Genomic DNA, 72,089 nt, shown 5'->3' on the forward strand with positions numbered 1-72,089 from the left:
GCCGTCCATGATGGAAAAAACCGTGGTAGAAGCGAGGGGGAGGAAAATTTCGGGGAGTTCCCGGTTACGGTGGGAGGTCAGGGGCCAAGCGATGCGCGTTTCTCTCGTACACGTATGCGCGTGTGTGCGAGGCGTTGGCTCTAACTGAACCCGAGCGAGGCGTTGGGCTCTAACTGAACCCGAGCGATTGCACTGCAGGCTACGCGTTACTGAACCCGAGCGATCGATCGATGGCTGTTAACTAAACCCGATCGAGCGATTCCTTCGCTACTGCTGCTAACTGAAGCCGATCGATGGGATGAACAGTGAGCGTTGCGGGGGGTTTGTATGAACAGTGAGTGGTGGCGTTGCCTCTGGATGAACAGGACCCCGTGATGTGGTGGAGGGTTGGATGAACAGTAGACGGTGGAGGGGTGCCCATGGAGGGGTGGATGAACAGGACCCCGTGGTGTGGAGGGCTGGATGAACAGTAGACAGTGGAGGGGTGGTTGAACAAGACCCCGTGGTGTGGAGGGCTGGATGAACAGTAGACGGTGGAGGGGTGCCCGTGGAGGGGTGGTTGAACAGGACCCCGTGGTGTGGAGGGCTGGATGAATAGTAGACGGTGGAGGGGTGCCCATGGAGGGGTGGTTGAACAGGACCCCGTGGAGTGGAGGGCTGGATGAACAGTAGACGGTGGAGGGGTGGTTGAACAGTAGCCGGTGGAGTAGCGCGCGGTGGAGGCTGGATGAACAGGAGCCCGTGGAGGCTGGAGGAGGTCGACGGTGGAGATGAATAGTATCCCGTGGACTCCCGTTTTGTGGTACGCCACACCCCTCCTGATGAACAGGACCCCCGTTTCGACCGTAGCGCTCCAACACAAGTCCGTTTCCTCCGTTTTGCGGTACGCCACACCCCTCCCGATCAACAGGACCCATGTTTTGACCGTAGGAGGTCTGTTTCCTCCGTTTTGCGGTACGCCAGACCCCTCCCGATGAACAGGATCCCGTTTCGAACGTGGCCGGTCGAACACAAGGCCGTTTCCGTCGTTCTGTGGTATGCTAGGCCTCGTTTACATCGCCTGTTCCGTCCAAGCCCATTCGATGAACACGACGCATTCCGTTGCCTCCCCATGAACACGACGCATTCCGTTGCCTCCCCATGAACACGAGGACGACGCTGTTTCTCCGTTCCGACCCAGCAATGTACACGAGCCCTGGCCATACGTATGCATGAGTAGGCGTTCGAGACCCCGCCCGTATGTACACATACGTGGCCGTATTTTGTTTCTTGCACCCTGGCCGCTGTACGTACGTGTACATGCTACGTGCGCACCTCTACTACGACACGTGCGTGCCTCTACATCGACTAGTATGTACGTACATGTTCGCGACCAGAATGACAACGCTACGTACGCTTCGACCAGGTGAGTCCTGACTATCAGGCACTTCCTTGCCTGCGAAGATGTAGCTGGTGGGTCCTAGCCGTCAGGGGGGCAAAATACGGTGGCCCGTCCGATGGGTCCCCGCTGTCAGGTGGAGGAATAATTATTTTTCACGTAATAAGGAGGCACTTCCTTGCTGCGGCCATGGACCCAGCTGTCAGCCTCTCCACGTACAGTCCACGTCCGATGGAAGTCATTCCTTGACCACGTTGACCACGCTGCGCCGAGAGCACCAGGGCGGTTGACGATGGCGAGGCTTAGGAAGGGGACGACGCGGAGCCGGGGAAGACACGGCAGTGGATGCCCACGCGTAGAGGAGTACGAGGGTTCACTGGTTCGCTGCGATGTGAGGCTGTCGTCGCCGCAGAATAACAGGGGGTGTGGGTGAGTAGACGGATGGCCTGGCCAGCGGTGGGAGTAGTAGGGAGCGGTGAGGCCTCCGCCGCATCGCAGCCGGCCACGGGAGGCAGGAGCACGAGGCACGACCGGCGCTGGTTTGGGCGGCTAGAGCAAGAAGACCAGAGGTTGAAGAAGCACTACAGCCGTTGGATGGACATCGTACGGTCACTGGAGCTAGAATTGTGCATATTGACTAAGTTGACAAAGCCCTCTGTCCCCGTCGACTTAGTAGGCCCACTAGTCAGCCGGCCATTATACTGGGTCCCAGCTAATAGGGGGAGTATTCATTTTTTTTGTGCGTAATAAGGAGGCACTTCCTTGCGTGCGAAGATATAGCTGGTGGGTCCGAGCTGTCGGCAGCGTAACATTTTTTCGCGAAATACAGAGGCCCTTTCGGTGGATCCCTGATGTCAAGTGGAGGAATCATTATTTTGCGCGTAATAAGGAGGCATTTCCTTGCGTGCGGCCGTGGACCCAGCTGTCAGCCTCTCCACGTAAAGTCCACTTCAGATGCATGTCGGTCGTTGACCACATTAACCAGGCCGTGCCGAGAGCACCAGGGCGGTGGATGACGACGAGGCCTAGGAAGGGAACGACACGAAGGTAGGGAAGACTCGGCAGTTGTTTCCCACGCGGAGGGGAGTACGACTGTACGAGGGTTTACTGGTTCGTCTACCGTCGCCGGAGAATAACAGCAGGTGTGGGTGAGTAGAGGGATGGCTAGGCCAGCGATGGGAGTACGGTCGGGCGGTGAGGCCTGCGCGGTAGCATAGCCGGCCGCGAGGAGGAGAGAGCAGGCAGTCCCGCCGGCGCTTGTTTGAGTGGCTGGAGCAGGAAGAGCAGAGATTGAAGAAGCACGACAGCCATTGGATGGACATCCAACAGTCAGTGCTTGTGCGTCAACCTTTTTTTTAGGAAAGCCTCAAATCTATGGAAAACATCATACAGCCCATCTGCCATTATTTCTAATAATTTACAGCCCATTTGCTAATTCTTAAGGGTTTGTTTGGAGCCCATATTCTTTTTGTTAGCATTACAGCCCATATTGTGGCCACGGTTAAAAAATTAACGAAATTTTGCATATTTCGGTGCGGTCCGAACTGTTTTTAATCCCGAAATTTCGACTCACATTCCAACTGATTTTAAAAATAAATGTATATCAATATAAAATCCAACAAATTCTCCACGCATAAAAATTAATGTAATTTAAAATCTCAAAATGAAAAAAAAAAGATATTTGAAACTAATTGCCGGTTTGATGTGTTTTAAAAATGTACAGCCCATTTCTCATTACTGATGGGCCATTTTCCCGGCCAGCCGAATGAAGCTCTCCTCGTCTTGAAAGATTTGCAGCCCAACAGGCCTGACAAAGCGACTTACTTGGCAAATCACAAAAAACTGGGCTGTGGCCGTGGACCCAGATGTCAGCCTCTCCACGTACAGTACTCTTCCGATGGAAGTCGGTCGTTGACCACATTGACCACGCCGCGCCGAGAGCACCAAGGCGGTGGACGACGGCGAGGCCTAGGAAGGGGACGACGCGGAGCCGGGGAAGACGCGGCAGTGGATGCCCACGCAGAGAGGAGTATGAGGGTTCACTGGTTCGGCTGCGGCGTGAGGCTGTCGTCGCTGCAGAATAACAGGGGGTGTGGGTGAGTAGAGGGATAGCATGGGCCAGCGGTGGGAGTAGTAGGGGGCGGTGAGGCCTCCGCGGCATCACAGCCGGCCATGAGAGGCAGGAGCACGCGGCACGACCGGTGCAGCTTTGGGCGGCTAGAGCAAGAAGACCAGAGGTTGAAGAAGCACTACGGACGTTGGATGGACATTGTACGGTCACTGGAGCTAGAATCGTTCATATTGACTAAGTTGACAAAGCCCTCCATCCTCGTCAACTTAGTAGGCCCACAAGTCAGCCTCCCACCAGGTTGGGTCCCAGCTAGCAGGGGGAGTATTATTTGTCTGTGCGTAATAAGGAGGCACTTCCGGTGGGTCCGAGCTGACAGCGGGGGGGACGTTTTTTTTTGCGAAATACGATGGTCCGTCCGGTGGGTCCCAGCAATCAGGGGCAAACGTTTTTTCGCGAAATACGGTGGCCCGTCCGGTGGGTCCCAGCAGTCAGGGGGGAAACATTTTTTCCACGAATACTGGTGGCCCGTCCGGTGGGTCCCTATTGTCAGGTGGAGGAATAATTATTTTGCGCGTAATAAGGAGGCACTTCCTTGCGGCTATCGTGGACCCAGCTGTCAGCCTCTCCACGTACATTACTCTTCCGATGGAAGTCGGTCGTTGACCACATTGACCACGCTGCGCCGAGAGCACCACGGCGGTGGACGACGGTGAGGCCTAGGAAGGGGACGACGTGGAGCCGGGGAAGATGCGGAAGTGGATGCCCACGCGGAGAGGAGTACGAGGGTTCACTGGTTCGGCTGTGGTGTGAGGCTGTCGTTGCCGCAGAATAACAGGGGGAGTGGGTGAGTGGAGGGATGGCCTGGCCAGCGATGGGAGTAGTATGGGGACGGTGAGGCCTCCACGGCAGCACAGCCGGCCACGGGAGTCAGGAGCATGCGGCACGACCGGTGCTGCTTTGGGCGGCTGGGGCAAGAAGACCAGAGGTTGAAGAAGCACTACAGCCATTGGATGGACATCGTTGACCACGCCGTGCTGAGAGCACCAGGGCGGTGGACGACGGTGAGGCCTACGAAGGGAACGACACGGAGCCGGGGAAGACATGGCAGTGGCTGCCCACACGGTGGAGAGTACGAGGGTTGACTGGTTCGGTTGCCGTTGCCGGAAAATAACAGGATGTGTGGGTGAGTAGATGGATAGACAGGCCAGGGATGCGAGTATGATGGGGCCGTGAGGCCTTCCCGACAACACTGCCGGCCACGGGAGGCGGGAGCAGGCGGTTCCGACGGCGCTGGTTTGGGCGGCTGGGGCAGGAAGATCAGAGACTGAAGAAGCACGATTGCCGTTAGATTGACATCTAACGGTCTGACGCTGGTAGAGTCGATTGTTGACTAAGTTTCTTTTTTGAGAAACCTTGTGTACGCATGAACTTAGTAGGCCCACAAGTCAGCCTCCAAATCTGTGGCAGACAACATAAAGCCCATTTGCTATTTTTTATAATTTGTAGCCCATTTGCTAATTCTTAAGTAATTTATTACAGCCCATTTTCTGCCCAGGACCACGGTCAAAAAGTCCAATCTTATTTTGCATATTTCGGTGGAGTCCGAACTGTTGTAATCCCGAAATGATAAACATTTTTTAAGAACTTATTGATTTGCCAAAAAAATCGTTTTGTTTTTGTAAGAAAATAAGACGTGGGACAATTTAGTTGGTTTAAGGGAAAACCAGTGGTAAAAAATATCAGCGATTGGTGGGAAAAAACAACAAAAATAAGGATGTAAATATGAAAAGGGAATTTTATGTGTTTTCAATATAATGATACGTGTATATGAACTAGTAAAAATATAGGTATAGATTAGAAAACGGATGTAGGACATGCGTTTCAAGAGGAAAATAGAACTGGGTTGTGTGTTTGATTCAGTAAAAAAACTGCCTGCGGATGTTGTAAGACAAAATATAACTAACGTTGGCGGGCTAGAGGCCAGTAGATACCTGTTGGATCTTTGTGCCCCGTTGTCGTCATGGGCTGGGCCTGTTAAAAACAAAACAACCCTGGGCAATGTACAGCCCAGTTGAAACTTGCTCGACCTAAAAAAACAATATACGTGCTCAATAAACGAGAGAATTCTGCAAGTACAGACTGATAACTGGGATGCAGCATGGATAATTTTTTTTATCGTGATAATAAGTTCATGCACTTGTTTCGAAAAAATTGGAGAACTGGGAATTCGAACGGCGGGTGCTTATGCTACCCATCAAATAAAAATCAGGTGCCTGAAAATTCGTTTTGAAACAAATGATTCAGCTTTATATCCACGTCGACCCTCGGCATGATGGTTGGAAGCAAATGCAAGTTCATACCAAAAGATCGTTAACAACAATACCAACTTGCGGATGACAAGGTAGTACAACTACCAATACCAAACTAACTTATAATCTTTTTACTCCTGGCCCTAGTATTCGTCTGGTAGAAAATCTTGCAGAGGACCAGCTCCCGCTCCTTCTCTTGCTCCAGGTCCCCGAGGTGGTACTGGTGCATCACCCAGTTGGTCCTCTGTTGATCGAAGTTCTTGTTGGTGTGCAGCACCAGAACCTTTTTTGCTGCCCGTTTGCCGGCCGTTGACCATCACCGGCAAGGTATTGCCGGTCTTGTGCCACATCGCGTGCATGCCGCACTCCGACTGTATCTTGCGACGCGTCCATGCGCCCCTTTTGAACGCCCTGGAATTGCGCTGGAAGAAATGCTTCCTTAGGCCACTCAGTGTGATACCTGCAGTATTGTGGAATACAGGTTTTAGTGTACCTAGTTGGCATTTTCATAACATCTTTGGCATGTTGCAGTCACTTGTTTCACTTTTTATTAACTATCAAATTGTAATTGCTTCACTAGGTCTGCATCTAAAAAGAAAAATAGAGCTATAAACAAAGGAATATGTTTGTGCAAGTAGACGGCCGATCGGTGTCTTACTTGGAAGTTTCTCAGGTTGGGTGTAACATATGCCGTGCTCGCTGTCGATGGTTGGTATGAACAAATCGATGAGAGACTGAAATCTCGCGCTGTCAGCACTCACTTTGGCCTCAAGGTGCTTGATCAGCTCCTGATCTGTGGGATCAAACTTGACGCCAGCCGGCAGGATGGGCCAATCCTTCTTAGACTTGCATCGGTAACTCCAGTTATATGGTACTCAATGTATGATCAATCGACTGTTTTAAGTGAATGATGAAAGATTTCGACAGATAAGTGGTACTCCAAATCTGAAGTCCAGAATACCCGAACACGCCATCGGGATTCTTGTGTCACCTCACGCGCAGCGTGTTGTCACGTCAATTCAATGTGTGGACATGATGAATAATTTGACCGACGTATACTAGTACTGCTACTGTACTACTTACTAGTCGTATTTAGTGTCACGATTTATACATAGGTTTAACTAACAAGTACGCACTTGAAGCCTAACTGATATATATATATATATGGCTTCTGCACAACATCTCCATCATCATTATCAGTACATCCTATGCAGGTGAGTTTGGATGCACTTGATCCCAGGAAGGTATCTATCCTTCAAACCAGAGGAGTGCTTCAAACTAACAACAGTACATAATATCCAACAAAAGAGGGTCGTGCTACAGCAGTAGAATACATGGCTTAGTCTAGATATCAGCACGAATCAAGTTGTGCATATTTGCTGTTGGTATGAACCACATCGCCGCATGTCGGGTTTGCAAGGGCAATCCATCGCATGGAAGCTTGATGCCTTTCACACACTGAAGATTATCTGGCAACAAGCTGTGTCGACGAATCTCTGGATATGGTGATTCATGAAACCCATGGTATGATGTGTAAACACAGCCCCCCCTCGCGAATGGAAGTTTCATAGCACAGTAATCATCGTTGGTGATATGATTGTTGATTGGTTGGATGATCGGATAATTGAGCCCGAGGAACAAGGAGTGGTTGCCAAGGCTGTAAACCCGCCTCCAGTTGAATACGCCTGGCCCAACGGAGCTGGGATCTTTCTCGAACATGAAGCAGCCATAGCCATCAATGTCACGAATGCCCCACGCATTGTACTGCATGTGGTTTGATGTAATGGTTTGGTCAATTTGGTACGTGCGAATGAGCATCAAATGATCGCCGTCAGGTGAATGAGCGATAAACCACCACCCATCGGCTGGTATGATTCCAGGTCCTGGAATCATGAAGGCCAGCGCATTTGCGTCTGCTGCAACAATTCAAATTGGAGACCAAAAGGACAAAAATAAACACTCATGTTCAGAATATGTGTGGAATTAAGATTATTATAACAGTGACACATATCATAGACAAAGAATTGCAATGTCGTGGTCATAATCATACCCCAAGTTAAAAAAATAAGCCAATGGCTTTCATATTCTAGCAATATGTCATGGTTCAAACATCATGTAACAATGAGAGGAAAACAGCTAGACAGCGCCTACTCATATTCTACCATAGCACTTACTACTATTGTTCTCATATCAACTCTAAGCAATAACATGTGTTGTTATAAAAATCTTGTAAACGAGAGTAACATATAGCAATCATGATGTTATGCTCATAATATGTATTCTAACAATCATGAGATGCCAATTGTTCTCATATCCACTCTAACAATAACATGTGTGGTCATAAAAAACTAGGAAATGAGAGGAACATATAGCAATGATGTGGTTATAGACATGCTATGCATTCTAAATTTGTAACAAATGAATAGGCAGTCGTATTCATAAGGTAAAGATGAGATGAGATAGAACAATTACACGACGATAGATTCCACCAATATAGGTAGCCAATCTGTGCGCCGACCGCGTAAACGATGCCATCATGCACTATAGCATCAGACAGAAATGTTTCCTCAACAGGATTGATGATGAGCCATAAGCATGTATGGCGACCGGATTCCAGATAGACTAATCCCTTGTTGAACAAGGCAATGAGCTTGTAATCCATGTAGTCTTTTGATGGTGTGGGCACTTCGCAGATTACAACTTTCTGCAAACAGAGGTCGAGCCAAAAGCTTGATGCGTCTCGTGCGTAGTAGGCAGGAGTGTCCGGCGGGCCGCGAGGCTCGATGGCGGCGGTATCCAACGATGAAAGGGTGATCTCTCGCTGGGTGTAGATATCCACGAGACGCCACGGACTACCGGTGTGGTGGATGAGAACGATCCAGTTGGCCTTCATGCCCGCCCAGTAGTGGCCATGCATGAAGGAAAGGTGGACGGGTAGTGGTAGCATGTCGAGGGGCACCACGGCAACCTCCATAGGATCGTCAAGTCGGTGTCTGGGCCACCTGCGAGGATCGGGCATCAGCAAGAAGGGTGTCTTGAAAAGAGCCGGCCGGTTGCAGACGAGTAGACGGTACAAAGAAACCGAGCATGCGGCCAGAAGGACGATGCTGAGTAGGTCCATACGACTACAGATCTGCTCCAAGAGAACATCGGGGAGGGAATTCCAATCGCGGCTCTGCGTGTCAGTCGGTTCTTCCATTGGGGTTTTTGGTGCCTGCGAGCCAGCGGGGAAGTGGATTCGGGCGGGCGAGTGAAGAAGCTTCTCCTCGTGTGGCCGAGCAGTGAGCGGGGGGATATGGTACGCGCGAGCTACCAAGGAAGATGGTGCGGGCGGGCGAGCAGTGAGCGGGGGTAAATGGTGTGCGGCCGACGATGGGGAAGAGAGGAGGAAGAAGAGTGGAAGACGGGGAAGAAAGTGCATTCAATATCAATTCTACTACTCCCTCCATCTAGGTGTGTAAGTCACCTTACAAAAACCAAATAATCCCAAAACACTTAGGCACCGTACATTAACTCCCTTCTCGTTTTTTGTTTTGTGGCATATCAACCAATAAGATATGTGGGCTGTGCATGCTTTCAATGACTTGAGACTACCAAACATAACCGACTGATTTAGTAACACCAACACGCTGGTTCAGCTTATTAATTACGTGTCCCATCTGCTGAAGTGTGTATTGTCACTTCATTCTGAAGACTAGTTGAATAGTTCTCTCTAACCGAGATGGGGAATAAATGAATCGCGCGGACTTCCTTTCTACAGTATCCCTATGCCTCTACGCTCACTTCACTCATTTTGCTCCGTACCTAGTCACTTGTTGAAATCTATAGCCAAATGGACATGTCAATGGGAGGGAGTAAGCCCCATGCATGCATGCATGCATGCAACATGCAACATGCAACACTCACACGTACACATAGACGCACGCAACACTCACGCACCCATGCGGCACACAGCACACGACGCAACACACACGCTCACGCTCAAGTGCTCAACCTACTCCCTATGTCCGTGAAAGACTGTACATTTAGAGATTTACACATTGACCAGGGCATAATTAATGCCCAAAAGTAGCAGACTTATGTGTGCATGCAACCATTGAGATAAGAAGATTAAATGAAGGTCGCTGCATACTGTAATTAAGGATAGACATGTAGCCTATACCTACAGCACAAGTTGGTGCATTAGTCAATCAATATCGATTTAGATTAAAGGCTAAACACATTGGAAGTGTAGATGTACATCATGTAGTACATTCTTTGTTGGAAGACCGAGGGAGGACACGTGCATGCACTCACATACACAGCCAAGGCGGTTCGCGCGCAAGGGTTAGACTCGTGTCGCGCCTGCGTAAAGTTTTGTTTAACTGATTTCTTTGCTCTGCCAACTGACAGGTGGGACCCAGAAACCAGGTGACAATTTAACCAGTCAACAAAGTGCCACGTCGACTATGTGGCCGGTCAGTAGGGTGCAATACGGTGCTCTACGATGAGCTAGTGATCGCATAATCGCCGCAAAACTATATACTATATAGTGACCGTAAAGAGCGTAATGTTACATATGTTGACCGCCAGTGTATTTTTCTTGTTTCAAATTAAGCCATATTAATCAGAAAGGACGCAGTATGGACTACTACTAGTAGTACTAGTACTGCTTTGATCTGTCCCGTCAACTCGCCAAACGAGGAGAAGCTTGCTTACTACTTCTCTCCCTCGCCCACGCGCGCGGTGGTTCGCAGGACGAGGAGAGGGTTTTGACTACAGCACCCTCTCCCTCTCCCTCTCCCTCTCCCTCTCCCTCTCCCTCTCCCTCGCCCTCGCGGTGGACGTGCAGTAGTTCAATCGGTGCCAGATTGCCAGAAGCATATTGTACTGTAGTATCATCATTGTTGGACCTTCCGAAGAGGCGAAGAGCCAAGTGCAAGGTTCACACGAATACGAACTGTTGAACCTCCCGAAGAGGCAAAGAGCCAAGCGCAAGGTTTTATAGGAGTTGTCGTCCTAGTAGGAGTGTACTAGTACAACTATAGCGAACGATGCTATTGTACGATGCCGCCACGTCACGTATATCCACTTACACATTATAGATGGGCTACCTTTCCTCCTCCAGGTTCCAGTCCCAGGTGTTCTTCATGGATGGCACGATCCATAGCGGTGGGCAACAGGAATCATTGTCGCAGCTTTCTAGTCCGGTTCCACACGATGGAGACTCATCCAAGCTGAAGCGGCATAAATCAGGGATAGTGTGTCCCAGCATGTCGTTCATCTAGCGGTGCGCACTGAAGACACAACCATGCTTCATGAACAGTAGGCCTTCCGTGTCGTGCACAGAAGGTGGCATCCGCTTCACAATGGGGTAGCTGTCCCCGATGAAAATCGAGTAATCTCCAAGAGTGTTCCTCGGCACCCACGTAGCATCACGGGGGTCGAACTCGGCGCCGTTCATCTGGTACACGCGGCATCCCAGATCTGGACACATGGTGACGTACATAGTCAAGGTCCATGCATAATAATGTTGTGCTCAAATGTGGCGGTCAGTAATACTGTGCAGCAAATAGTACTACTCCGGTATAGAGGAAGTAAAATAACCGGCTTATTATATATAGCCACTCTTGGCTACATGGATGAGATAGTAAGACATGGAAAAACAAAAATGGTGGCAGCTAGTGGGTTCAAGTCTTCAAGGGCCTAGCTAGCTATACGCGTCCTCCTACTCCTACTAGTACTACAAAGTATACTACTAGTACAACAATGAAAGAGAAGGCGAGAGGGTTAAAAAATGGAATACTTGGGTAGATGGTGACGGTCCGATTGTGGTAGATTATGTGACCATATTGAATATCAGTGGTACCATGGGTAATGACTGCTAAGATAGTTGATTCCAATATGCCAAAGTCAGCTACAAGGTTCCAGGTTAGACCGAATCGCGGATGCAAATGCACATCCAGGATCGGCGATCTTATTTTGATCGGGGGATGACTGGTCCCTGCAAAATAATGGAGTACCGTTAGGGATGCAAATGATGGTTTGTGCATTCCGTTTGTAATCTCCCGTACCGTAGGATGTCAACCAGATGAAACAAGTCCCCTGGCTTGTCACCGCGAAGATGCGGCCTAGATGGCGCACGGCGTCTTCGAACGTGTAGGGGTACAAATCTGCCACCGCCAACATGCGCCAGCCTCTGCCGTTACTGCCTCCTGCATTGATGGCAATCCTTATGTCGAACACTGCGATGAGATAGTAATCGTCATAGCCGCGTCGCTTTGTCAGCGGGTCCGCAATTGCTATCTTCTTCAATCCCATGTAGGCATCATCATACGTATTCTTGCCCAGCTAGACCGGAAGGCCGATCCCAATGGTGGAGAAGGGGTCTACCGGAATGGCCGCACTGCTGTGGATGTTATGCAAAATGATGGTGGTATCCGGCCGGAGGTATGCAAGCCAATCTTCGTAGGCACCGACCCAGACCTATATATAAGACGGTGGACAGCGGAGAAATTACGGGATGGAAATGGAATAACTATGTACTACATGATCAAACTCCATTACTGACCTGCTCATCGAACAAAATCCGACTACCTCTCAACGTCGGCAACTCTAGCGGAGTCAACGTGCAACCATGGCCAGGGAGCGGTGGACTGTTCGAAGGATTGTCCCATAGAAGAACCTTCTCCTCAAAGATGCATGGAAGACCAACAAGCATGGCTTGTTTAAGCAGTGTCTTGAAAAAGTTGGTGCAGGAAGCACCGAATCTTGCGGCGGTGAGGACGTCAGAGCGGCGTGCGATTTCTCCCACAGGATCATCGTCCAAGGTCTCCCAGCCCCGACGAGGAGGAGAACCGCCTAGCGAATCCATGGGAGCAGCGACGAACTGCCTTCTCTTCGGGCGGAGGGGAACTGGCGAGGAGGAGATAAGAGCGTAGTAACCGTAGGGCCTCGTCCCTTCCAACTGTTGATCATTCCTCAGCGAAGGGGTGAGGCTATTATTTACTACTAGTACTCCCTCAAATTCTTTTTACTCTGCACATAAGAGCAGACCCGGATACCAAGGCAGGGGCTTGCTGCATGCTTTTTGGACGGAAATACCCCTGGCGCATGGATGGGAGGAGTTAGCAGCTATAAATGCCCCATGTAGCCCATTGGCTGTCCGCCCACGTTCTCCTCTCTCTGCATGCTGCATGAATGTCTCCCTCTCTCTCACATGACTGCATGCGGTGGCGCTGGCCTATGAGAAGCTCGCGTGGAGATAGCAATCTTCTCCCCAGAAGTGATTTTTTTGAAAGAAAGGGATTATGGAACATTATGGGATTGCATTATACTGTAAATAATAGCACTAGTAAGAAATTTTTGGCACTAGGTAGTAGTTTTTGGCGTGGATTAAGAAATTTTGGGTATGTTTTTGCCATTTTTTGCACACGCCAACTAGTGTCAAAAAACGTCTTACATTATGTGACGGAGGAGTACGTACTTGTACTATAGCAGTACTAGTACTACTTTTCTCAACTAGTAGTGCGATGTACTGTACTTCTAGTCTAGTATAGTATAGTGCAGCAGATTTGAACTCTTGAATCTCAGGGCCAAGGAGCTACAGTTGGAAGTGAAGGGTACTACTATTCTCTAGAACCATCGCTGTACTATCAATGCAGGGGAAGTACACCTGCGTAGTGGCCTAGTGGGTACTCTCAGTGCTCTATTCAGCTGCTCCTCTCACGTAGCTGGCCTACTCAGCCGCTCCTCTCACGCACACACTAGCAGCCTGTTTATCAGCGACGGTTACTGCGGGGGTAGAACATTTGAGTTATTTGATACAGTGAGACTAGGCTTTTCGCTTCCATTTGTGGAGGTGTAATGGATCTCGTCGAACTTTGTTAGTAGTTCCTTCTTTATGAATGAGATGAGCAAAGCTTTTGCCTCCGTTTCAAAAAAACACGGCAAGAGGAATTTCTTTTATAGTAGAGCCGATAATGGAGTGAAGTCCATGCATGCAATGCCACAAGCTACAGAGTAGTAGTAGTAGAGCACTTTACGTACAGAGACATATTGCATAGTTACCAATGCCCTGCCAGGCTTTTCCGGCTCCTCGGGCTTAATTGGGAGGCGCTAGTTCAAATATGCTACTAGCTGGAAGCTGCAAGCGAGGTGCGGCTAGGGCGAGCATGCGAGCCACAGGATGCTGGGAAGGAAAACCCGTTCACGTGGCTAGGCTGTCCAGTGCACCCAGATTGTGGGGCCGCATGTTCGTTTGACTTCAAAACTCAAACTACCCATGTAAAATATTCGCTCGCAGCGAAGTGTAGTGGTACTATTTTAAAAAAAAGGCCGTCGTGCGTTCGGCCGGGATGAACCCACAAAATGAGGTATACACTCCCGTGACCACTAGTAGTACTCGTTGGAGTACAACGCAACCTAGAATCGCCTTTTGTCGCTAGTAGTACGTACATTGTTCCTTACAAGAAACCCCTAAGAGCATGGTTAATAGTATAGCCAGATGCTGGCTATAAGCCAGTGCCATGTCATCTACAGCCCATCTTATAGCCAACATGTAGTAGTAGTTTATTTCTTATAGCCCGCTGACTCAGCTCTATTGTACTTGCTCTAATAATGCAAGAAACCACTAAAATGCCAAGAAACTACTACCACTTGCATATGTGGCAGACTTAAGATAAGACTACCTTATCAACCATTGTACATGCTCTTACCAACAAAAATCCTCGAGTGACCTCCTACCTCCGGCCCGTCCACCTAGTCATCCTCGACCATGGGACGCAGCTACCGCCGCCAGCAGAAGGCGAGGTCAAAACCCCCGGCGGTGCGGAGCCCATGTTGCGACAGCCCGGATGCCAGCTCCGTTCGGCGCTCGCGGCCACTAGCTAGCCAAGATAGCTCCGTCCAGCTGCTTGTCTGCAAGGTTTGCTAGCTAGATTGGAAAGGCAGTGCGGCGGCTTGCTCGCGCGTGCCGCGCTAAGGCCAGCCATCTGGCTCGAGCAAAGGCCAGCGCGGCGGCTTGCTCGCTCGTGAGTCACGCTCGGGCCAGCCTGCCAACCCGTGTGGAGGCTAGCTCGGCGTCCGGCCCGTCCGGCGGAGCGGCGGCCAACTCGCTCATCACCGGCGCCACCGACGAACACGCATCAGTACTGTTTGAAGTAATGTTCAGGAAAAATAATGATTTGAGGGGGAATAACAAGATAGAAGGTCAGATGTGGGTCCCTCGTGTCAACGGTCAAACAAAATGTGTTGGTTTAAGCTGCCTTGTCAGCACGGACATGTGGGCCAACCCTGTCATAAATGGGTTTAAACAAACCTAATCGATAGGAGTACTAGGTAGTTTTTGGCGTGGATTAAGAAATTTTGGGTATGTTTTTGCTATTTTTTGTACAATAGATTCCTCCTAGGGCTGGTTGAAAGTGGTAGTTTTTTGTTAAATACTCTACATATTGTAAGTAGGAGTGAAAGTTAAGCTTTGGAAGCCAATAAGCAAGGCTAGTTACATAGTGCATATGTGTACATGATTGAAAGTAAATATCAACCATGAGTGACTAATATCTTGATGGAAAACTCGAAACTATGGAATACTAGGAAAAGAAATGCATGGTTGGAAATACTAGCAATGTTCATGTCCGTTGCAACGAATCATAATTAGAATAATACTTATTCGCAAACTTTGTACAAAACACTCTAATTTTGATATACATATGTCACTAGACATATATTATGTTTCAATTAGAATATATTCCTTGGGCTGTTTTGGTGAGGTCAGGGAGGGATGTGGTTGGTTTTAAGATACTAATTATGAGTTTTTCTGCAAATTGGTAGACAAGTGGGATGTTGGTGAGAAAAGTCAACAACTTACCTCACAATCGTTAGATGTAGATCTAATGGTCAGAAACGACGGATGGCAGACACACCAGCATCCCAACTTAGTCTTGTGTAGGAGTACTAGCAAGATCCGTGCATTGCACGAAACATCAAGATGCATTTTTTACAAAACACTTGTTGTGATTGACCCTTGCAGGAGTAATCCCATGTGTAAAAACTAATGATATCTCGAGAAATATGAGATAAGGTGAAGAGGAGTGGGGTGTGGTGGTGGTTGGTGGTCGAACTAAGCGAAGGCATGGGGATTGACGATGCCGGCAGCGGCCACCAGGCCAGTTTGTTCGAGAGGCTTCCTTTCTTAATTGCTCAACAATGAGGTTTGTTGGAGATAAGGATGAACGAGGGAAGGCCTTGTCTGCAAATGTGGAGAGGGGTGCGGGTATCTTTTAGTTTAATTTCCATCCATCAGATATAGATCGTACGGTCTATATTGCAAGATGGCACATGTACCATCATCACCAACTCGGTTTTTTATAAGAGAAGAAATATAAGTATGGAGATACAAACGTATTATCGATACTTGCTTCCGTAAACTAGCATCTACATTCTATTCAACGCCTCGGCATGTGGGCCCTTAGCACAATGACTTCTCGACTGTGTAAAACGAAGATTTTCCTGTCGCCGACAAGGAGGGGGTGACGATGGCGCGCTTTTTGGCTTGCTCTAGTCCTAGTAGTCATACTAGGTGGTCTAAGCATGTGTAGATTTATTCTTTTTCACGTCTCGTGTTCGCCGTACTGCCACGACTATTCATGAATAGACGGTAAGTTATTCATGGGGAAACCCTTGTTGAGCGTGTTTGCGAGAGAGAGTGTGTGTGCATGTGTGATATGTTAGAGGCTGAGGCAATGATAACAGATTCTTTGTGTCTATGTGTGTGGAGGATAGAGAGACATGTACATGGGGCTTTGTCTTGTGTAACGTGGAGACACATATACATAATTAGAGAGTGAATGTGTGAGATACACATGCAGACATGAGGAGAGATGAGGATCCAGGTAAATGGGTGTTTGTGCGTGTCTATGTGTGTTTGTGCACGCATTTGTGTGTGAGAGGGAGAGAGTGTATGTGGAGTAGAGAGACCAGTGATGATGTAAACCTAGTATAAGGGAAGGGGAATGGTGTGACATGTGTAGTAGCGAGATAGCACGGGTGCGGGCGGGGGGAGCAGACTATTTGGAAGAGACATCGAGTGTGTGTGGGAGAGAGGGGTGTGAGAGCGAGAGAAAGAGAGAGCTAGCGCCGGAGAGAGAGAGAGAGGAAGAGAGGGGCGAGAGGGGTCGTTTGTGTCCATAAATGGCGTATAGATAGGGAGACAATGTTGATGTTGTCTGAAATTGGCCTATGGACGGAGACGCAAGGGAAGCGAGTCATCGTGTGTGTGATAGGGACTTCATGAGAGAGCTAGAATAGATGGTGTAGAGAACAATGTGCGAAATCGAGAACGATTATACATTAGGGAGCTATGCAAAGAGTCACGACATATATGTATACAGGGAAGGAGCTGGGGCGGGTCCGCATGTGGGAGAGATAGAAAGAGGAGAGTGGTGCATAAGGAGACAAAGTGTCCTTGTTTGCAGTGGGGGTGGTGTGTGAGGTGAGTGCGCGAGAACCACATAACTAGGGAGATAGATGTTTGGGGGCGACATTTTGTGTGTATGGGAAATATACAGTCTACATAGTGCGTGTGCTTGGGTAAGAGATAGAGGGAGACCTAGAGAGTGAGGGAAGAGATGTGTGCATGCCCGAGAGACAAAGTGATAGAGACCTATGTTGGGGTCTGGACTTTACAAGAGAGAGGGGTGTTAATGTGCTCGTATGTTGGTGTTTGGGGGAGAGAACGACTTCTGTGTGTGTGTGTATGTGTGTGTGTGGTGGGGGGGTTGACTTCAGATAAAGAGTGAGGTGTCAATATTTGAGGGACTTTAGCGTAATTGAGATATTGTGCACTCATGGTTGATCAATTTGTTTCACAATTTGTACTATGAGATAATGATACTTTTGAACATGCGTGATATACCTTGATGTACCAGAATTACAAACCTAAGATTCGAATTTTGGAATTCGACTCCATCATTAGCTTTTGTAATTCATTTAAACGGAGGTACATTTTTTACGCTGGGATTTCGTGATTTCAAATTCATATATCAAACCTAGAGATATACACATACGGGCATGTTCAAACTTTATAATCATCCACTTTATTCATACACATACACATTTTTGCTTTTGTCATCATATTTAGGATAAACACATTTGGAATTTCATTTGAATTGGACCGTGTGATGGTATTTGCTTGTAGTAGCTCAATGATCCATATTTGAATTGAATGGACAATCTAAGTTTCGAGTTGGAGACATTGATTTTTAGAACTTGCACATTTTTTTGCATGCAAAACAAACAAATTGTCGGCCATGATATCATAGTCGGTCGTACGAGAGCAGAATATTTATAATTTTAGGTGCCAAAAACTTTCAAACTTCCCGCTCACATCGAAATATCACGCGCCCGAAAGTTTAGCCCTGCGATATTCCTGTTTTACCCCTGCCACGTGAATGGAAAAGGGCTGCTTTGGTAACTAGGTATGTCAACTGGGTCCAGTTTAATCCCGATTAAAGTCCACTAGTGGTATGATAGTTCAAAAGAGTTTTTATTTTTTTTGAGGAAAATGAACTAGGGAGGTAGCAAAAACTAACTAGATGGGACTGGCGGATTTCGTTTATTTGCCACTTACATCCCTAGTTTCATCTTACCATTTTAATTTATTTTTGGTTGATGCTGCTTCAAGCCATTTAAATATAGTTTGCCATGCTCGACAATAATTTGTCCGTCGTTTACCATGCAAGCTTACTGCCTGGATCATACGATAACTATCTCTTACTGATGTCCAACGGAAACCTTTCAGGATGCCGTTCACACTAGGACACATTGTACAACCCCAGAATCTATTTGTGGAAGCAGTGCGCCATCCATGTTACCAGATGGTAGCAGTTTAGAGGCAACACCGCCGGAGAGCAGTGTGAGCACAGATATTATAGTGCTTGAGGCTCTACTAGAGGCGGAAAGAGATGGTGTGGCTGCCATGAATGAGGTAATATTTACCTTGAGGCTGGAAATTACGGAATTAGCGGCACACATTATGCAAGCAACCCAAGAATTGGAGGAAGTAAGAATGTTGCATTTGAAGACGGATGAGGTCCTGCTGTTTCTGCTATCTAAAGCCCAAGATAATCCTGGTTCTTCTTTAGATACCAGTTCAAATTTTCATTAGATTATTGTACTTGCATGTTGTGTCATGTCTCTGAATGGATTATGTTACAAGACCCCCTATGCTGTCCATGTGTTGTAATGATCCTAATTTTTAGGCGAGGTAATCCTCAGAACTTGTATGATTGACATAAGGTGAACTGTTTGTCGTGTGAGCATATTGTATTGGATGAAATAACTGTTTGACTCAGAGTGTATCCAACCTACTGAATTCGAAGATCGCGGCATTTCTAAATCATAATCATATATAAAGGTGGAATAAATCTTTGTTGTGGTTTGAAGAAATAAATAACAAAACGTATAATTATCTGTGGATATTCGTAACCGAATACAAATTGGATTTGAATTTAGTTTGCCAGGTCCCAGGGCAAACGTGAATGCTAATTCTCCCAAGTTTTGAACGAAGCGGCTAAACACCCACTATAATTTGTGGGCTTCTCGAAGCAAGTGTTTGCGAGATGGAAATTACTGTCTACCCCTAACACTTGACATCCTTATCGACAGGATTTACACTGCTGTCGATAGGGGTAGACTAGTAACTTCAATCAGACATGACACGATGGCCTTTGTGCCCATTCAGACACGGTGGGCGCCAAATGTGGGCGGCAAAACACATTTGATTCAAGCTCGTCCGAAAGACATGTGTCTCTTACTCCATTTTCCCATTCATACACGGTGGGCGGCAAAACAAACTCTCCTCGTCCGAAATCGATGTAGGCTTATATTTTAAATAGGGGCAGATGTGTAACTTCCATCAGACGTGACACAACCGCCCTACCTGTCAGCCCCGTTCATACACCATGGGCGCCAAACGTGGGCGGCAAAACACCCTCTCCTCGCCCAAAATAGTTACCGGCAAATATTTGGGAGATGCGAGATTACCGTCCTATCCCCAACCGACGCGATGTCCGAAATTTTAAATGGGGGATAAGTTCGTAACTTTCCCCCATTTCAGAGAAGCGCGTACCAAAGTTTGAGATCCCACCCTCCCCTCCATTTCCCCATTCATACACCGTCGGCGGCACGACAACCTCCGCACTGCGGCCAGCCTCCTCCTTCCGCCACCCCATCCTCCACCTTGCCGGAGCCGCTACCCCTACCCCGTCGTCCACTGCAAGAGATGGACGTCTCTCATCCACGGTGCTGGACCAGCATCCTTTCATCACCTCCTCTTGCTTCATCGGCGCCATCGTCCACCTTGTCGTTGCTGCTCCTACGACCGCCTCGTCCACGGCAACAGGATATATCCCCCGACCCGGCCGTATGCTGTCTAAAGTCTTCTTCCCCGCCGCCGACAGCCATCGCACCCGCAGCACCCTCAACGTATCAGCATAGGCCTACACGGCGTCGCGAGAGAGGTGGTACTCTTCCATATGTGCTTAAGTTATTGATCTCACCCGGAAAATAGATCATAATTTGTTTACTGTACTTTTCTTGTCCGTACCAAATCGTAGTGGCTAGTTGAAAGCAAACATTGGTTGCGAAGTAGCTTTGTCCGGTTTGCACCTTCAGATCCGCCATGGCACGGGCACTATACTCGTAAAGCTTATGGTTTCCCCCCTTTATATTCACTACCATGATCGTAGGTGCTTCGTGTCGTGCTAGCACTGCTCCTCAAGACCTCAACCCAAAGCTTACGTGTTGAAATATGAATCTGATATGATGATCATATCACTAAAACAGAGAACATTTAATTGGTCACCTAATGTTCCTATATTCGTTTCAAAAAGCATGTGAGCCACCCACTGGTCCAGCTAGTTCCACTTTCCTGATTTTTCTCTTGATGCTTAGGGTTTTCCCCTTTTATCTACTCTACTATGATCTGCGTAGGTGCTTTCTGTCGTACTAGCATTACTCCACCCTTCAAGCTAAACAACACAACACTCAGAATTCGAAAGCTTAGTTGTTCAAATATGATTGTGATATGATACTGATATTAGTTAACCGACACATTTAATTGGTTAGCTAAAGGTCCCACTTGAGTTTCCAAATGCATGTCGCGACATATAGAGAGACAGCATAATTGCATTTCTTTGTCACTTATTGACCATACTTTCTTGTCCATACCAAATCTTAGTTGTTATTTCAAAGCAAACATCGGTTGCTAACTACCCTTTGCGCGGTTTGCAGCTTCAGATTTGCCATCCCACTGCCACGGTCAACACTGTACTCATCATGCTTATATTTTCCCCATTTTATGATGACCACAATCAGCCTACGTGGTTCGTGTCGTAATAGCACTGCTCCACCCATCGAGCTAAACAAGCTTAGTTGTACAAATTCATATCTGATATTATTGCTGATATTAGTAAAACTGAGAGATGTTTAATTGGTTAGCTAAATGTTCCTACTTTAGTTTCGAAATGCATGTGAGCCACATATGGAGAGACCGGAAAGAATAGTATTTCTCTATGTGCTCTGGTTCATCATGGGTGGCCAACCGACATTGTATTAAAAGACTTGTAATATCTTCAATCTGCTTGCTCTTCTACTCTTCTTTAAGATGATACTCTTCTCTTGCAGTCGACTGGTCAGGTCGAGTTGTTCTCCCTTAGTATATTTTGAATCTGTCAGGTCAGGTCGACTTGTTCTTCTTTACTATATGTTGAAGCTATCATCTGCGAAGTGTCATCACTTCTGGAGCTCTCATATTTTGAGTAGTAGGCCACATTATATTAATGCACACAACAAATTACAGCATGCATGGCATCTTTTAAAAGAATTGCAAAGATAGCACAAAGGGGTTTACAGGGAGGCAGTATTGGATTAGAATCACTTCTGCATTACAAAGAAAATCTCACTTGTTTTTATGTTTTCATGCATGTCAGATATTGAACATTATCAAAATGAATATGAGAATGGGCGCACGAGAGGAATATTGCGGAATGATTCACTGCCTCACAAACTTGGCATGGTGGAGGATGGCCTATCTTATTCACCCATCAAGGTGCTTGCTCTAAATTTGCAAAGTTGTATTGGTCGCACATATTTTGCTTCTGCCCTCTTGCATTACTTCTACTTTGTTACACCATATGCTTAGTTTAAGCATCATATATGAGTATTTGCCATGCCTATCCATTTTCTGTACCTATTCCATGTGTCATCACACTATGTTTTTCCAGTCAAATGTTGTTCTTTCGTAATAGGTGTCCAAAAGGAAGAGGGTGAGTGCAGGTCGTCAAGGAGTACAAACTAGGTATTTGGAAAAGGTACTGATACCTGTTAAATTAGATAGATCAGCAGCCACAGAAAACACAGGCCCAACTATACCACACTTTACCCCTACTCCAGTGGCCAAACCCCTATTAGAACTGCTGGGAGCCCAGCGTCAGGTACTGTCTATGATATCAATTCAAAATTTGAACTCCTAAATTTCTGCTTGTGCCTTACCTTCTCTCTTGTATGAAAACTAATTTCAGATGAATCTCCTTGCTCAAAGCATCATACGATCTCAAAACAATAATGGGCTCTGCATTGCTCTTGTCAATACCTCTCTCCCTTTTGCCTTGTAACGCTATACTTAATTAATTGCTATTTGATTATGTATCATCAGTCTGCACCTGAGCTTCATTATCCTCTGTTTCTTCCAATATTATTTGATCTATATTTACTCTTTGCAAAATGTAGAATGATGGCAATGCTTATAAAGAATTTTCTTTGCTGAATTTATTGAATTATCCTTCCATCAACATGGAGAAGGGCTTTCTCCAGCCCGTCTTAACATGTAATGTAAGTTCATCCTTCTCAAGCCTTCAAACTTTGTTCTAGTATAGATTTGGATAGGCATCATTTCCTCCACTGTTGTTTGCTTTGATGTTTACATCTGATTGGAGTTTGCAACAACTACCAGTTTCAAATTGTAGTTGTAAAAACATGTTCCTTATACAGAATAGATCCATTTATTTGCTTATATAATTGTGAAACCTGTTACGTGTCTCCTTATTTCTCTTTCAGACTCGTATCTCTTACGCCAGGCAGAACTTTAGGGAAGATAGTGAGCCGAACCATCTTGACGACAGCGAGATGGCCCCAAGGTCCTGTCTTGATGAAGACAGTGAGTTGAAGCTACTCACCAGCAGGTGTGAGACAACCTCTGTGCAGTCGTTGCCTCAATCAGTTCGACTTCTTCAGTCTCAACTTAAAGCGGAAAGGCTTGCTTCAGCTCAGCTCCGACTTGAAGTCAAAGATGCAATGAAGATGTCAGAGGACTGCCGTGCGCGCCATCATGCCTTAAATCTAGTGTTGATGCATCTATCGTTGACACAACTAAGGTCTACTCAGCTTCTTCAGCTGTTTGGGGGGGTGACCTGGCCAGGCCTAGTGCCTTCTGAAGTGCTCTCAGTTTTGTATATTATTTTGTTGGCGCGTTTATTTGCACTGGTGGTGAACTTTGATGCCCAGTGGATGTAATATGTGTGATAGCCGTGATAGCCTAGTGTGAGTTGCTTGCTTATTTATTTCCTTGTTGTCTTGTTTATTTGTTTACTTCTAGTCATTGCAGTTCTTTTTCCGCGGTTTGCTAGTGGCTGCAATAACCTATTTTTTAAAACTAGGTCAAAATAACCATGGGCTAATATTTACTATAGTGACACTGGGCCTCCTACGGGCCGTAGAAACAGTGGGCCTTCTACGGGCTGTAGAAATAGTGGGCCTTCTATGGGCCGTAGAAACAATGGGCCTTCTACGGGCCGTATCATCAATGGGCCGTATACGGGCAGTATGATCGATGGCCAAACATGGGCCAATAACAGGCCGCATTATGGCCGTAAATGGGCTAGAGTTGGAATCGTCCGTTCATGGGCCGACCATAATGGGCCATCGTTAATAGGTCGTATTTGATGACGCTATGAAAACGGCCCGACGTATTAACGGACCACAAACGGGCCGACTGTAACCATGAGCTGAATTGGCCCACAAGCAGAAAATGACAGTAACAGGCCGTAAGTAAACGAATGCTGGAAATGAGCCCAAGAATAAATGGGCTCTGAGAAGGCCGAAAGATAACATGGGCTGGAAACGGTCCAACGGAATAACGGGCCGTTAATGGGTGTAAAGTGATACACTGTTCATTACGGGCCAGTTTCACCACGGACCGTTAATGGGTGTAAAGTGATACACTGTTCATTACGGGCCAGTTTCACCACGGGCCGTTAGTAGGCCAAGAGTTACATAGGGCCTCATATGGGCTGAAAGACGTCATGGACCATACATGGGCCAGAAGTGAAAACGGGCTGGAATCGTATTGGATGGCCCAGATGACGCTACTGGGCCTAATTCGGATAGGGCGTAACGGGCCTTGGGTTAGCGGGCTGTAAATGGGCTATATTCGAATAGGTTGTTAACAGGCTTTCCATGGGCCGGACTGCCAGCTTTTGACCAAGTCAAACGGGCGGGCCTTTTCACAGGAATGGGCTTCTGTTGGGCCGTGCCACGTGTCGACGTATCATAGGCGCCTTCCGTCCAATGAGTGGTTGACATCTGTCCCAACGATGATGATTTTACATGTGGAAAATCCCCATTGGTCGGGGCTGTTAACGGGTTATCGGATCCAAAACCCGACCCGATAGCTTAACGGCGTTCCGTTACGGTGGATGCCACGTGTCGGTCACCCTTGATGAAAGCACTTCTGTGATGTGTGATTTATCGTCATGGAAGTGGACACTTCTGTGATGATAATTTTGGTAAAGTCATGGAACACTTCTACGACAGCACAGGTATGACTATCTTGATTCTGTCATAAATTTGTCATGGATGTACATGCATGACAAAAAAGCTACCTACTGTGACAAACACGTATCATCACGGAAGTGTATTTTTTGTAGTGGTAATACCTCCCTTCTTAGGGACAAAATGGACAGGACTTACCCACTGACTATCAACAACGTGATAAATTATACCTGCCTCAAGGAGCTTTAGTATTTCCTTTCTTACCACTTCTTTCATTTTAGGATTCAGCCATCGTTGATGATCACGAACTGGTTTAGCATCTTCTTCCAAATTAATTTTATGTTGACATAGAGTGGGACTAATGCCCTTAAGATCATCAAGAGTATACCCAATAGCAGCACGGTGCTTCTTCAGAGTTTTCAATAATCTCTCTTCCCCATGCTCTGAAATGTTAGCACTAATAATAACAGGACATATCTTTTTCTCATCAAGATAAGCATATTTAAGAGTATCAGGTAACGATTTAAGCTCAGACACGGGATCACCCTTGGGTGGAGGAGGATCCCCTAGGATTTCAACAGGCAAATTGTTTTTCAGAATAGGTTCCTGTTTAAAGAATACTTCGTCTATTTCCCTTCTTTCATTCATAAACATATCATTTTCATGGTCTAGCAAATATTGTTCTAAAGGATCACTAGGAGGTACAACAATAGAAGCAAGACCAATAATTTCATCCTTACTAGGTAATTCTTCTTCACGGTGTTGTCTACTAAATTTAGAAAAATTAAATTCATGAGTCATATCATCTAAACCGATAGTAACAACATCCCTTTTGCAATCTATGGTGGCATTAACAGTGTTCAGGAAGGGTCTACCAAATATAATGGGACAAAAGCTATCTTGTGGGGAACCAAGAACAAGAAAATCAGCAGAATATTTAGTTTTCCCACACAAGACTTCAACATCTCTAACAATTGCCATTGGTGAAATAGTATCTCTATTGGCAAGTTTAATTGTGACATCAATATCTTCTATCTCAGCAGGTGCAATATCATGCATAATTTCTTTGTGTAAAGGAATAAGGTATTGCACTAGCACTAGCACCCATATCACATAAGCCATGATAACAATGATCTCCTATTTTAACAGAAATAACAGGCATGCCTACCACCGGTCTGTTTTTATCTTTAGCACAAGGTTTAGCAATTCTAGCAGTCTCATCAAGGAAATGAATAACATGCCCATCAATATTATCAGACAAGAGATCTTTAACAATAGCACTATCAGGTTCAACTTTAATTTGCTCATGAGGTGTATAAGTTTTAATATTGCTTTTACGAACCACAGTTGAAGCTTTAGCATTATCCTTTATCCTAACAGGGAAAGGTGGTTTCTCAACATATGCAGTAGGAACAATAGGATCATTATAAGTGACAATCTTTTCTTCAACTTTAATAGGTGCAGCTACTTTTACTTCTATGGGAGGATGATATTTAAACCACTTCTCCTTGGGGAGATCAACATAAGTAGCAAAAGATTCACAGAAAGAAGCTACTATCTCAGAGTCAAGTCCATATTTAGTGCTAAATTTACGGCAAACATCGGTATCCATAAAAGATTTAACACAATCAAAACTAGGTGTCATACCTGACTCCTTACCTTTGTCGAGGTCCCAATCTTCAGAGTTGCATTTAATTCTTTCCAATAAATCCCATTTGAATTCAATAGTCTTCATAATAAAAGAACCAGCACAAGAAGTATCAAGCATGGTGCGATTGCTATCAGAAAGCCGAGCATAAAAATTTTGAATAATCATTTCTCTTGAGAGCTAATGATTGGGGCATGAATATAACATTCATTTAAGCCTCCCCCAAGCTTGAGCGATGCTTTCTCCTTCACGAGGCCAAAAATCATATATATAATTGCGAACATGATGAAGAAGATGCATAGGATAAAACTTCTGATGAAATTCCAATTTCAATCGTTTGTAATTCCAAGACCCCATATCATCACATAGCCTATACCATGTCGATGCATCTCCCTTCAAAGATAAAGGGAAGACCTTCTTCTTAACAACATCTCCGGGTACATCTGCAAGCTTAAATAATCCACAAACTCCATCCACATATATTAGATGCTCATCAGGATGTTTTGTTCCATCTCCTAAAAAAGGATTAGCTAGCAGTTTCTCTATCATACCCGAAGGAATTTCAAAGCAGACATTTTCATTTTCAGTAGGTTCAGTAGGTTGAGGAGCAACTCTTTGCTCTACTGGTCGGGGTGAAGATACCCCGAACAAGCCCCTGAGAGGATTACTTTCCATAGTAACAAGTGACAGTAAATTTCAGCACACTATATAAATTTTTCCTTACCAAATTCCACCTACCAAAGGCCCTTCACTCCCCGGCAACAGCGCCAGAAAAGAGTCTTGATGACCCACAAGTATAGGGGATCTATCATAGTCCTTTCGATAAGTAAGAGTGTCGAACCCAACGAGGAGCAGAAGGAAATGATAAGCGGTTTCCAGCAAGGTATTCTCTGCAAGTACTGAAATAAGTGGTAACAGATAGTTTTGAGATAGGATAATTTGTAACGAGCAACAAGTGAAAAAAGTAAATAAAGTGCAGCAAGGTGGCCCAATCCTTTTTGTAGCAAAGGACAAGCCTGGACAAACTCTTATATAGAGAAAAGCGCTCCCGAGGACACATGGGAATATCATCAAGCTAGTTTTCATCACGCTCATATGATTCATGTTCGGTACTTTGATAATCTGATATGTGGGTGGACCGGTGCTTGGGTACTGTCCTTACTTGGACAAGCATCCCACTTATGATTAACCTCTATTGCAAGCATCCGCAACTACAACAAAAGTATTGAGGTAAACCTAACCATAGCATGAAACATATGGATCCAAAGCAGCACCTTACGAAGCAACGCATAAACTAGGGTTTAAGCTTCTATCACTCTAGCAACCCATCATCTACATATTACTTCCCAATGCCTTCCTCTAGGCCCAAATAATGGTGAAGTGTCATGTAGTCGACGTTCACATAACACCACTAGAGGAGAGACAACATACATCTCATCAAAATATCGAACGAATACCAAATTTGTAGCGACCAGACCTCAAACAGTCTGATCTCTGTGCTCTGGTGTCATTCCTGGATCAGTAATGCTGACACCACATAGTACTCGGAGGATTTATAACAGAGTAGCAATCACACACTTATTACATCGAGTGTCTCAAAAGGGAGCTTATTACAATAAGTATGGCTTAAGGCCATCTAATAACGATAACAGCGGAAGGCTTGGAAGATAAGTGAGTCCATCAACTCCAACGGCATCACTAAGTATAGAACCACGACCTAAAAACTCCTTAGTCATCGTCTGAAAAGTCTGCAACATTAACGTTGCAGCCCGAAAACGGGTCAGCACATGGAATATGCTAGGAAGGTAACACATAGAGAATAATGGAATGAAACAGCTATACTATATGCATATTTGGCTGGTGGAAAGCTCTATGGTTACAGTTTTGCGTAAAGCCAATTTTTCCCTACTTCAAAGGAATAAAATTTAATTACTATCATGGTAGTTGTTAATCATTGAGAATGGTTGACAGCATTCTCAATCCCAATTAAGCATCATCATTAAACATAACCCAACAAAATTAATTTAGAGTAACATGTTGAGATTCACATGAAAATCCAAGTACTAGATACTCAAGATTTGTCCATAACCGGGGACACGGCTAACCATGATTAGTTTATACACTCTGCAGAGGTTTGCGCACTTTTCACCACAAGACTCGATCGCCTCCGTTTGGTTTCTCGCACTACAGGGTGTTTGAGAAGACGGATGACCGAGACATAGTCTTTCAGAAGCGCTAGACCTTACGATCGGGTAGACCGTACCACCTACATCCCCTACATCTGCTAGTCTACCACTGTAAGAGTTCGCACAACTTAGTCAACTATGCTAGAGCCCATAATAGCTTGTGGCTGCACACGGAAGTTTCTAGTATGAATAGTCTCATGATCCCTTTGAGCCTGGGTGGCGGTCCAAAAGAAAACAGGCAAGTCCTGGAATACCCAGGTGCCTCAATCCACCCAGATGTGTGTTTAAGTTGCCACATTAGATAAACCATTAATTAACAATCTCACATCTGTCATGGATATCACTCACCCAATCCACTCTACTAGCATAGCATGGCATAATAAGCAAACGTAGAAGTAACTCCCAAAGGTTTGATAATAACAGGTAATAGGTACTACCTCAACTACTTCCCATCCCACAAATTAATTAGATCCTAATCATGCAATGTGTGAGGATTTGATCTAATGCAATAAAACTGGGTAGTAGAAAAGGTATGATCAAAGTGTTACTTGCCTTGCTGATGATCCGCGAAACCTAACGATTCGAAGTAACAAGCGGTGCACTCCGGGTATTCTATCACAGACAAACAAACAAGCATACAATAAGTACTCATCTAATGCACAGGTAAAACTCAAATAAGAGATCTAACCAGAAAGTTCAACTTAAGAACTCCGGTTGGCAAAAAGAATCAAATTGAACGAAGCAACGAAAGTCAAACGGCGAAAGAAAACAACTTCGTTCTAGTAATCTGGATCTAGGGCAAATTTTACAGTAACAAAAACTTGTTTAAGTTGGTTAAACGGATAAAGGGTTTCGAGACGAAACTCTAGGCGCTTGAATCGCCTGATTCCGATAAACGAGCGAAAAGTTAAACTAAAACGAAAATTGGATCAGGAATCGCGATCAAAAAAGTCGCGGATTTAATCCGAGAAAAAAAACGACGAACGCCAAAAAAAAATTTCTTTTTTTTCAGCATGGAAAACGAGGCGCGACGAACCTCGGGCGGCGGAATCCGGCGGCGCGCACGGATCGAGGCGGGGCTAATGGGCTGGGGCGGCTCGGGGCGGCGCTATTTAAAGGCTGCCCCCGGGCGGTGTCCCGCTCGGGTACGGCCCGAAGTCGGTTCGTTTTTTTTTAATTATTCCGCTCGGAAGAAAAATAAAAATAAATACTAAACGGACTCCAAAAATTCCGAAATAAATTTTCACGGGCTTCTAAAATCAAGCCGCACAAGGTGAACATTTATTTGGGCCCTAAATGCAATTTTGAAAAATGCACATTTTTCCTAAATTCAAATAAAACACCTAAAAACTCCAAAATAAAATCTTATTTGATTTTATTATTAAATCCTCAATATTTCTTTATTTTGGGAAAGTCATTTTATTCCCTCTCTCATATTTTTGTAGTAGAAATAATTGATGATAAAATAAATAAAATCAAATGATCCTATTCTCAAAATTTGAGAGAACTCAAATATGAAAATAATGAAATCCCCAACTCTCTCCGTGGGTCATTGAGTTGCGTAGAATTTCTAGGATCAACCAAAATGCAAAACAAAATATGATATGCATGATGATCTAATGTATAACATTCCAAATTGAAAATTTGGGATGTTACAAAATTCACATGACTACTAAGAGCAAGACTTCTCCCATGTCCTCAGGAACAAATGTAACTACTCAGAAAGCATAAACATGTTCATAATCAAAGGGGTATTAATATGCATATAGGATCTGAACATATGATCTTCCACCAATTAAACCAACAAGCATCAACTACAAGGAGTAATTAACACTACTAGCAACCTACTAGCACCAATCCCGGACTTGGAGACAAGAATTGGATACAAGAGATGAACTAGGGTTTTGAGAGGAGATGGTGCTGATGAAGATGTTGATGAAGATTGCCCTCTCCCGATAAGAGGAATGTTGGTGATGACGATGGCGATGATTTCCCCCTCCGGGAGGGAAGTTTCACCGGCAGAACAGCTCTGCCAGAGTCTTAGATTGGTTCCGCCAAGGTTCCGCCTCGTGGCGCAGAGTTTCATCCGAGAAGATGGCTTGTTATTTTTTTCCCATCGAAAGACTTCATATAGCAGAAGATGGCCACCGGAGGGCCACCAGGGGGCCCACAAAGTAGGGGCGCGCCCAAGGGGGTAGGGCGTGATACGTCTCCAACGTATCTATAATTTTTTATTGCTCCATGCTATATTATCTACTGTTTTGGACTATATCGGGCTTTATTTTCCACTTTTATATTATTTTTGGGACTAACCTATTAACCGGAGGCCCAGCACAGAATTGTTGTTTTTTGCCTATTTCAGTGTTTCGGATAAACAGAATATCAAACGGAGTCCAAACGGAATAAAATCTTCGGAAACGTGATTTTCTCGCCAAACGTGATCCAGGAGACTTGGACCCTACTACAAGGGATCAAAGAGGTGGTCATGAGGGTGGGGGGTGCCCCCCTCTAGGGCGCGCCCCCTGCCTCATGGGCCCCTCGGTGCTCCACCGACGTACTCCTTCCTCCTATATATACACACGTACCCCCAAACGATCAGAACCGGAGCCAAAACCCTAATTCCACCGCCGCAAGTTTCTGTATCCACGAGATCCCATCTTGGGGCCTGTTCCGGAGCTCCGCCAAAAGAGGGTCGTCATCACGGAGGGCTTCTACATCATCCTAGCCCCTTCGATGAAGTGTGAGTAGTTTACCTCAGACCTTCGAGTCCATAGTTAGTAGCTAGATGGCTTCTTCTCTCTCTTTGAATCTCAATACAAAGTTCTCCCCCTCTCTCATGGAGATCTATTCGATGTAATCTTCTTTTTGCGGTGTGTTTGTTGAGATCGATGAATTGTGGGTTTATGATCAAGTCTATATATGAATAATATTTGAATCTTCTCTCAATTCTTTTATGCATAATTGGTTATCTTTGCAAGTCTCTTCAAATTATCCATTTGGTTTGGCCAACTAGATTGGTAGTTCTTGCCATGGGAGAAGTGCTTAGCTTTGGGTTCGATCTTGCGGTGTCCTTACCCAGTGACAGAAGGGGCAGCAAGGCACGTATTGTATCGTTGCCATCGAGGATAACAAGATGGGGTTTATTTCATATTGCATGAATTTATCTCTCTACATCATGTCATCTTGCTTAAGGCGTTACTCTGTTTTTAACTTAATACTCTAAATGCATGCTGGATAGCGGTCGATGAGTGGAGTAATAGTAGTAGATGTAGAATTGTTTCGATCTACTTGTCACGGACGTGATGCCTATATACATGATCATGCCTAGATATTCTCATAATTATGCACAATTCTATCAATTGCTCAACAGTAATTTGTTCACCCACCATAGAATACTTATGCTCTTGAGAGAAGCCACTAGTGAAACCTATGGCCCCCGGGTCTATTCTTATCATATCAATTTCCGTCACTTTTATATTGCTTTGCTATTTACTTTGATTTTACTTCTTTACTTTGCATCTTTATATCAAAAATACCAAAAACATTCTATCTATCATATCTCACTCTCGTAAGTGACCGTGAAGGGCTTGACAACCCCTAATCGCGTTGGTTGCGAGTAGCTATCACTTTGTGCAGGTACGAGGGACTTGAGCGTGGGCTCCTACTGGATTGATACCTTGGTTCTCAAAAACTGAGGGAAATACTTACTCTACTCTGTTGCATCATCCCTTCCTCTTCAGGGAAAACCAACGCAAGCTCAAGACGTAGTAAGAAGGATTTCTGGCGCCGTTGTCGGGGAGTCTATGCAAAAAGTCAACATACCAAGTACCCATCACAATCCCTATCTCTCGCATTACATTATTTGCCATTTGCCTCTCGTTTTCCTCTCCCCCCAATTCACCCTTGCCATTTTATTCGCCCTCTCTCTCTATCCTCCCTCTCTGTTTGCCTCTTTTGTCTGCTTGCTTTTTTTTGCCCGTGTGTTAGATTTCTTGTTTGTCGTGATGGCTCAAGATGCTACCAAATTGTGTGACTTCACCAATACCAATAATAATGATTTCCTTAGCACTCCGATTGCTCCTCTTACCGATGCTGAATCTTGTGAAATTAATACTGCTTTGTTGAATCTTGTTATGAAAGATCAATTCGCCGGCCTTCCTAGTGAAGATGTCGCTACTCATCTGAATAGCTTCGTTGATTTATGTGATATGCAAAAGAAAAAAGATGTCAATAATGATGTCGTTAAATTGAAGCTATTTCCTTTTTCGCTTAGAGATCGTGCTAAAGCTTGGTTTTCGTCTTTGCCTAAGAATAGTATTGATTCATGGGATAAATGCAAAGATGCTTTTATCTCTAAGTATTTTCCTCCCGCTAAGATCATCTCTCTTAGAAAAGATATAATGAACTTTAAACAACTTGATCATGAACATGTTGCACAAGCTTGGGAGAGAATGAAATTAATGATACGTAATTGCCCTACTCATGGTTTAAATTTGTGGATGATTATACAAAAAATTTATGCTGGATTGAATTTTGCTTCTAGAAATCTTTTAGATTCGGCCGCGGGAGGCACTTTTATGGAAATCACTTTAGGAGATACTACTAAACTCCTAGATAATATTATGGTTAATTATTCTCAATGGCATACTGAAAAAACTTCTAATAAAAAGGTGCATGCGATAGAAGAAATTAATGTGTTGACTGAAAAGATGGATGAACTTATGAAATTATTTGCTACTAAGAGTGTTTCTTCTGATCCTAATGATATGCCTTTGTCTACTTTGATTGAGAATAACAATGAATCTATGGATGTGAATTTTGTTGGTAGGAATAATTTTGGTAACAACGCTTATAGAGGGAATTTTAATCCTAGGCCATATCCTAGTAATCCTTCTAATAATTATGGGAATTACTACAACAACTCTTATGGAAATTATAATAAGATGCCCTCTGATTTTGAATCTAATATTAAAGAATTTATTTCTTTGCAAAAGAATTTTAATGCTATGATTGAAGAAAAATTGCTTAAGATTGATGATTTGGCTAGGAACGTTGATAGAATTGCTCTTGATGTTGATGCTTTGAAACTTAGATCTATTCCACCTAAGCATGATATTAATGAGTCTCTAAAAGCCATGAGAATTTCAATTGATGAGTGTAAAGAAAGAACCGCTAGGATGCGTGCCTCCAAAGATGCCTTTATTAAAGCGTGTTCTTCCAATTCCTATGAAAATCAAGATGAAGATCTAAAAGTTATTGATGTGTCTCCTATTAAATATTTATTTTGCAATATGAGTCTTGATGAAACTGAATGTGATCTTCCTTTACCTAGAAGGCGTTCTAAAAATTCGAAGTGTTTAGATCTTAATGATGAAATTGATGAAAGTGGGATTGAAAGAAATAAAAATCTAGATGTTGCTAAACCCACTATATTGGATTTCAAGGAATTTAATTATGAAAATTGCTCTTTGATTGATCGTATTTCCTTGTTGCAATCCGTGCTAAATTCTCCACATGCTTATAGTCGAAATAAAGCCTTCACCGAACATATTGTTGATGCCTTGATGCAATCTTATGAAGAAAAACTTGAGTTGAAAGTTTCTATCCCTAGAAAACTCTATGATGAGTGGGAACCAACTATTAAAATTAAAATTAAAGATCATGAGTTTTATGCTTTGTGTGATTTGGGTGCTAGTGTCTCTACTATTCCCAAGACTTTGTGTGATTTACTAGATTTCCGTAATTTTGATGATTGCTCTCTAAACTTGCATCTTGCGGATTCCACTATTAAGAAACCTATGGGAAGAATTAATGATGTTCTTATTGTTGCAAATAGGAATTATGTGCCCGTAGATTTCATTGTTCTTGATATAGATTGCAATCCTTCTTGCCCTATTATTCTTGGTAGACCTTTCATTAGAACGGTTGGTGCAATTATTGATATGAAGGAAGGGAATATTAGATTTCAATTTCCATTAAAAAAGGGCATGGAACACTTTCCAAGAAAGAAAATAAAATTACCATATGAAACTATCATGAGAGCCACTTATGGATTGCCTACCAAAGATGGCAATACATAGATCTATTCTTGCTCGTTATGCCTAGCTAGGGGCGTTAAACGATAGCGCTTGTTGGGAGGCAACCCAATTTTATTTTTATTCCTTGCTTTTTTTCTCCTGTTTAGTAATAAATAAATTATTTATCCTCTTTTTTGGTTGTGTTTTTTGTGTTTAATTAGTGTTTTTGCCAAGTAGAACCGTTGGGAAGACTTGGGGAAAGTCTTGTTGAACTTGCTGTAAAAAACAGAAACTTTAGCACTCACGAGAACTGCTGTCATTTTTATTTGAAGAGTGCTATTTAGTTAATTATTTTTTCATATGATTAATAGATAAATTCCTCACGTCCAGCAATTTATTTTAGAATTTTTGGGGTTCCAGATCTTGCGCTAGCTACAGATTACTACAGACTGTTCTGTTTTTGACAGATTCTGTTTTTCGTGTGTTGTTTGCTTATTTTGATGAATCTATGGCTAGTAAAATAGTTTATAATCCATAGAGAAGTTGGAATACAGCAGGTTTAACACCAATATAAATAAATAATGAGTTCATTACAGTACCTTGAAGTGGTCTTTTGTTTTCTTTCGCTAAAGGAGCTCACGAGTTTTCTATCTTGAGTTTTGTGTTGTGAAGTTTCTTTTGATGGATCATGGAACAAGGAGTGGAAAGAGCCTAAGCTTGGGGATGCCCATGGCACCCCCAAGATAATCCAAGGACACAAAAAAGTCAAAGCTTGGGGATGCCCTCGGAAGGCATCCCCTCTTTCGTCCACTTCCATCGGTAATTTACTTGGAGCTATATTTTTATTCATCAACATGATATGTGTTTTGCTTGGAGCGTCTTGTATTATTTGTGTCTTTGTTTGTTAGTATGCCACAATCATCCTTGCTGTACACACCTTTTGAGAGAGCCATACATGAATTAAAATTTGATAGAATACTCTATGTGCTTCACTTATATCTTTTGAGCTAGATAATTTTGCTCTATGTGCTTCACTTATATCTTTTGAGCTAGATAATTTTGCTCTATGTGCTTCACTTATATCTTTTTAGCTAGATAATTTTGCTCTATGTGATTCACTTATATCTTTTGAGCTAGATAATTTTGCTCTATGTGCTTCACCTATATCTTTTGAGCGTTATAATTTTGCTCTATGTGCTTCACTTAGATCTTTTAGAGCACGGTGGTGGATATGTTTTAAAGAAACTATTGATCTCTCATGCTTCACTTAAATTAATTTGAGAGTCTCTTAATAGCATGGATTTGCCTGATAATAACATGCTTGGTATTTAAGATTTGTGAAACTTTCTTTTGAGTGTGTTGAATACTAAGAAAAGACTGAAGCATGATAATTGTTTTGAGATATGGAGGTGATAATATTAAAGTCATGCTAGTTGAGTAGTTGTGAATTTAAAGAATACTTGTGTTGAAGTTTGTGATTCCCGTAGCATGCACGTATGGTGAACCGTTATGTGATGAAGTCGGAGCATGATTTATTCATTGATGGTCTTCCTTATGAGTGGCGGTCGGGGACGAGCGATGGTCTTTTCCTACCAATCTATCCCCCTAGGAGCATGCGCGTAATACTTTGCTTTGATGACTTCTAAATTTTTGCAATAAGTATATGAGTTCTTTATGACTAATGTTGAGTCCATGGATTATACGCACTCCCACCCTTCCACCCTTGCTAACCTCTCTAATACCGCGCAACTTTCACCGGTATCATACACCTACCATATAACTTCCTTAAAACAGCCACCATACCTACCTATTATGGCATTTCCATAGCCATTCCGAGATATATTGCCATGCAACTTTCCACCATCTAGTTCATCATGACATATCCATCATTGTCATATTGCTTAGCATGATCATGTAGTTGACATAGTATTTGTGGCAAAGCCACCGTTCATAATTCTTTCATACTTGTCACTCTTGATTCATTGCATATCCCAGTACACCGCCAGAGGCATTCATATAGAGTCATACTTTGTTTTAGTATCGAGTTCTAATCATTGAGTTGTAAATAAATAGAAGTGTGATGATCATCATTCAATAGAGCATTGTCCCAAAAAAAGGAGAAAGGCCAAAGAAAAAAAGGCCCAAAAAAAATAAAAAATAAAAAGGGGCAATGCTACTATCCTTTTTTCCACACTTGTGCTTCAAAGTAGCACCATGATATAGCAAGTCTCATATATTGTGCTTCAAAGTAGCACCATGTTCTTCATATAGAGAGTCTCATATGTTGTCACTTTCATATACTAGTGGGAATTTTATGTTATAGAACTTGGATTGTATATTCCAATGATGGGCTTCCTCAAATTGCCCTAGGTCTTTGTGAGCAAGCAAGTTGGATGCACACCCACTAGTTTCTTTTGATGAGCTTTCATACATTTATATCTCTAGTGCATCCGTTGCATGGCAACCCCTACTCACTCACATTGATATCTATTGATGGGCATCTCCATAGCCCGTTGATACGCCTAGTCGATGTGAGACTATCTTCTCCTTTTTGTCTTCTCCACAACCACCATTCTATTCCACCTATAGTGCTATATCCATGGCTCACGCTCATGTATTGCGTGAAGATTGAAAAAGTTTTGAAAAAGTTAGAGTATGAAACAATTGCTTGGCTTGTCATCGGGGTTGTGCATGATTTAAATACTTTGTGTGGGGAAGATGGAGCATAGCCAGACTATACGATTTTGTAGGGATAACTTTCTTTGGCCATGTTATTTTGAGAAGACATAATTGCTTTGTTAGTATGCTTGAAGTATTATTATTTTCTATGTCAATATAAAATTTTGTCTTGAATCTTTCTAACCAGGGTTTTCCCAGTCACGACGTTGTAAAACGACGGCCAGTGAATTGTAATACGACTCACTATAGGGCGAATTCGAGCTCGGTACCCGGGGATCCTCTAGAGTCGACCTGCAGGCATGCAAGCTTGGGGATGCCTGATACGTCTCTAACGTATCTATAATTTTTGATTGCTCCATGCTATATTATCTACTATTTTGGACTATATCGGGCTTTATTTTCCACTTTTATATTATTTTTGGGACTAACCTATTAACCGGAGGCCCAACCCAGAATTGTTGTTTTTTGCCTACTTTAGTGTTTCGGATAAACAGAATATCAAACGGAGTCCAAACAGAATAAAATCTTCGGAAACGTGATTTTCTCGCCAAACGTGATCTAGGAGACTTGGACCCTACTGCAAGGAATCAAAGAGGTGGTCACGAGGGTGGGGGCGCCCCCCCCTAGGGCGCGCCCCCTGCCTCGTGGGCCCCTCGGTGCTCCACCCACGTACTCCTTCCTCCTATATATACACACGTACACCCAAATGATCAAAACAGGAGCCAAAACCCTAATTCCACCGCCGCAACTTTCTGTATCCACGAGATCCCATCTTGGGGCCTGTTCCAGAGCTCCGCCGGAAGAGGGCCGTCATCACGGAGGGCTTCTACATCATCCTAGCCCCTCCGATGAAGTGTGAGTAGTTTACCTCAGACCTTCGGGTCCATAGTTAGTAGCTAGATGGCTTCTTCTCTCTCTTTGAATCTCAATACAAAGTTCTCCCCCTCTCTCATGGAGATCTATTCGATGTAATCTTCTTTTGCGGTGTGTTTGTTGAGACCGATGAATTGTGGGTTTATGATCAAGTCTATCTATGAATAATATTTGAATCTTCTCTGAATTCTTTTATGCATGATTGGTTATCTTTGCAAGTCTCTTCGAATTATCTGTTTGGTTTGGCCAACTATATTGGTAGTTCTTGCCATGGGAGAAGTGCTTAGCTTTGGGTTCGATCTTGCGGTGTCCTTACCCAGTGACAGAAGGGGCAGCAAGGCACGTATTGTATCGTTGCCATCGAGGATAACAAGATGGGGTTTATTTCATATTGCATCAATTTATCTCTCTACATCATGTCATCTTGCTTAAGGCGTTACTCTGTTTTTAACTTAATACTCTAGATGCATGCTGGATAGCGGTCGATGAGTGGAGTAATAGTAGTAGATGCAAAATCGTTTCGATCTACTTGTCACGGACGTGATGCCTATATACATGATCATGCCTAGATATTCTCATAATTATGCACAATTATATCAATTGCTCAACAGTAATTTGTTCACCCACCGTAGAGTACTTATGCTCTTGAGAGAAGCCACTAGTGAAACCTATGGCCCCCGGGTCTATTCTTATCATATCAATCTCCATCACTTTTATATTGTTTATCTTTTACTTTTTACTTTGCATCTTTATATCAAAAATACCAAAAATATTCTATCTATTAGATCTCACTCTCGTAAGTGACCGTGAAGGGCTTGACAACCCCTAATCGCGTTGGTTGCGAGTAGCTATCGCTTTGTGCAGGTACGAGGGACTTGAGCGTGGGCTCCTACTGGATTGATACCTTGGTTCTTAAAAACTGAGGGAAATACTTACGCTACTCTACTGCATCATCCCTTCCTCTTCGGGGAAAACCAACGCAAGCTCAAGACGTAGCAGGGCGCGCCCCCCACCCTCGTGGGCAGGGTGTGGCCCCCTGGTGAGTCTCTTCCGCTGAGTATTTTTTATATATTCTGAAAATGTCTTCCGTGGAGTTTTAGGACTTTTGGAGCTGTGCAGAATAGGTCTCTAATATTTGCTCCTTTTTTAGCCCAGAATCCCAGCTGCCGGCATTCTCCCTCTTCATGTAAACCTTATAAAATAAGAGATAATAGGCATAAGTATTATGACATAATTTGTAATAACAGCCCATAATGCAATAAATATCGATATAAAAGCATGATGCAAAATGGACGTATCACGGGTCGGGTGGTCAGCACACAAATAATTTACCCAGGTGCGGGCCGCAGAGATGCATAAAAACCTAGTCTTGCTTTGATGTGTGTTTAGGTGTTCTTGTGTTCTTGAACTAGCTACAGTGGCTCTGTAGTCCAAACGATCCGAATCCCCCTCCAGTACGCCTCGGGCCTCCTTTTATAGACAAAAAGGGGTTGCCACAGTGGCACACAGGAGGTGGAAAGGTGTACAGGGGCCGAGGCTATCCCCTGGCATCGCCGGACAAACGCATTTAATGCACTACCGACGTGCCCCTCTTTCCTTATTGGGGACGGCAAAGAAGCTCGTCCCAGCTGTCACCGCCTCGCCTGGCCCGACGCGCGTCCAAGCTGGCGAGGCATTGTAGCGCCACATTGGCTGGCTGCTGGGCTGGCGCGGTGGTGGAGCCTTCACGAAGATCTGCATGCCACCACGTAGGTTCTTGCTGAGTTGGTGTAGAGGCCGCGCGCTGCCACGCAGATGCCTGCTCAGCTGGTCGAGCTGGCAGCTATATGGGAGCGGCGATGGAGGCTTGGCGGACGCGGGCCTGGCTGCGGCCCCGCAGGCGTCCTCGGCAAGGGTCTTGCTGAGGGCCCGGCAAGGATCTCGTCGTGGCACCGCGGTCGTCCCCGGCAAGGATCTTGCCGGGGGTCTCGTGGATTTCCTTGGCAGGGATCTCGCCAAGGGTCGTCGTCTTATGGTTTCCATCTGATCTTGTGTATCTATGATCTCTACAAAGATCTGCATGCCACCACGGAGGTGCCTCTTGAGCCTTGGTTCCAATATGGCGTGGGAACCCCTTGGGCTCAAGGGTGGCGCGCTCTGCTAGCGTCAGGCAAGTTGCCCCGGCAAGGATCTTGCCGAGGCTGCGGAAGCCACCCTGGCAGGAGTCTTGCCGGGGGAGTCCACCCCGCCCTCTTGTTCTCTTTGCGTCTCTGGTCTTGGCATTGCTCTGGTCGTCCTATGCTCTGGCATCCCTCCTCTTCCCTGCTTAGTGTGGCCGTGGGTGCGGCTCTGACTGCCCGTGCACAAGTAAAGGGGTGCAAAAGGAGAGCCCTACTTCTGTACACCAACACAAGTGGCGTCCTCGGTGGATGCAGTGAACGCTCACGCAGCGACAGGAAAGCTAAGTCATGCAAAACTTTGAGCAATTCCTTTCTATATATATGGTTATCGTCCTCGACGATCTTGCCTTGTGTATGGAAAACATGCACGCAATGGGGCCCTGCCACTATTGGCAACGCCCTCGTTCTGTTTTGAGTCCGCTCAACAGTTTGAGCGGCTGCGTCGAGAACGGCATGGTGACCTTCTGCGATTGGCAACGCTCTCGTTCTGTCTCGAGTCCGCTCGACAGTTCGAGCGGATGCGTTAAGAGAAGTGAGGTGGTTTGCCCGGCAGCAAGCATACCCGGTAGGCCATTGGGGATCCGTCCTCAAGGCACCACGGCCTGGGTTTCCGCGTCGGCAAGCCTACCCGATTAACGTAGGGTGGACATACAAAGGAAGATCAAACGAGAAAATAACATGCATCGTCTCAAAAGCACTGCAGAGTTATATTGCATTAATTGTTGCTGTGGTTCTAACTAAAGATAGAAATTGTCTTGGTCGTGAACCTGCAGCGGCGATAAGAAACGGGGTGCCTAGTCCCAGCGCTGGCCTACTATCCTCTGAACTCTGTCGATGCGGCTGATGACGGGATCGATATGCTCCTCGAGCGTCACGAGGTCTACGCCCTCTAGCAAGCTATCCAGCGCAGCTTCGAAGTCGAGGTCAGGGTTCTAGTACGCCACCTTGGTGAGGACCTTGGTCATGGCACCCCGGCAAAGCCTCCGGGCCTCATCGTCCAGAGAGGCCGTCCTGTTGGAGCAGAACTGCTCCAGGGCCCCGAGAACACCCTCGAAGAACAGTGTCAGCCTGGCATTGGGACTCACGTTCGGCTCCGGGACGTACCTCATGTTTGGCATCCCCATGGTAGCCAGGTGCATGATGATCCTACGGGCGACATCGGCGAGGCGGTTGATCCAGAGGTTCTCGCCCTTCACAAAATCCTCGTGGTTGGTGGCTTCGTTCTTCCTTAGCTGCCTCTCCTCCTCCAGATTCTTGGTCAGGGTCTCCTCCCGGGCCCTGACCTCCGACAGCGTCAGGCCCTCCATCTTCAGCTTCAGATCTTGGATGGAGTCATTGGCCTTGGAGAGTAGCTCGGCCTTGCCGAGGACTGTGGCCTGCGCGTCAGCCAAATCGCCTTTGGCCGTGTCCCTCTCCCCCGTCAGCTCCAGGATCTGCTTCTTCGGCCCGTCCCGCTCCACCTCCAGCTTGTTCACCTTGCCGGCATGGACCTGGGCCTTAGCATTGAGTGCCTCCTCGTGCCTCTGCTTTAGTTCCTGGGTCCGCTGCACAACAAGCTTCTTGACCTCCTCGTCCTTGCTGAGGAGTGTTGCGGCGAGTTTCTCCTCGCGAGCGACAAGGTCCTCCTTCTGGGAGTTCGGCGTGGCCTGGTGCTGGCGCCGAGCGGCCTCGTCCTTGGCGGCCTATTGTCTCGCCGCCTCCTAGGCCTTCTCGATATTGGCCTGCTTCATGACAAGCTCCAACTTGCGCTCGGCCAGCAGATCCTGGGTGGTCTTCAGTTCCCCACAGACCTGGCGAAACCAAGCCTGCGTCTCGGCGACGCGCCCCTCGAGGTCCACCTCCGCCTTGTCCACCGCCAACATCCTGGACTTGGCCTTGTCCAGGCGGGCACGGTGAAGCGCCTAGAGCTTGTGGAAGTTGGCGCTCATGCCCTGGAGGAGCCGCTCTTCCTGGGAACCGCCACCACTGGTGCTCGGTTCGTCAACGACCTCAAGCCCCCTGGAGGAGCACCTCGTCGTCGAACACCTCCCTCTCGGCGGGCGCCCTGGTGCTCGTCGTCCATGGGAGGTGGACGAACATGTCATCGCTCACCTTCAGATACTTGCCCGAGCCAGAGGCGGCGGAGGAGGAAGGATGGTCATCAACCACCTCCTCCTCGACAGCGGCCTTGCCGGCCTCCCTGACGGGCCCCTTGTCGGCCTCCCCGGTAGCGGCCTCGCCGGTCTCCCGGGCAGGCCCCATAGCGGCGTCCTCGGCAGCGCCCTTGGCGGCCTCCTCAGCGGCGATATTAACGGCCTCGGCCGCGGCATCCCTGGCAACCTCCTTGATGACGGTGTCCACGTCCTCCCGATCCTCCAGGGAAAGATCTGGATACCGAGAAAGGGAATGAGGCGAAGTCAGGACCAAAATTCGAAAGAAGAAAAACAAGCGGGGACAGAAGGAAAACAACTCACCCGTGCCAAGCTGGGAAGAAGTGGCCCCCTCCCCACCGACGTTCGGTGTCGGGACGGAGCCGTCGACGCCCAAGTTCGCCTCCTCCTCCTCCTCCATGCACATGGGCTCAGTGCTTGGCGCCCTTGCCAGGGACGCCCCTCGGGGCGGCGTGGTTGATGGGGGCGACGTGTTGGGGGTGGCCCTCAGTGGCTCCTCCTGCTGCCGTCCTCCTCTTGCAACCACGGCCAGGTCAGCACCAAGAGATCGTGTCTCAGCACACGTTGATGGGGAGCGAGTGCTGAACACACGCTGGGGGCTACGCCGAGGGCTACTATCTGGGCTGCTCTCCACCACCAGTGGCGTACTCGAGGTGCCCGCCGGGGGCTGGCTGCCCATCGAGGCCCTGGCCCTCTTCCCACCCTTTGGGCCAGCGTCTCCATATCCCTGCGAAGATGAAGACAAGTCAAGAAAAGCGGCACAGTCTGAGGGGACAGAGATGACAAAAGACAAGATACTTACTCATCCTCCGCCTCCTCTTCTGTTGCCTTCCTCTTCCTCCTCGGGCTAAGGGACCCAAGGTCGAAGATGACCTCCGTGTCATCGTCTGCGGGAGGAGGGGAAGCGGGTGGAGTCCGGGGATGCTTGGACGAAGAAGATGCAGTCGCTTTCTTCTTTGCCACTGCATCCTTCACCACCTTCCTCGCCGCCGCAGCCCTCGTCTGGCGCACGGACGCCTCCTGGGTTTGTTGTGGTTGCGCGGCCTTGCCAGGCCGGACCGGCTCACCAGAGCTGGCCCACCGTAGGACACGCCCTCTCGCCATGGCCGGGGGTCGACAGCCTCGACCTCCTCCCTGGACGACTCATCGACCACATCTTCAATGAGAGGGGGCCCGGTGCCGGCGCTGCTGGCCTCCCCAGCGGATTCCGCCCACTGGGTGAGCTCCTTCTCCTCTGCGGCTGCCGCGGCCTCGTCCTCCATGCTGCCAGTGCTGCAGGCCTACTTGGCGAGCTCCGCCTCCGCCGCCCTGGCGGCGATATAGTCCAGCTCCGCTTGGGTGGTGTCCTGGATGAGCAGCGGCTCTTCGCAGACGTACTTCTCCGACAAGGTGTCGAAGAACTTCTGCACCTGATCCGCCTCCGGCTCGGCCCAATTTGGGTTAGGGCCGTGCGCATTACAGTCCAGCATCATGGCGATGATGTCGGTTTGGCGGAGTTGTTGCTCAGCAGGACCACCCCCGCCGGCAACCCAAACAGGGGCCCCTTGGCGACCTTGCCGGCCTTCGCGGCCTTGTCGGTCCTCTCAGCACTGCCGTCGCGGTTCACGTCGAGCTGAAAAGGCCGCTGGCAGAAGTGGGCGTGCCCCATCACCGTGAAGTTGTGGTTCAAGCCAGGGCGAAGCCGCATGATGTCAGCCACATTCCTGAAAAGCCAGGCCGGCCTCCCCTTGTTGTGCAGTGGAGCGATGCGGCGGCGGATGAAATCCGCCCCAATCATCTCCAATGTGATCCCGACAACGGTGAGGCGATGGATCCTGGTAATGGCGACCGTGAGCTTCTCATCCTGGGCGTCAGCATCGCCCCAGTTGTCTCTACGAACCGGCGGCGCCTGGCGAACCTGGCAAAATTCCTGTGGGTCCTCCTCCTCAATCCAGCACCACCGGCTTCGCCACTCCTCCCACCTCTCCTTCTGAGCACCCTCCGGATATGTCCCCTTTTCCTTGGTCCTTGGGATCCAAGCGACACAACCGAAGACGGCGCCTCCCTTCTAGATCCGAGGATAGAAGTAGTGGTGGAAAAGCGCCGTGTTGGGATGCAATCCGGCGAAGCCCTCGTAGAGATGGGCGAAAAGGGCCATGCACACGCCACAGCATTTGGAGTGAAATCCAGAAGGTGGAAGCCATAGGTGTGCATGACATCATTAAAGAAATCGGAGAAAGGGGGGCAGAGGCCGCAGGAAAAGTAATCGATGAAGAATGGGTACCGATTCGGGCCGGCCTTGGCGAAATCGGCGGGGATGATGCGCGTGGCCGGATGCCCCGTCGTTTCCCCCCCGTTTCCCCCCCCTCTTGCACCCCCCACCCCCACAGGGGCTTGAAGTTGTCCCGGAGATGGACCACGTCGACCATCGAGGGAAAGTAGGTGAGCTGCGTCCGCCGCATCGCCAACTCACTCTTTGGCGGCTCCTTCCCCCCGGCGTCCTTGGCCACTCCCTTGCCTTTGCTGGTTTTGGGTGCCATGGCGGCTGCGAGAGGTGAAGGATTGGGGGACAGCGAAGACGCGGCGGCGGCGAGCGAGAGCAAGAGCTTGAGAAGGAAGGAGGAGGGGATGGCGGTTCCGAGATTGGAGAAGGCATAGAGGGTAAATGAGCAGCGTGCCCGCGGTTATTCCTTTTTACGAGGATGGCGCGAGCCGCCTCTTTACCATTTACTGCGACATGACGCATGCATGCGGAAACCGCCCCACGCATGACCCCCACGTCACGCATGACCCCCCACGTCGCACGTTCAACGCGGGTCGTGGGGAAGCACAACAGACGAAAAAGTTACTGTAGTAAAAATCCGCCCCGCCTGCCCGCGCACCGTTCTGGGCCTAGACCAACAATGCGTCGCGCTTATGTGTGGCCCAGGCCCGGGGGCTCCTGTCGGTGTACAAAAGTAGGGGCTCTCCTTTGTACCCCTTTACTTGTGCACGGGCAGTCAGAGTCGCGCCCGCGGCCGCACTGAGCAAGGCAGAGGAGGGAAGCCGGAGCACAAGATAGCCAAAGCAATGCCAAGACCAGAGACACAAAAGAGCAAGGGAGCGAAGTGGACTCCCCCCGGTAAGACCCTTGCCGGGGCAACTTGCCCAATGCCAGCAGAGCGCGCCGCCCTTGAGCCAAGGGGTTCCAATGCCATCAACCACATCGGAACCAAGGCTCAGGAGGCACCTCCATGGTGGCATGCAGATCTTTGTGGAGATCATAAATACGCAAGATCAGATGAGGACCAGAAGACGACGATCCTTAGCAAGATCCTTGCCAAGGAAATCGACGAGACCCCCGGAAAGACCCTTGCCGGGGACAACCACGGTGCCACGGCAAGACCCTTGCCGGGATCCCAGCAAGACCCTTGCCGAGAACATCTGCGGGGTCGTGGCCAGGCCCACCACGTCTGCCAAGGCTCCACCACCGCTCCCATGCAGCTGCTAGCTCAACCAGCTGGGCAGGCATCTGCGTGGCAGCGTGCAGCCTCCACACCGACTCAGCAAGCACCTGCGTGGTGGCATGCAGATCTTCGTGAAGACTCCGCCACTACGCCAGCCCAGCAGCCAGCCAACGTGGCGCTACAACGCCTCGTCAGCTCGGACGCGCGTTGGAGCCAGGCGAGGCAGCGACAGCTGGGACGAGCTTCCTTGCCGTCCCCGATAAAGCAAGAGGGGCACGTCAGCAGCGCATTAAATGTGTTTGTCCGACGGTGCCAGAGGATAGACTCAGCCACTATACACCTTTCCACCTCCTGTGTGCCACTGTGGCGACACCTTTTGTCTATAAAAGGAGCCCCGAGGCATACTGGAGGGGGATTCGGATCTTTGAAACTAGACACACATCGTAGCTAGTTCGAGAACTCAAGAACACTCAAATATACATCAAAGCAGGTGTCACGCCCTCGATGCGGCTATATCTCCCACGTGTCGAAGCACGACTTAGAGGCATAACCGCATTGAAAGCAATGTCGCAAGTGAGGTAATCTTCACACAGCCCATGTAATACATAAGGGAAAGAGATACATGGTTGGCTTACAATCGCCACTTCACACAAATACATGAATAAAGCATTACAACATCCAAATACAATCAAGGTCCGACTACAGAACCAAAATAAAAGAAGAACCCCAAATGCGACAAGGTCCCCGATCGACCCCAACTGGGCTCCACTACTGATCAATTGGAAACGGAAACAACATAACGAACACGAACATCATCGAGCTCCTCCTTGAGCTTGGTTGCGTCATCTGCATGGTTCAACGGCACCTGCAAGCTGGTTTTGGAAGTATCTGTGAGTCACGGGGACTCAGCAATCTCGCACCCTCGCGATCAAGACTATTTAAGCTTATGGGTAAGGTAAAGGTATGAGGTGGAGCTGCAGCAAGCGACTAGCATATATGGTGGCTAACATACGCAAAAGAGAGCGAGAAGAGAAGGCAAGGCACGATCGAGAAACTATGATCAAGAAGTGATCCTAGAACAACCTACGTCAAGCATAACTCCAACACCGTGTTCACTTCCCGGACTCCGCCGGAAAGAGACCATCATGGTTACACACGCGGTTGATTCATTTTAGTTAAGGTCAACTTCAGGTTTTCTACAACCGGACGTTAACAAATTCCCATCTGCCCATAACCGCGGGCACGGCTTTCGAAAGTTCAAATCTCTGCAGGGGAGTCCCACCTTAGCCCATGACAAGCTCTCACGATCAACGAAGGAATAGACCTCCTCCCGAGATATTCTGATCAGACTCGGTATCCCGGTTCTACAAGACATCCTCGACGATGGTAAAACAAGTCCAGCAAAGCCGCCCGATGTGCCGACATCCTGATGGGAGCTGCACATATCTCGTTCTCAGGGCAACACCGGATAGGTCAAGCTACGAGTAAAACCAGACCTCAAGTTTCCCCGAGGTGGCCCCGCAGGCTGCCCATTTCGGACCAACACTTAGACAAGCACTGGCCCGGGGGGGGTTAAAATAAAGATGACCCTTGGGCTAGCCTAACCCAAGGGAAAAAAGGCTAGGTGGAGAATGGTAAAACCAAGGTTGGGCCTTGCTGGAGGAGTTTTATTCAAAGCGAACTGTCAAGGGGTTCCCATTATAACCCAACCGCGTAAGGAACGCAAAATCCGGGAACATAACATCGATATGACGGAAACTAGGGCGGCAAGAGTGGAACAAAACACCAGGCATAAGACCGAGCCTTCCACCCTTTACCAAGTATATAGATGCATTAATTAAATAAGATATATCGTGATATCCCAACAAAATATCCATGTTCCAACATGGAACAAGCTTCAATCTTCACCTGCAACTAACAACGCTATAAGAGGGGCTGAGCAAAGCAGTAACATAGCCAAACAACGGTTTGCTAGGACAAGGTGGGTTAGAGGCTTGGTTCAACAATATAGGAGGCATGATAAGCAAGTGGTAGGTATCGCAGCATAGGCATAGCAAAAGAGCGAGCAACTAAGCAAGCAAAGATAGAAGTGATTTCGAGGGTATGATCATCTTGCCTGAAATCCCGCAAGGAAGAAGAACGAGTCCATGAAGAAGACAAACGGACGTAGACGAACGGTTCCTCACAAACACGACGTTATCGGAACCAACCCGAAGAAGCAACACCGGAAAGAAGCAAACAACATAGTAAAACATCCACCACAATAAACATGACATGATGCACAACCAAGTATGATGCATGTCCGGTTTAATGAAGCATGGCATGGCAAAATGCACAAACAATCCTACAAATTAAGTGGAGCTCAACATGCAACTCCGTTGCATATTGACGAAACACCACATGACTTATTTAGTTCTCTCTCGTTAGGTACTCAACAATATTAAATGTTGTTTAAACATGGCAAGAGGTGAAGCATAACAAAACTATATCATCTAAACAATTTAAATGGGGCCGGACATAACAAATAACAAATCCGGTAAATCCCCATATGCCTTAGTAATTTAATGCAACAACAATTTAAACATTTTAATTGTTGTTATCATGATGCAGATAACATGAACAAGTTTATGCAATTTTTATTAAAACTTGACAAGAGCGTTATTATGAAGCATTTGACATCGTGGTGGAAAGGAAAAGGGTGCCATGACGACGAATCCGAAAATGATGCCACGACAACATATCGGTTATCCGGTAGCCCACGGGGATACTGGTGCAAAAGGAAGTGACGGGAACGTGTCATGCAAGGATGGTGGGGTGCTCCCAATTACGGGGTTCCCACATGTCGGTGGCAAGGAAAAAGAGGGGCAACGTGCACCGAACAACTCCGACACGGAGCACACACGAGCATTTCATACAACATGTGCATTCGGTCCACGGGTCATCGTCTCGGCGGTTATACCTTCGAAGTGAGCAAACGAGACGGTTCGGGTTCGAGGGGACGTAGTGGAAGTAGACGTTCTCGCAACGGTAGAGGAAGTAGATGTTCACGGTTCGTTGTGGGAAGTAGACGTTCTCGTGGCGACGGTAGTCGTTCCAGGCGCCGGGTGTCGAGGTACTTGGCGATCTTAGGGTTCCAAAGAAGGCGGTAGAGGTACTTGGCGCGTCATAATGTAGTCGAACTTGACGAAAAAAATGGGTCTCCTCAGGGACTTGATGCATCCGAGTTCTTCGGGTTTGTAGTAGTACTTGGCGTTTGGAGTCCGGGTCTTGCGGGTGGTGTACTTGGTGCTTACGGTTCCGATCCGGGGGTGCATGCGTCCACGGTAACACTGCATGGCGCAAAGAGGCGACGACTTGGGCGGCTCTAGACAAGGACTCGGGCAGCTTGTGTATGAGCTCGATGGGGCTTGGCTGCTGCTCGTCTCCTTCAACAGGTGACAGAACGAAGGCGCATCGGCACTGAACAGCGAAGCAGCAGCTACAGCGAGGCAGCGGTGCCGTGGTGAGGTCGCAGGTGAGAACGACGACGAACTTGGCGCGCTGGAGGTGGAGGGGAACACGACGAGGCGGACGATAGCGGCAAGCTCGCTGGCACGACTGGTGGCGGAGCTCATCGGGCGACGGAGGCGCGGTGCTGGCAAAGGGAGGCCATGGTAGAGGAACGGGTCTCCGGCGACGAGGCGCAGCAGCGGCAGCGGCCATGGAGGACGGCGGCGTCTCCCTGACGCGTGCGGGGCTGGAAGGAGCGGAGCAGGGACGGCAGGGCGTGGTGCCTCGCTCCTCTCTCTGGCGAAGCAGGGAAGGAGGAGATCGAGGGAGAGGGCGCTGCGAGCGAGAGAGAGGGAGGCGCAGGTGGGAACGACCGAACGAGGAGGGGATCGGCCAGGAGATGGAGATCGGGCCTCTCCTGGCGGCGCTGGTGGGAAGACGAGGGAAGGGAGTGGGGAGCGAGAGGCTGGGCCTAGGGTTAGGAGAAGTGGCCTTGGAAGCCGGCCTGGGTGCGGGAGATCCGGGTGGGCCGGCGCGGAAAATTTCCTAGGGAGGCCCAGTCCAGGAAACCTTTTCCTTTTCATTACCCTCTGTTTATATAAATAAACAGTTTCAATAAAAGAAAAAGTTCAGGGAGCTAGAAGAGAAGTTTTTCGGATATAAAATATCCTCAAACTCCTGGAACTATACTCTATTTGATAAAATTGCCTTGGATATCTTTAGAGGTAGAAAAATAAAACAAGTTTAAATATGATTCAAACTTGAGGCATTTTTGAACCTAACCAAAACAACTCCAAAGGATCTGAAATTTGATAGAGAGGTTGAGGACATGGTCGAGAATTTATAGGGAAAGAATGAGCATTAATAGAGAAGGGGAAATGGCACTTGCAAAAGAAAGGAACTAGAAGGAAAAGAGAAGGAGATGATGCATGGGACAAAGGCATTGGGATAGAGATGACAAGGAAAATATATGAAGTTAAGTCGGATAGAAGAAGAGTTGAAGAGTAATGCAATTGTGTGATGGGTGATTCCAAGTTAATGGGATATTTAATATAGCTCCCTAATATTGGGAGGATATGTTATATAGAGAAGTCACTCTTCCCTCGATTTAAATGGATCGAAGATCCACACAATTTATTTAGTTGAGATGCAAAAGATTTATGAGATGATGGCATGATGACATGATGCAAAGCAAAAATAAAAGGGCAAGCACAAATGAAACAAAAGGCGAAACCCGGAATATATGGAAGTCTTCTCGAGCATCGGTCTCGGGGCGTTACAGCAGGACTAGGGTATTACGCGTTTCCGCGGCCTGAACCTTGGTAAACGATCCTTGTGCTGACCGCCAGACCCGCTCTTTGCACAACCCCGCGCCCGCCAACTGTATAAGGGATCCCAGTGATCCCATAGGTGTCGTTTTCCACCGACATATTGTATTCAATCTTTTTCTCAAAACCTTAGATTGGTATCCGTGGGTTGCTAGTATTATTGAATAGATCTCATAGTTGATGCTACTTGGTTTATTTGGTGGAAGATTGTATATTCAGATCCTTGATGATATTCAATACCCTCTGATCTTGAACATGAATAAGATTTCTGAGTAGTTACTTTTGTTCTTGAGGACATGGGAGAAGTCTTGTTGTAAGTAATCATGTGAATTTGGTATTCGTTCGATATTTTGATGATATGTATGTTGTTGCTTCCTTTAGTGGTGTCATGTGAACATCGACTACATGACACTTCATCATACTTGGGCCTAAGGGAAGTCATTGTGGGGTAATAAGTAGATGATGGGTTGCTAGAGTGACAAAAGGTTAAACCCTAGTTTATGTGTTATTCCACAAGGGGCTAATTTGGATCCATATTTTTCATGCTATGGTTAGATTTATCTTAATTTTTCTTTCGTAGTTGCGGATGCTTGCGAGAGGGGGTAATCATAAGTGGGAGGCTTGTTCAAGTAAGAACAACACCCAAGCACCGGTCCACCCACATATCAAATTATCAAAGTAGCGAACGCGAATCAAATAAACATGATGAAAATTACTAGATGAAATTTTCATGTGTCCTCGGGAATGCTTTGGTTACTATAAGAGAATGTTCCAGCCTGTCCTTTGCTATAAAAAGGATTGGGCTACCTTGCTGCACATTTGTCACTATTGCTACTTGTTACCCATTTCAAATTACCTTGATATCAAACTATCTGTTACCAACAATTTTAGTGCTTGCAGAAATTACCTTGCTGAAAACTGCTTGTCATTTCCTTCTGCTCCTCATTGGTTTTGACACTTATTTATCGAGAGGACTACGGTTGATCCCCTATACTTGTGGGTCATCAATGACATATGGATGAACTCAAAATCAACAAAACAATTCAAAAGCTTGATGCTTACATAGTGATTAGGACTAATTTTAGAATAGAATTAGAACCTTAGTGAGTACTTGATTTGACTTAGCTACAACGAATGACATTTGTTTGCAACTTCTATCTCTTACCAACTGCATTGATTCTACTAGTATGTTGGAGAGTTATTGGGGCATGAGGTTTTGCTAGTATCTTTCTGAAGGTGAGATTTGAGGCCTTTATTCAAAGATGAATTAGTGACTATTTTGGCTCTATAGCTAGTGTTGTTTGGAGAGTATTTTAGAAACTAAAATTGATGGTATTGATTTTGCGACACTATTAGCCTTAGCCACATTGTGGATTAGAGGTGGTTTGGTAATTTTCTTCGGAAGCTAAGGTTTATGATAAATTTAAAGAGTGTCGCATAATTTGGTTGTATCTAGATTTTTTTAGTAAAAGACATCGATTCACCCACGATAATATCTTTTCATCAATTTTCGTAGGAAGGCACATTTAAGAAAACAAAGGTCGACTAATATGTGAACCATGGGACACTCCGGCTATTTTGTTACTCTACATCCAGCTTTGTTAGGACAATCATTTGCGTAACAATTATACTCTATTAGTATGCACTTGTGACATATGATGTCATTAGATTCATCTTCCAGAAAAATAAAATTCTTTACAATTATAATTTTGCATCACAATAGTTACATTTAAATAGTGTAATTGTTGGTCAAAGACATGTCCTAACAAAGTGCAATGTGCAAGTAGAAAAAAAATAGCTGGAGAGAGAGTACTAAACACAGTACATATAGTTCGATCCCATATTGTTTTTACTATTGTGATTGTTTCTTTGTGGGGCATACTATCGTGATTTTCTAGCCAAAAGAACAATGCATTCCACAGTTAAATTTTAGAAGTATAGATGTCCACATAATTAAAAGCATTTGGGTCAATTTGCTAATCCATTCTTCATGACTTGCTGCACACATTTGTGTTTGCAGGTCGATGTTCTATCTCCCGATCTGATCTCACCTTCTGCAAGATGTTTTTCCGGCAAAAAAAAAAGATGACTGCAAAACAAAAGAGGACACTTGGAATACACTCAAGCAGTACTACGATCCGATCCCCTCACTCAATCAGCACAGACAGAAGAGCATGGCGTGGAACTGGAACGGGGGGAGTGCACAGACGGCGGGCATGTGCCTCACACGTGCGGTCCCCAGGAAAGGCGGGAGGGGGAGAACCGGTCACATGTCCCCGTCCTCGCGGGCCCACCCGCCGAGCTGTTCTCCGTCGGGCGGACGCCTTGGAGACTGGACCTCGCACCAACCAGCACCCACCAAATAATCCCAGCCCCACGATACAACTCTGGAGCGCATCTGAACCCGACCCATAGCCCACATGGGCCAGCCAGACACCTGCGCAACCAATGACGGTCCACGCAGCGTGCCACCCACACCGTCACCGACGTGCGGGTCCGCAAGCAATGACCCAACCTGTCAGCCGCGAGGCACGCGTGGGCGCTGGTCCGTGTCCAGCGCTGGCCGGTGACCACCGACGAACGAGGGCCAGCGTGGCGAAATATCCCGTGGGCAGTTCGGGCATTCCGCCTCGAGGGGGAAGATTTCAAATTTACTCAAGGTCGAGCGATCCGGGCCGTCGGGCCCGACGAGGGGTTGGAGGGGAGCGCGCGTGGGCCGTCGGATGCCGGCCGTCCCCTCCGCCGCCTACGGCTATTTAATACCCACCGCGCTCGCGTCGCTCCTCCCCGGCCACCACACCCCCTCCTCCCCCACCCTCCGCTCCCCTCTCGCCGCCGATTGTTCTGCCTGCGGGAACCATCTCATATCTCGTAAGCACAGTCATTCTTTACCAGTCTCATGCCCGCACTTTATTCTTAGTACTTTTGATGCTGTAAGTATGGATTTGGAATGTCACCGTGAGTCGAGTAGTTGCTGGGTCTGAATTTTTTTGAATTTTTTTGGCGGCGGAAGAGGTATTGCGCTAGGATCTTCGTCGGCTTGCTGATTTGTGTAGAGCAATGCGTGGATCCGGTCTGTAGTTCTCTCTCTATTCTAGGTTGTATACTTCGATTTGTTCCGTTCAATCGTTTCTTAGATCTGTGGATTTCATTTCGACAGATCTGGATCTAGGTCCGGCCCCTTGTTACTGCAGTAGTGTGGTATATTCTGGAGTTATGTTACGTGGCACTTGTTAGATTACTAATAGTGGCAGCATATTGTTTGGGATCCACTCGACAGAATACTAGTATAGTTCGCGAGTCATTGTCTTGAAGATCTGGTGGCGCATGATTTTGCTTTTACTAGTTGATTTGTCACTATAGTTCCCCAGTCATTGTTACTGCCTTTTTTGCTTGAAAACTCCGGATCTAGATGTGTTCAATGTCAAGTGGGTAGAAGTTCAGTGGCAACTGGGATCTCAAGCCCCATGTGTTGCTTGTGTAGATCTGTGCTTTGCTGATATGATCTGAAATCATCCTTGGTTTTCCATGCTTGTTGCAACATCTGATATTAATTTGGCCATGCGTCTCCTTCTGTTTCCAGGGCCAAGATGAGGGAAATCCTGCACATCCAGGGTGGGCAATGCGGCAACCAGATCGGTGCCAAGTTCTGGGAGGTGGTGTGTGATGAGCATGGCATTGACCCAACTGGGCGCTACACCGGTACCTCTGACCTGCAGTTGGAGCGTGTCAATGTCTACTACAATGAGGCCTCCTGTGGTCGCTTTGTGCCCCGGGCTGTTCTTATGGACCTTGAGCCTGGCACCATGGACAGTGTCCGCACTGGCCCTTACGGGCAGATCTTCCGCCCTGACAACTTTGTCTTTGGGCAATCTGGTGCGGGTAACAATTGGGCCAAGGGCCACTACACCGAGGGTGCTGAGCTTATCGATTCTGTTTTGGATGTTGTGAGGAAGGAGGCTGAGAACTGTGACTGTCTGCAAGGTAATGAACTCATCACTTACTGAACTCTGATAGTTGCTAGATAGAATCCTGTTTATTCCATTAGAGTGTGCAAGCTTATGTGGTGTCTCCTTCCCTTATATAATATGAAATGTATGCCATAATAGTGCTGTGATGGTTGTGAATATTTACATGTATGGGACTCATTTAATTATACATTATATCAAGGTGCACGCTATATATCCTTCAGATTGTCGGCCCACCAAATAATTAGCATAACAGCCCTTTTATCAGCATAAATATTCTTGTGAGGTAGTCTAGTGGTCGACAATAATTGTATAATAATGCAATCCACCCATTCAAGATAGTGTCCTTATATTGTACTATTCTGCTTAGCAAGTCTGCAAGTGTACTGAATTGCTGTATTGTTTTAATGCCTGTGCTGTATTTTATCATGTATTGATGATAATTAATCCTACATGTTTATGTTACCAGGATTCCAAGTATGCCACTCTCTTGGTGGTGGTACCGGGTCTGGCATGGGTACCCTGTTGATATCTAAAATCAGGGAGGAGTACCCTGACCGCATGATGCTGACGTTCTCAGTGTTCCCCTCACCAAAAGTATCTGATACTGTGGTTGAGCCATACAATGCAACTCTCTCAGTCCATCAGCTGGTTGAGAATGCTGACGAGTGCATGGTTCTTGACAATGAGGCTCTCTATGACATCTGTTTCAGGACTCTTAAGCTGACCACACCTAGCTGTAAGCCACTTTTCATCGTCTCTAGTATTTCCCCTATCTTTTTTGGAGAACACCATGTAACTCGTTCCATGTTTGCTTGTTTTGTGCAGTTGGGGACTTGAACCATTTAATCTCTGCTACCATGAGTGGAGTCACATGCTGCCTAAGGTTCCCTGGTCAGCTGAATTCCGACCTCCGGAAGCTGGCAGTGAACCTTATCCCATTCCCCCGCCTCCACTTCTTCATGGTGGGCTTCGCTCCATTGACATCCCGTGGGTCTCAGCAGTACCGTGCCCTCACTGTCCCAGAGCTCACACAGCAAATGTGGGATGCCAAGAACATGATGTGCGCCGCCGATCCTCGCCATGGCCGTTACCTCACCGCCTCTGCCATGTTCCGTGGAAAGATGAGCACAAAGGAGGTCGACGAGCAGATGATCAACGTCCAGAACAAGAACTCATCCTACTTTGTGGAGTGGATCCCCAACAATGTCAAGTCCAGCGTCTGTGACATCCCACCGACAGGGCTCTCCATGGCGTCCACCTTCGTTGGCAACTCGACCTCCATCCAGGAGATGTTCCGGAGGGTGAGCGAGCAGTTCACTGCCATGTTCAGGAGGAAGGCTTTCTTGCATTGGTACACTGGTGAAGGCATGGACGAGATGGAGTTCACTGAGGCTGAGAGCAACATGAACGACCTTGTCTCGGAGTACCAGCAGTACCAGGATGCTACTGCCGATGAGGAGGGCGAGTACGAGGATGAAGATCAGGAGCCTGAGGAGGACATGTAAGGTGGGAGGTCCATGTGGTGCTTTGCTGGGTGGGGGGTTCTGGGGGCAGAGTTTGATCTGTTTGGTGCTTTGTTATAAATCTGTTTATCATCGCAACTACCGCTTGTACGCCACCGCCATTCTTCATGCCTTTCCTAAGCTTTGTATTTCTCATGTTATGGCACCTTTTCGGTATTGTATCACTTGATGCCATCCGGTATGTTCTGTGTTGAGGTTTCTGGACCTCTCTGGTGGTGAATGGCTTCTGAGTTGGTATTTCTTGCAAATTATTTCGTCAGACTGTATGCAGGGTATAATGGTTCCAACATACGGAGTAGTATTGAAATTCTCAAGTGGCCTCAGCCCGTCAGCTAGACCCTGGTGTGTTGTACTCCCTTTGTCCCATAATGTAAGACCTTTTTTTGACACTAGTATAGTGTTAAAAAACATCTTATATTATGGGACGGAGCGACTACATTGTACTGCTGTGATGCCTCTCGCGCTCATTGATTCTGCTCTGAGATTAGAAATTTCGCTTACTGAACTGAGCTTAAGTGCTTTCCATTTTTAGGCAGAGCTTAAACATTTTGACTATTTATGAGTTTTCTTATTTGAAACAGTCATGGGGAAAACTCCCGACCTGAAAATATTTGGAAAGGTAATTGATGCAGAGTAACTAGCATGAGTTTTCTTATTTGAAACACTCCTCATTATAGGAAAACCAAATATTCATGAGGTTTGATGTACAGTACTCTCTTCGATTCATATTATTTGTATGGATGTATTCGTATCTAGACAAATCTAAGATAAGTAATATGGATCAGAGGGAGTACTAAACTTTCCATGAACAAATGTGAAAGGGAAGATATTCCAGACTCTGGGTAGGAGGATGCATTTTTTATGCTATGCATAACTCATTTGCAGTATAGCTGAGTTCCCAAACAGAGATATATTACACAACGCACCAGTCTAGCAGGGAGTTCCCATGCGTTGTTTTTCCATGTTCTAACTTACGTGGAATGTAGTTTTCAAATTAACAAATCCTGAAAATAGTCTGAACCAGAAGAATACGTTAACTACATGCTTCACATTTACAAAGTATCGGTCTTCAGCCTGGGATGTTGTTTCTATGTCGATTGTGCTTCAAGCAGGATGTTCGAGGCTAAATTTACGTCATTATTTGTCAGTGCAAGAGCCTGAATTGCAGAAGCAGGGTCAAAACCCATGGAAACAAGCGTGGCAATTGACGACTCCGTTGGATCTGGGGTAGTTGTGTGCGTGCCCTGGATCAAAGTTGATAAGGAACAATAGTCAGTTATACCAGGGAATATCAGATGTGCTCAATTTTAAACGATGATCATCTAACTTTATTGAAGAGCAAAATCTAATTATTGTTTTACTTAAAGGATCCGATAACAGCACTTGACCTTAAATGGCTTGGTCAGGTCACTTGATCTTGTTTTTTTACCAATAAAAAGGTCACTTGATCTTGTTATGATCATAAGCTTACTTCAAGTATACATTTTGCAGGGAAATTATAACAGTAAAATCTGGATTTCCTCAAGTACTCTTTCATTGTATTCACAAATAAAATACTAAATGGAACGAATACTCAATGGGACATTCTTTTTTCTCTTCAAGAAAATAGATCATTGCTTTAGAATATACATGCTGTAATCTGCTAATCTCTCCACAAAATCAATATATTGGAAATACTTGCCTGCATTTGATGAGTCTGGCGATGAGGAATGTTCTCATCAGTTGTTGCAATTGGCAATCTTTGATAAGAGTTGTTAGGGAAGGGCCATGATAACCGTGAAAACAATGAAGTTACATACTCTGGGACCTGTAATGATTCAAAGTTCCCTTTACAACGTAACTAAAGGCACAGCACATATGGACATGTAAATCTTACCAAGGAAACACAAATATACATGAAAGAAAAATAGAAAATTGCCATTAAGAATATCTCATAACCAACGGTAATACTTAATCATTTGTGTCAAAAGTCATCAGATATCTCAACTAGAGATCTAAGCATGATTATTAGACATTGGACCATATGTAGAAAATAGACGAGTAGAGTAAAAGCAATTGTACATAGAAAGCATGGTTATTAATTGATACTCTGATAAGAGCAGAAACATTATTCAAAGTTCTAGAAAGATGTTTGTAGAGTCACCTTTAGCCTGCGGATACCAAATATATTCAGACGGTACAAAAGCCCAGCCAATATACCAGACAGTCCAGGTATAACAGAACGTCTTCCAGATGAGAAAAGAAGCTGAAGATATAAAATCAAAACATAAAGCTACAACCAGCAGAACAGTGGAAGATTCAAGACAAGGATAACAGTTATCTTAGGACTGACCTGGAGCCCTGCCAAATATACGAATGACTTGTCACATAATTGCAGTCCAAATATGCGAAACTTTGTTGAGATGGGAATGTCAAAGAAGAAGGGTACATAAGATGCAAATATGAGGCCATATGGTCCAGATGTTAATGGATTGAAAGATGGATCTGCAAATCCAAGACTGAGATGTCAGATAAAAATGGAATACAACTAAACAGGTGTCATAGGGAGATAAGAAAAGCAAATAGTAAGTAAATCAGTCTAACAGGTCAATATAGTGCAATGGTTAGCAATAGAAAAGGCACCACACCTATTGGTTATTTTGTTTTCCACAATTAGAATAACGAACATCGCTTGCGGAATAGCTTAGATAGATGACACATAAAGCTTTTATGCTAAGAAAACAGGCTTTAAGGCTTTAAGCATCAATGCTTGGATGAGAACAAACAGCTCAATGAGCTCATTATTGACACTGGGCAACATAAGAACCGTCTATGACAATACAGAGGCCCTTGAAGATATTAGGAAATTAACCTTCAGGACCACACAAAAAGAAACATGGTAAACACAGGTTACAGATCTTGATTTTTGGTGCAAAGAAAACTATGTTGAAAGGAAACCACATTTGGCCATGAAAAGGCCCTCATGATTTTTAAGGAGATCAATTTCCAACTTTATATGCATTTATATGGTAGATGAGCATTCCCATGAAGTATCAAGTAAAAGCAACCTGTACCAAACAAATAAACTGATGGGAACACTAACAATTTAAGCAGCATTTGACTCGACTAGGGGTTATGAAAATGAGAAAGAGCAGTGACGCATACCTTTCAGATAACCTAAAGCTAGGATCTGAAGCAGTACAGACACCGTCATGGAGAAGACTATGAACACCTAGATGTTCAAATAACGACATCAGCATCAGCAAATCAAACACAGCAACTGCATGTGCAACATCTTAAGAGCATAATATCCTCTTACTTACAGCATACTTGTTTGAACCTATCTGACGCTCGAACACCCTGAAGTAGTAGAGCAAGGCCACCCCAAAGATGAGCTCAGGCGATGACGAGAAGGCAAACAACGAGGCAATCACCCTCCATATCCGCAGATTTTCGTAAAGATTCTGCATGAAAAAGGGGGATGGTGAACTCAATCAGCTCTCAGCTGCATTTCGCAACATTGCCGTGTGATCCCCAGACACCTAGCGAACCGCAGCTCAAACAATAGGATCTAGTACACGCACTGGGTAGTAGGGTAGGTCGACTTGCCTGGTGGGACAGGCCTAGGTCGAGGAAGCGGGAGCGGAGGCCGAACGGGACGGAGAAGAGCGCGGCGGCGACGACCACGGCCCTCGACACCGGCGCATTGTCTGCAGCAGAGCAAATCGGGCCTGCTGGTCAGATCGCACTACCGATGCTGCGAGCTACAGCAGTAGACAAGCAAGGAGAAGGAAAGCCAAGAGGGGAATCGAGACTTCGATTCAGTTTTAGGGGAAAGTAATCAGGGGCGATAGGTTGCGTACGGAAACCCGGAAGTCCGCCGCTTATCGCCGGCGGTCGGGAGGGGGGGCTGGAGGAGACGAGCGGGCGGTGTACCCTCTGGTGCTCTGGTCGGTGGATGCGGCCGCGGAGCAGGCTGCGCGCCGACGGAGCAGCTTCAGGGTCGAGCCGAGTCTGACCTGTGGAAGGGCAACACACGTGGAGCTGGCCGGTGGGACAGTGGAAATTTTGTGGTTTAGGAGGAAAGTAGTAGTATAATATAAGGAGCGCTTTGATATTTTCTGATTTTCGTGACACGACTTCTACTATGATTTTCAGTCAGCATATACGAATCAAAATTGTTTTACAAGAAATATCGATATTTTGTATACATGTTCAATTCATGTACTCTGGTATATAAATAATGGTCAAAATCATGCATTAAAGACCAGAAAGTCACGCATGCAAGAAGAAGGGAGTATAAGGGCATGTACAATGGTTGATAAAATAGTCTTATCTTAAGTTTTGCATGTAATTTAGAGATGACAAAGAAAAATGTCTACAATGGGTCATCTCTTAGCATTATCTTCAATAACTAGCAATTCCTAAAAATATGATGAGACATATTGTGCTAAGAGATCATCTCTTGTCTTATCTTAAATAAGAGAAGACAAGCCTTCTCTTATTAGTTCTCTCTCCTCCATCTTATTATTTATCCTATGTGACACTCCTAAGATAGCACCATTGAAGTCCGCCGCTCAACCTTCCGGGTTTCCATCAGCGATGGAGCCCTAAGGAGTTGCAAGACGAGACAGGTTTTTGACAAACACAAAATTCATGAAAATTCATATTTTTACAATTCAAAAAAATCTAAAAAAAATACAGGTATACATGGAGGCATATCACATATATGTGTAAATTTTTAGGACGAAATATGTTGAAATGAAGGTTGTGCAAAAAAGACAAATCTAAGGCTTTCTAACACATGATACTATTCATCCTCAAAGTCCAAAAATTTGTCTTTTTTGTATGGGTCGCATTTTAAAGTATTTCATCTTGAATTTTTACACACACATACATTTCATCCTTGTATAGTTGCATTTTTTTTCAGAATTTTTGAAGTCGCCAAGTTTGAATTTTGAATTTTTCAAAAATAAAGGGCTCCATAAAGCTCGGTCACCAACGCCCTACTCCACTTCAAGGTTAAATAACTATGTTTATAACGTGCTTATATTAGTTTTTTTTCAACAAAGACTTAGACCTATTATAAATGTTCACAAGACGTACAAAGCACCTCAAACATAATAAAATATATATCGAGGTCTTTGGACCACCAAACAACCACTATCGCTATCAGACAAGTTGTTGACGCGTCATTGTCGTCGCTCTTACACAAGAGCCGGTTTGGCTGTGTCAATGACAAGTGAAAAGTCATTGTGCACTTGCCCATAAGAACCAGCCCCTCGGAACCGTTGTCGCAGCCATTGAACACTTCGGTCGATTCAAAGAACCTGTCACTAACATTGTCCTAACCTTATAGCCCCGAAGAGCTGCGGGAATCTACACCGGAACTCCGCCTAATCCGCCCCGACGAATGAAATCGAAGGGGTCAAAAGATGGAAGACCGACTCGAAGATGAAGCGCCGTCATCCATCCAAATGCTACCCCCGTGAGGATTAAAACCCTAACCGATCTACTAACCGGAGTTGAGGCACCAGAATTTTCCTCCTTGCCGCCGACCACCAGAGCGATAGGTAGAGGAGCGGAGAATCCATGGACTCACCAGTGAAGATCAAGGGGAGGAAGCTTGCAAAGGTAAGCATGTGTGTACCCAATATTACGAAGAACACGCAGTTTTGTTGTTTTTTCATTTAAAAATTAGAAATGTGATTTTCGCTAGGTACGAAGAAAGAGAAATGGGTTCGTGAATGCACGGGTTCGAAACAGATATGCTCTACCACATTGGTACGCGGGTTCGAAACACATATTCCCACAGCACTCACTTGGTACTATGATCTACCACATTGGCTAACTATTCTTCTTTTTTTGCCGGGGAGGAGGGGGGCTAACTATTCTTCTAACGAGAAGGCAATAGAAAACCTATGGGAGGTTTCCAAACAGGCGTCCAAACGTATTCCTTGTGCTGGATGAAGAGAGTGCATTAGCAATCCTCTTTGGGATTCAGATACATTTGGGCATGAGTTATGTGTTATTTAAAGATAAATAAATTCACGGATCTTGCTCTGGTATTATGCAAAACATATAATTAGGAGCTGATGCAGGTAATAAAACATTTGCTTAGAGCTTTGCTTAGACAGACCCAAATGAGCATGTGCTAGAGTATTGGATACATGATCCTAGCAGCCGGTCTGGTTGAGCCGATGCATGTGGGAAACTAGGTAGGCTCCAAAACACACAATAAAATGTTTCTTTCCCCATAGATTCTGCCAGCACACTGTGAGGTACTCACGATAGATGTGCTGCTTCGACTCAAATTTCCGATGCGTCTCATTCTTATGGGATCCGATTGTCAATCAAATACACTCGTAGCCTTCCTTTTTATCATCCTTGCCTATACTAAATTTTCTTTTTCCCCGCTCCCTTTCTCCTGATGTGGTTATGGTTTCCAAATGTGTAGAGAAATTAGCTATCTTATAGTGGGAATGGAAGACAGGTTACATATGAATGGATGGCTTGTAGATGTAGTAAATGAAACTTCTCTAGTGCATCACACTTTACCAACCAGCTCAGCCAACTCTGATTTGATTATTCACTGCACGGTAGGCTAGAAGATATATATTCCCAAAATGTACTCCCTCCGTTCCAAATTACTCGTCGCAGAAATGGATATATCTAAAACTAAAATACATCTAGATACATCCATACCTGCGAGAAGTAATTTGAAACGGAGGGAGTACGTGCGTGTAATGTCGTGTGGAAGCCACATATGATCACCCGGAGATAAATATATATCATCCTTAAATAATTGGAGTTGTAAACTGTATTTCTTGTGAGAATAATTAGGCACACCTCTGTAGCACGGAGTTGTCCATAAATACTTACAAACTCTGCAACGACTAACGTCGTGTTGTTGGAAATGAGGCACAAGATGGTCAAATTTAGACACGAATTCAAGTAATAACACACATGGCGTCCGACCCAGCTGCATACTTGATATCCCAGGGGAAATGCATCTGCACAATGATTTGAACGGTGTAACATTGAGAAGACTAACAAGTCTACTATCCAACAACAACATAATTAAAGACAAAAACTTAGTAAAGTTGTACATTATCATTCATATAAACTCGTTGCTTCTCTGATGGATCTTTTCGATGACAGAATGCAAATTTAGTGACTTAGCTTAACCTCTACCAAATTCATTTAGAAGGATAGCAATAGGTGAGTGGATTTTCCAAAGGAACGTGGAATGTTGTAGCTCAGCTAGTGGGTGAACTGTCACTTGTATCTAGCCCACTAGCAAGCAATGAGATGCTAATACAAGCAATGAAATATCAACTGACACAATATTGAGATGCGCTACTCAGGGGAACAATCTTTTGTGTCTCTTGGGTGCTTGATCAAATCCGGTCTAGATGAGTTGATGCATGCAGGAAATAGTGCGAGCTACTAAACTCGCTCCAAAGGCTCAAGTCGACGATCATGCCTGCATTGCTGCTCTGTGGCTCGAATTCCCCATGCATTACATTCATATTCACCATTGATTACATCGGCCTCCTCTTCTTTACCCTCATTGCACTCTTTTTCTTGCAATTTACTTGGTGGTTGTTTTCAATTTTCATTACATGGTGAGAAAACTAGCTATTTGTTTGCGGGAATGGAACACCATTGGGAAACACTTCTATCTGTAGGCTGATAAGAAGGCCAGCGTCAAACTAGTAGATGGCCGTCGATTCAATTGAGATCTGGCGGTCACATATTGTGCAAAAAAAACCATGGATAGGTACGTAACTTCTCCCTAATTAAGCTCCTCATATCCCTCCCGATTTCCTCGCTGCCAACCCACGCACCTCCCAGATCCACTTCTCCCCTGGCCTTGCATGCACGGGCCTTCTCCTCTCATCGTCGTCGAGCAACACGGCCACTTCACCGGCCACTTCTTTCCCATCCACCGCGCCAGAGCGCCACCCTTCCGTACGTGTCGCGGTGCCCATCTCTAGCCGGGGTGGCCGCTGGTGTGGTTGCCTAACCATGCAACCCGAAGGACCAATAGATGCAGGGAGGATCACAAGCCGTAAGAATCAGCCCATGTCCCTGTTGGATGATCTTTTTTGCTGAATTTGCTGTGTCCATGCAGATACTACTTTGATATTGTATGAGAATATATGCTTCCAAATATTCATGCTTGGTACCTACTATATTTGTGTTTCTTCCGCACATACAATTCTGTTGGGGAACGCAGTAATTTCAAAAAAAATCCTACGCACACGCAAGATCCATCTAGGTGATGCATAGCAACGAGAGGGAAGAGTGTTGTCCACGTACCCTCGTAGACCGTAAACGGAAGTGTTATGACAACGCGGTTGATGTAGTCGTACGTCTTCACGATCTGACCGATCCTAGCACTGAAGGTACGGCACCTCCGCGATCTGCACACGTTCAGCTCGGTGACGTCCCACGAACTCTAGATCCAGCTGAGTGTCGGGGGAGAGCTTCGTCAGCACGACGGCGTGATGACGGTGATGACAAAGTTACCGACGCAAGGCTTCGCCTAAGCACTACAACGATATGACCGAGGTGGAAATCTGTGGAGGGGGGCACCGCACACGGCTAAGAGATCAACTTGTGTGTCTATGGGGTGCCCCCTCCTCGCGTATATAAAGGAGAGAGGGAGGAAGAGGCCGCCCTAGGAGGAGGAGCACGCCAAGGGGGGGGGGCAATCCTACTCCAAGTAGGTTTCCCCCCCCCCCTTTCCTATTCCTACTAGGAGGAGGAAAGAGGAGGAGGGAGAAGGAAAGAGGGGGCCGGGCCCCCAAACCCTAAACCAATTCGGTTTGGGCCTAGGGAGGGCGCGCCCCACACCTTGCTTGCTGCCCTCTGACGATGTCAAAATCGGCGGATCTCGGGTAGGGGGTCCCGAACTGTGCGTCTAAGGTCGATGGTAACAGGAGACAGGGGACACAATGTTTTACCCAGGTTCGGGCCCTCTCTATGGAGGTAATACCCTACGCCCTACTTGATTGATTTTGATGAATATGAGTATTAGAAGAGTTGATCTACCACGAGATCGTAATGGCTAAACCCTAGAGGTCTAGCTTGTATGGTTATGATAATGTGTCCCCTCCGGACTAAGTCCTCCGGTTTATATAGACACCGGGAGGATCTAGGGTTACACAAGGTCGGTTACAAAGAAAAGAATCTACATATTTGGTCGCCAAGCTTGCCTTCCACGCCAAGGAGAGTCCCATCCGAACACGGGTGCAGTCTTCGGTCTTCGTATCTTCACAACCCATCAGTCCGGCCCATGGCTAATAGGCCGGACGCCCGAGGACCCCTTAGTCCATGACTCCCTCAGTAGCCCCTGAACCTGGCTTCAAGGACAACGTATCCGGCGCATAGATCTCTCTTCGGCATTGCAAGGCGGGTTCCTCCCTCCGAACTCCAAGATAGTCTTCGGACATATTTGAACGTGTCCGGACCTGTAACACAACACCACACACAACCGTAGAGAGAATATAGTATTCCACGAGTCCCATCGCTGACAAATTTTTTACAACATGACATCACGTCTGCCCGGTCACTATATCGAACCACTTTGTCTGCCATTCCGTGTTTCGAGATGTGATTTCCATTGGCACGTCTTGTCAAAGCAGAGATTGTGTCCCCTTATTGCGGGATCCTCATCAATGCAGGTGTGGGTAACCCAACCGTGCCGTTTACACAACCCTTGGGAGTAGGCGAGTTTTAAGGGGAGTAGGAAGGCGTTTGACATTCGCGGCCTTTATAAGGGGATAAGGATTCGTCCTCATTCACCCACACCTTCTCCTTCCTCTGCCCATCCATTCTTGAGCTCCAGCGCCCAAGCTCTAGCTTCCCCCGCTGGAGAAAGCACTCCAACCATGTCCGGATCCGGAGCTGGAGGCAAGTGGATGGCCTCCTCTGTTAAGAAGAAAGACATCAAGGAGCTCCGAGAGGCCGGATATCTGGCCAAGGAGATCGTTCACCGTCTCCCGGCCAGGGGACAGATCGTCCCTACACCAGAGCCCCATGAGAGGGTTGTGTTTCTCACACATTTCGTCCGTGGGCTGGGATTCCCTATCCACCCGTTTGTCCGCGGACTGATATTTTTACCACGGGCTAGACTTCCATGATCTAGCCCCCAACTTTATCCTCAACATCTCGGCATTTATAGTCATTTGCGAGGCCTTTCTCCGTATCCCACCTCACTTCGGCCTATGGCTGAAGACCTTTAATGTAAATCCGAAGGTGGTGAGAGGCCAACAAGCAGAGTGCGGAGGCGCCATGGTGGGCAAGATGCCCAATGTCACATGGCCTGAAGGCTCCTTTGTGGAGATGGTGAAGGGGTGGCAGTCGGGGTGGTTCTACATCACCGAGCCGCATGACACCAACTGGGCGGCGGCCCCCGAATTCTGATCTGGAGTTCCGATGCGGCTCACCTCCTGGCAAGAGAAGGGTCTAACCTGGGTTCTTCGAATGAGCTAACTGGGCTCCAGACGTGTGTCCAGAACATGATAACCAAGAGAATCAAACTTGTCAACATGATCCAGGTTATGCTCATTCGCCGGATCCTTCCGTGCCAATGCCAGACTTGCTATTTGTGGGAGTTCGATCCGGCCAAGCCCCAGACGCTGCTAGAGCTCTTCGGCACGACGCACGAAGACATCTGGAAAGTGCTCTTCAAGGCCGGCGAGACACCACCACCTACGACTGAGGATCGCGGGCTCAGCTTAAAACGCCAGGCTAATTCGGTAAGTTCTTTCATGTTTTCAAGGTATAGCCTTTACTGGCATATTTTGAGAAGGAGTCTAAGCCTTCCTATAAATTTTTTAGGCCTGGATCGACATAGCGGGGCGGATTAACTGTCCGGCTCTGCTGCGCGAAGACCAAGAAGCCCCACTTCTGACGAAGATGCTGTTTCCGGTGCCTTATGATGTGCCAGAGAAGAAGGCCAAGAAAACGACCAAGGGGGCCCGGAGTGGCCCTCGCCAAAAAGGCGCTTCGGACGTGACGTCCAAAGACGAGACTCACTCTTCGGCCGCCGAAGACGACGACGAGGAGGAGGAAGAAAGCGACCCCCCCCCTTGAGGGGGCAAGGAAGAAAAGGGGGGCCTCCCCAAATTTGGAGGCGAAGGCACCCAAGAGGGGGAAGGGCTCCCTTGCGGATAACTCCGCGTGGGATGTCGATAGCAGTCGAAGAGAATGCCCCGGACCAAGCCTCGGGCCGCCTCGTAAGTACCAAAAACCTTATGCACGTCCAAATTCCTGGCCTTTCCATTTTTTAATATTAATATGTTTAAATTATGCCATCACAGTCCGGCCCGCAGCAGCTCCCCGCGATCCTCGACAGAGGGTTCGCTAGATTCAAAGGAGATGGCTAGCATGTCACCGCCGCCCACTCACTCTGTCTCGGACAAGGGTGACGATGAGGTGGTGTCCCAAAGGACCTTCCCAGACTGGGGGGAGGTTTCGGAGATCGTCGGGGTGGCGCTCAAGGATGACTCCTCGGCCGCCGGACACATGGGGGAAAAGCCCCCGTGAGGACTGGTGATGGGGGCCAAATTCCATTCGGCCCCCAGCCGGTGTGACGCCCCCGATTCAATCGTACACTAATCATACACGCAAACGTGTACGATCAAGATCAGGGGCTCACGGGAAGATATCACAACACAACTCTACAAATAAAATAAGTCATACAAGCATCATATTACAAGCCAGGGGCCTCGAGGGCTCGAATACAAGAGCTCGATCATAGACGAGTCAGCGGAAGCAACAATATCTGAGTACAGACATAAGTTAAACAAGTTTGCCTTAAGAAGGCTAGCACAAACTGGGATACAGATCGAAAGAGGTGCAGCCCTCCTGCCTGGGATCCTCCTAACTACTCCTGGTCGTCGTCAGCGGGCAGCACGTAGTAGTAGGCACCTCCGGTGTAGTAGGAGTCGTCGTCGACGGTGGCGTCTGGCTCCTGGACTCCAGCATCTGGTTGCAACAACCAGAATGAAAGGAAAGGGGGAAAAGGGGAAGAAAGCAACCGTGAGTACTCATCCAAAGTACTCGCAAGCAAGGAGCTACACTACATATGCATGGGTATCAAATGGAGTAAGGGTATCATATGTGGACTGAACTGCAGAATGCCAGAATAAGAGGGGGATAACTAATCTTTTCGAAGACTACGCTTCTGATAGCCTCCGTCTTGCAACATGTAGAAGAGAGTAGACTGAAGTCCTCCAAGTAACATCGCATAGCATAATCCTACCCGGCGATCCCCTCCTCGTATCCCTGAGAGAGAGCGACCACCGGTTGTATCTGGCACTTGGAAGGGTGTGTTTTATTAAGTATCCGATTCTAGTTGTCATAAGGTCAAGGTACAACTCCAAGTCGTCCTGTTACCGAAGATCACGGCTATTCGAATAGATTAACTTCCCTGCAGGGGTGCACCACATTCCCCAACACGCTTGATCCCATTTGGCCGGACACACTTTTCGGGGTCATGCCCGGCCGCGAAAGATCAACACGTCGCAGCCCCACCTAGGCACAACAGAGAGGTCAGCACGCCGGTCTAAACCTAAGCGCACAGGGGTCTGGGCCCATCGCCCTTAGCACACCTGCACGTTGCGTGGGCGGCCGGAAGCAGACCTAGCCTAGTGGCGTTCCAGTCCAATCCAGCGCGCGCCGCTCCGTCGCTGACGTCAAGAAGGCTTCGGCTGATACCACGACGCCGGGATACCCATAACTACTCCCACGTAGATGGTTAGTGCGTATAGACCAAATGGCCAGACTCAGATCAAATACCCAGATCTCGTTAAGCGTGCTAAGTATCCACGAACGCCGAACAGGGCCAGGCCCACCTCTCTCCTAGGTGGTCGGAACCTGCCCTGTCGCTCCGCCTCAAAGATCCACACAGAGGGCCGTTGGGACAAAGGTCCTTTCAGCCCCCAATCCGTGAATCACTCGCGGGTGCTCCACAAGCCGACCCGTCTTTAGTCACCACATGTATCATGTATAAAGCATATAGTATATACCCGTGATCAACTCCCGAGTGATCACGGCCCGATAGTATAGCATGGCAAACGGACAAGGATGTAGGGCCACTGATGAAAATGCTAGCATCCTATACTAAGCATTAGGATTGCAGGTAAAGGTAACAACAATAGTAGCAAGGACAAGCTATGCATCAATATAGGATTAACGGGAAGCAGTAACATGCTACACTACTCTAATGCAAGCAGTATAGAGAAGAGTAGGCGATATCTGGTGATCAAAGGGGGGGGGCTTGCCTGGTTGCTCTGGCAAGAGAGAGGGGTCGTCAACTCCGTAGTCGTACGGGGTAGCAGCGGCGTCGGTCTCGGTGTCTAGAGAGAGAAGAGGGGGAAGAAACAATAAATATAATGCAAGCATATGCATAGTGATGCATGACAAGACAAGTTACGGCGTTAGAGGTGCCCTAACGCGGTAGTAGGTGATACCGGTGAAGGGGGATAACATCCGGGAAAGTATCCCCGGTGTTTCGCGTTTTCGGACAGAGGAGCCGGAGGGGGAAAGTTGCGAGTTCGATAGGTTAGAGGGGTGTGGCGGACGAACGGGTTGCGTATCCGGATTCGTCTCGTCGTTCTGAGCAACTTTCATGTACAAAGTTTTTCCATCTGAGCTACGGTTTATTTTCTATTCATTATTAAAGATTTAAATCATTTTTAGGACTAACAGAATTAATTAATTTAGGAAATACAATTATGACATCAGCATGATGTCAGCATGATGTCAGCGGTCAACTCTGACCGTTGACCAGTCAACTGGTGGGTGGGGCCCGTCGGTCACTGACTGTTATCTCATTATCAGAATTAATTAGCCTAATTAGGTTTAGGTTAACTAAACAGAATTAATTAAATTAATTAATTATCCTAATTAATTAATTATTATAATTCCTTTTTTTTGGGGGGGCATGGGGCCCATATGTCATAGGCTCATAGTAATTAAATAGGGCTAATTAGCTTTAGCTAAATGATTAGGTTAATCTAATCCGCTTTAATTAATTCTCTAATTAATTAATTAACATTTTAATTATTATATTTATTATTTATTTTTCTTTTTTTTTTGTTAAAAGCGTTCTGGTCGTGGGCCCCCCTGTCATAGGCACAGGGGGCCTTAACGGGTTTTGGGCGCCGGGGCGATGGTTGTCGCCCGAACGGGCGCGGTTGCGGGCGCCGGGTCGCCTGGACCCGGGCGGTGCCTTGCCGGCAGCCATGGCGGGGCACGATGCCGGCCATGGAAGGGAGCGGGCCACGGCGGATGCGGCGGTCGGTGAGGACGGCGCAGAGGGCGCGGTGAGCGCGTGCTCACCGCAGGCGCACGCGTGGGCGGTCTAACGTGCGGTGACCGCGAGCGAGGGGCGAGGTAGAGAAGGGGAGAGGCCCGGGGCCTCACCAGCGTTGATGGGGAGAGGGGGCGACGAGGCGTGAGGAGGCCGGTCGTGGAGGAGGACGAAGACGGGCGGTCCGGCGACGCGGCGTCAGGGAGGCGGGGTGACTACGGGGCGAGGTGGCGGCGAGGTCTAGCGGCTTCAGAGGCAGGGCGGCGTCGGGCTCGTTGCCCCTTCCCGATCCAGATCGGGTCGGGGAAGAGGAGCGAGAGGGGAGGTGAGCCGGAGACGGGCAGCGGGCTGGTGCAGATCCGGCGACGGAGCTCGGCGGCGCCTGGTGCCGACGATGACGACGGGAGGCGTCGGGCTTGGCGAGGCGTCGGTGGGGGTTGGCGCGGCGGCGACGGAAGGGGGGGGCCCTTCCGGTCCAGGAAAGGGGGAGGGGGTGAGGACGACGGCGAGCGACGGGCGGGGCGGCGCCGGTGATGCGTCGGGGAGGCGGCGATGGGTTCGGGCCCGATCCCGATTGGATCGGGAGGGGAGTGGGGGCGAGAGGAGAGGTGGGGAGTGGGGGGTGAGTGGGGCGACGGGGTGGGGTTAGGGTTTCGGGGGTGTGGGTTATGGGGGGGGGTGGCCGGCTGGGCCTTTGCCCAGTTGGGCCGGTGGTGGCCTGGCCGGCTGGGCCGTCTGGCCCAGTGGGGGGGGGTCCTTTTATATATTTTTTTTATCTTTTCTGTTTTTATTTTTTTATAAACACTTAGGCATTTTATAAAATGGTGAACCTTACACCATAATTATCTTTGTAATATTTGGCAACCACCGAACATTTTTGTTTTAATTTTTTTGAAAACTTTTATTGTTTTCTTTTATTTGAAATTTGAACTTGTTTCGGTTCTGAACTATCGAGAGTTTACCACAGTAACCGTGGTGACGTGGCATCATTAGCGGGGAATCACTGTAGCTTAATTATCCGGGCGTTACAGCCGGATACCATTCCGGACACCTACATGGCTCCGGAGTCCAGCGAACGGCTTTCCCCGAAAGGAGGAGGTGTGCCTGTTCTGCCCGTGACCTCTGTCCAACCAGAGACACCGGATAATCTACTGGAAGCACTATGAGGCGCTTCCATTGTGGATGAACACCGTGTCCTTATGGGTATGGTGATCGAGAAGGTTTAGTCCACCAAAAGCGGACTTACCGAAGCCTGCGCTAGCCTTTTAACAGGCTTTGAGGTAAGTGATGTAATTGTAGAAAGGATATCGCTGTGTAGACAGTAGCCCCTGATGGTCTGTTCGGTGTTCGGAAAAAAGCCGAACAGGGGATCAAAATAATTTTCGCAGGAGTCTAACATAAGATGTCTGTGTGAATAAGCAGGCATCGCTGCTGGTTGCTGCCACTCATACTGCAGAGGTCTCCGGCCTGAAGCAGAGCCTGGAGCGGGCCGAAGAAGAGCTCGGCCTCATGAAGAAGAAGCTGGAGGACAACCAAGGTGTGACGCCCCAAGACCGGAGCTTCAGATGCCTTCCAGGGTTTCCGGGTTTCGTCGTGTGATTTGTTTGGTTCTTTGCATCATGTCATTTCTTTTCTTAACTCAACTAAATAAATGGCATGGATCTTTGATCCATTTAAATCGAGGGAATTCACATGGTGATTCTCTTTATAACATATCCTCCCGATATTAGGGAGCTATATTAAATATTCCATTTTCAGAATCACCTAT

General features: G+C 46.8%; 2 protein-coding genes and 1 pseudogene across 2 annotated transcripts; 1 reads left to right on the plus strand and 2 right to left on the minus strand.

Moving 5' to 3' along the window:
- Window positions 1–5,915: 5,915 nt before the first annotated feature.
- On the minus strand, window positions 5,916–40,701 carry LOC125546970 (annotated as a pseudogene).
- Window positions 40,702–53,233: 12,532 nt separating this feature from the next.
- On the plus strand, window positions 53,234–56,194 carry LOC125545108 (tubulin beta-2 chain). Its single transcript, XM_048708976.1, has 4 exons — window positions 53,234–53,390; window positions 54,103–54,503; window positions 54,957–55,226; window positions 55,316–56,194. The coding sequence occupies exons 2-4, from the start codon at window positions 54,110–54,112 to the stop codon at window positions 55,993–55,995; spliced, it is 1,344 nt and encodes a 447-aa protein (XP_048564933.1). The 5' UTR covers window positions 53,234–53,390; window positions 54,103–54,109; the 3' UTR covers window positions 55,996–56,194.
- Window positions 56,195–56,858: 664 nt separating this feature from the next.
- LOC125546971 (rhomboid-like protein 20) lies at window positions 56,859–70,255 on the minus strand. Its single transcript, XM_048711043.1, has 9 exons — window positions 70,198–70,255; window positions 59,856–60,137; window positions 59,602–59,702; window positions 59,316–59,456; window positions 59,158–59,224; window positions 58,346–58,497; window positions 58,157–58,258; window positions 57,695–57,820; window positions 56,859–57,257 (listed from the first exon to the last, which is right to left on the minus strand). The coding sequence occupies exons 1-9, from the start codon at window positions 70,253–70,255 to the stop codon at window positions 57,102–57,104; spliced, it is 1,185 nt and encodes a 394-aa protein (XP_048567000.1). The 3' UTR covers window positions 56,859–57,101.
- Window positions 70,256–72,089: the final 1,834 nt, after the last annotated feature.

The sequence above is a fragment of the Triticum urartu genome, chromosome 3 (assembly GCF_003073215.2).
Source record: "Triticum urartu cultivar G1812 chromosome 3, Tu2.1, whole genome shotgun sequence".
NCBI classification, from domain to species: domain Eukaryota; kingdom Viridiplantae; phylum Streptophyta; class Magnoliopsida; order Poales; family Poaceae; genus Triticum; species Triticum urartu.

Coding starts and splice junctions, on each gene's coding strand:
- LOC125545108 (XM_048708976.1), top strand. CDS start 54,110: ATGAGGGAAATCCTGCACATCCAGGGTGGGCAATGCGGCAACCAGATC. Junction 54,504..54,956: donor GAACTGTGACTGTCTGCAAG/GTAATGAACTCA, acceptor TTATGTTACCAG/GATTCCAAGTATGCCACTCT. Junction 55,227..55,315: donor TAAGCTGACCACACCTAGCT/GTAAGCCACTTT, acceptor TGTTTTGTGCAG/TTGGGGACTTGAACCATTTA.
- LOC125546971 (XM_048711043.1), bottom strand. CDS start 70,255: ATGGCTGCCGGCAAGGCACCGCCCGGGTCCAGGCGACCCGGCGCCCGC. Junction 59,457..59,601: donor ACCTAGGCCTGTCCCACCAG/GCAAGTCGACCT, acceptor TTTTTCATGCAG/AATCTTTACGAAAATCTGCG. Junction 58,498..59,157: donor AGCTTTAGGTTATCTGAAAG/GTATGCGTCACT, acceptor TTGGATTTGCAG/ATCCATCTTTCAATCCATTA.